Here is a 72089-nt window from a genome sequence, read left to right as displayed (position 1 = left end):
AGATAAAACCACAAAGATGGGGAAAAAACAGAGCAGAAAAACTGGAAACTCTAAAAACCAGAGTACCTCTCCTCCTCCAAAGGAACGCAGTTCCTCACCAGCAATGGAACAAAGCTGGACGGAGAATGACTTTGACGAGCTGAGAGAAGAAGGCTTCAGATGATCAAATTACTCTGAGCTACGGGAGGATATTCAAACCAAAGGCAAAGAAGTTGAAAACTTTGAAAAAAATTTAGAAGAATGTATAACTAGAATAACCAATACAGAGAAGTGCTTAAAGGAGCTGATGGAGCTGAAAACCAAGGCTCGAGAACTACGTGAAGAATGCAGAAGCCTCAGGAGCCGATGTGATCAAATGGAAGAAAGGGTATCAGCCCTGGAAGATGAAATGAATGAAATGAAGCGAGAAGGGAAGTATAGAGAAAAAAGAATAAAAAGAAACGAGCAAAGCCTCCAAGAAATGTGGGACTATGTGAAAAGACCAAATCTACGTCTGATTGGTGTACCTGAAAGTGACGGGGAGAATGGAAACAAGTTGGAAAACACTCTGCAGGATATTATCCAGGAGAACTTCCCCAATCTAGCAAGGCAGGCCAACATTCAGATTCAGGAAATACAGAGAACACCACAAAGATACTCCTCGAGAAGAGCAACTCCAAGACACATAATTGTCAGATTCACCAAAGTTGAAATGAAGGAAAAAATGTTAAGGGCAACCAGAGAGAAAGGTCGGGTTACCATCAAAGGGAAGCCCATCAGACTAACAGCGGATCTCTCGGCAGAAACCCTACAAGCCAGAAGAGAGTGGGGGCCAGTATTCAACATTCTTAAAGAAAAGAATTTTCAACCCAGAATTTCATATCCTGCCAAACTAAGCTTCATAAGTGAAGGAGAAATAAAATACTTTACAGACAAGCAAATGCTGAGAGATTTTGTCACCACCAGGCCTGCCCTAAAAGAGCTCCTGAAGGAAGCGCTAAACATGGAAAGGCACAACCGGTACCAGCCACTGCAAAATCATACCGAAATGTAAAGACCATCGAGACTAGGAAGAGACTGCATCAACTAACGAGCAAAATAACTAGCTAACATCATAATGACAGGATCAGATTCACACATAACAATATTAACTTTAAATGTAAATGGACTAAATGCTCCAATTAAAAGACACAGACTGGCAAATTGGATAAAGACTCAAGACCCATCAGTGTGCTGTATTCAGGAAACCCATCTCATGTGCAGAGACACACATAGGCTCAGAATAAAAGGATGGAGGAAGATCTACCAAGCAAATGGAAAACAAAAAAAGGCAGGGGTTGCAATCCTAGTCTCTGATAAAACAGACTTTAAACCAACAAAGATCAAAAGAGACAAAGAAGGCCATTACATAATGGTAAAGGGATTAATTCAACAAGAAGAGCTAACTATCCTAAATATATATGCACCCAATACAGGAGCACCCAGATTCATAAAGCAAGTCCTGAGTGACCTACAAAGAGACTTAGACTCCCACACATTAATAATGGGAGACTTTAACACCCCACTGTCAACATTAGACAGATCAATGAGACAGAAAGTCAACAAGGATACCCAGGAATTGAACTCAGCTCTGCACCAAGCGGACCTAATAGACATCTACACAACTCTGCACCCCAAATCAACAGAATATACATTTTTTTCAGCACCACACCACACCTATTCCAAAATTGACCATATACTTGGAAGTAAAGCTCTCCTCAATAAATGTAAAAGAACAGAAATTGTAACAAACTGTCTCTCAGATCACAGTGCAATCAAGCTAGAACTCAGGATTAAGAATCTCACTCAAAACCGCTCAACTACATGGAAACTGAACAACCTGCTCCTGAATGACTACTGAGTACATAACGAAATGAAGGCAGAAATAAAGATGTTCTTTGAAACCAACGAGAACCAAGACACAACATACCAGAATCTCTGGGATGCATTCAAAGCAGTGTGTAGAGGGAAATTTATAGCACTAAATGCCCACAAGAGAAAGCAGGAAAGATCCAAAATTGACACCCTAACATCACAATTAAAAGAACTAGAAAAGCAAGAGCAAACACATTCAAAAGCTAGCAGAAGGCAAGAAATAACTAAAATCAGAGCAGAACTGAAGGAAATAGAGACACAAAAAACCCTTCAAAAAATAAATGAATCCAGGAGCTGGTTTTTTGAAAGGATCAACAAAATTGATAGACCGCTAGAAAGATTAATAAAGAAAAAAAGAGAGAAGAATCAAATAGATGCAATAAAAAATGATAAAGGGGCTATCACCACCAATCCCACAGAAATACAAACTACCATCAGAGAATATTACAAACACCTCTATGCAAATAAAGTAGAAAGTCTAGAAGAAATGGATAAATTCCTCAACACATACACCCTCCCAAGACTAAACCAGGAAGAAGTTGAATCTCTGAATAGACCAATAACAGGAGCTGAAATTGTGGCAATAATCAATAGCTTACCAACCAAAAAAAGTCCAGGACCAGATGGGTTCACAGCCAAATTCTACCAGAGGTACAAGGAGGAGCTGGTACCATTCCTTCTGAAACTATTCCAATCAATAGAAAAAGAGGGAATCTTCCCTAACACATTTTATGAGGCCAGCATCATCCTGATACCAAAGCCTGGCAGAGACACAACAAAAAAAGAGAATTTTAGACCAATATCCTTGATGAACATTGATGCAAAAATCCTCAATAAAATACTGGCAAACAGAATCCAGCAGCACATCAAAAAGCTTATCCACCATGATCAAGTGGGCTTCATCCCTGGGATGCAAGGCTGGTTCAATATACGCAAATCAATAAATGTAATCCAGCATATAAACAGAACCAAAGACAAAAACCACATGATTATCTCAATAGATGCAGAAAAGGCCTTTGACAAAATTCAACAACCCTTCATGCTAAAAACTCTCAATAAATTAGGAATTGATGGGACGTATCTCAAAATAATAAGAGCTATTTATGACAAACCCACAGCCAATATCATACTGAATGGGCAAAAACTGGAAGCATTCCCTTTGAAAACTGGCACAAGACAGGGATGCCCTCTCTCACCACTTCTATTCAACATAGTGTTGGAAGTTCTGGCCAGGGCAATTAGGCAGGAGAAGGAAATCAAGGGTATTCACTTAGGAAAAGAGGAAGTCAAATTGTCCCTGTTTGCAGATGACATGATAGTATATCTAGAAAACCCCATTGTCTCAGCCCAAAATCTCCTTAAGCTGATAAGCAACTTCAGCAAAGTCTCAGGATACAAAATCAATGTGCAAAAATCACAAGCATTCTTATACATCAATAACAGACAAACAGAGAGCCAAATCATGAGTGAACTCCCATTCACAATTGCTTCAAAGAGAATAAAATACCTAGGAATCCAACTTACAAGGGATGTGAAAGACCTCTTCAAGGAGAACTACAAACCACTGCTCAAGGAAATAAAAGAGGATACAAACAAATGGAAGAACATTCCATGCTCATGGGTAGGAAGAATCAATATCGTGAAAATGGCCATCCTTCCCAAGGTAATTTACAGATTCAATGCCATCCCCATCAAGCTACCAATGACTTTCTTCACAGAATTGGAAAAAACTACTTTAAAGTTCATATGGAACCAAAAAAGAGCCCGCATCGCCAAGTCAATCCTAAGCCAAAAGAACAAAGCTGGAGGCATCACACTACCTGACTTCAAACTATACTACAAGGCTACAGTAACCAAAACAGCATGGTACTGGTACCAAAACAGAGATATAGATCAATGGAACAGAACAGAGCCGTCAGAAATAATGCCACATATCTACAACTATCTGATCTTTGACAAACCTGAGAAAAACAAGCAATGGGGAAAGGATTCCCTATTTAATAAATGGTGCTGGGAAAACTGGCTAGCCATATGTAGAAAGCTGAAACTGGATCCCTTCCTTACACCTTATACAAAAATCAATTCAAGAGGGATTAAAGACTTAAATGTTAGACCTAAAACCATAAAAACCCTAGAAGAAAACCTAGGCATTACCATTCAGGACATAGGCATGGGCAAGGACTTCATGTCTAAAACACCAAAAGCAATGGCAACAAAAGCCAAAATTGACAAATGGGATCTAATTAAACTAAAGAGCTTCTGCACAGCAAAGGAAACTACCATCAGAGTGAACAGGCAACCTACAAAATGGGAGAAAATTTTCGCAACCTACTCATCTGACAAAGGGCTAATATCCAGAATCTACAATGAACTCCAACAAATTTACAAGAAAAAAACAAACAACCCCATCAAAAAGTGGGCGAAGGACATGAACAGACACTTCTCAAAAGAAGACGTTTATGCAGCCAAAAAACACATGAAAAAATGCTCACCATCACTGGCCATCAGAGAAATGCAAATCAAAACCACAATGAGATACCATCTCACACCAGTTAGAATGGCAATCATTAAAAAGTCAGGAAACAACAGGTGCTGGAGAGGATGTGGAGAAATAGGAACACTTTTACACTGTTGGTGGGACTGTAAACTAGTTCAACCCTTGTGGAAGTCAGTGTGGCGATTCCTCAGGGATCTAGAACTAGAAATTCCATTTGACCCAGCCATCCCATTACTGGGTATATACCCAAAGGACTATAAATCATGCTGCTATAAAGACACATGCACACGTATGTTTATTGCCGCATTATTCACAATAGCAAAGACTTGGAACCAACCCAAATGTCCAACAATGATAGACTGGATTAAGAAAATGTGGCACATATACACCATGGAATACTATGCAGCCATAAAAAATGATGAGTTCATGTCCTTTGTAGGGACATGGATGAAATTGGAAATCATCATTCTCAGTAAACTATCGCAAGAACAAAAAACCAAACACCGCATATTCTCACTCATAGGTGGGAATTGAACAATGAGAACACATGGACACAGGAAGGGGAACATCACACTTCGGGGACTGTTGTGAGGTGGGGGGAGGGGGGAGGGATAGCATTGGGAGATATACCTAATGCTAGATGACGAGTTGGTGGGTGCAGCGCACCAGCATGGCACATGTATACATATGTAACTTACCTGCACATTGAGCACATGTACCATAAAACCTAAAGTATAATAATAATAATAATAATAATAATAATAATAATAATAAAAGAAAAAAAATAAAAAGAAAAAATAAAAAAAGAAAAAAAGAAAAAAGAAAATGTGACATATATACACTAAGGAATACTATGCAGCCATAAAAAAGGATGAGTTCATGTCCTTTGCAGGGACATGGATGGAGCTGGAAACCATCATTCTCACAAACACTGGAACAGAAAACCAGACACCACATGTTCTCACTCATAAGTGGGAGTTGAACAATGAAAACATATGGACACAGGAAGGGGAACATTACACACCAGGGCCTATCAGTGGGTTGGGGGCTAGGGGAGGGATAGAATTAGGAGAAATACCTAATGTAAATGACAGGTTGATGGGTGCAGCAAACCACCATGGGATGTGTATACCTATGTTACAAACCTGCATGTTCTGCACATGTACCCCAGAACTTAAAGTATAATAATAAAAAAAAAGAAATTAGCAAAAGAAAAGCAGATTAAAGCCAAGCAAGTGATAGGAAAAACATAACAAAGAGAAGAGAAAAAATCATTTCAATAAAAATTAAAGAATAGTCAAAATGTTGGTTCTTTGAAAAGAGCAAAATTTATAAACTTCTAGCAAGGCAAGAATTATTTTAATGAGTAAGCTAAAACATAAATTATTACTATCAAGTATAAAAGAGAGGACGTCATTATAGATTCTAGATATAAGAAATGGTCAATAAGGACAATTTATGAACAACTTTTGGCTAATAAATTTAAATACCTGGATGAAATGAATAATTTCATCAAAACATAACTTATTAACACTGATTTGATACAAAATCAAAAATAAAAATAGCCTTATTTTATTTTTAAAAATAAAAATGACAATCAAAACTTTTCTACAAAGAAAACATCAGGTCTGAATGGTTTCATTAGTGACTTCTATTAAATATTTCAGAAAGAAATAATACTATTCTTGCACAAATTTTCAGAAAAAGGACATGGGAATACATTCTATATTAGTCTGTTCTCATACTGCTATAAAGAACTACCTGAGACTGGGTAATTTATGAAGAGGCTTAGTTGACTCACAGTTCTACAGGCTTAACAGGAAGCATGACTGGGAGGCCTCAGGAAACTTACAATCATGGTATAAGGTAAAGGCAAAGCAAGCACGTGTTTTTTTTTTTCCACCTTTTTTTTTTTTTTTTTTTGAGACAGAGTCTTGCTCTGTCGCCCAGGCTGGAGTGCAGTGGCACGAACTCGGCTCACTGCAAGCTCTGCCTCCCGGGTTCCCACCATTCTCCTGCCTCAGCCTCCCAAGTAGCTGGGACTACAGGCGTCCGCCACCATGCCCAGCTAATTTTTTGTATTTTTAGTAAAGACAGGGTTTCACCATGTTAGCCAGGATGGTCTTGATTTCCTGACGTCATGATCCGCCTGCCTAGGCCTCCCAAAGTGCTGGGATTACAGGCGTGAGCCACCGCGCATGACTCCAACTTTTATTTTAAGTTCAGGGGTACATGTATAGAATGTGCAGGTTTGTTACATAGGTAAACATGTGCCATGGTGGTTTGCTGCACAGATCATCCCATCACCTATGGATTAAGCCCAGCATCCATTAGCTATTCTTCCTGGTGCTCTCCTCCTTCCCCATACCCTCTGACAGGCCCCAGCGTGTTGTTTCCTGCCACGTGTCCATGTGTTCTAATCATTCAGCTCCCACTTATAAGTGAGAACATTTGCTATTTGGTTTTCTGTTCCTGTTTGAGTTTGCTGAGGGTAATGGCTTCCAACTCCATCTGCATCCCTGCAAAGAACATGATCTCATTCCTTTTTATGTCTGCATAGTATTCCATGGTATATATGTACCATATTTCCTTTATCCAGTCTATCATCGATGGGCATTTAGGTTGATTCCATGTCTTTCCTATTGTGAATAGTGCTGCAATGAACATACAGATGCATGTGTCTTTTTGTTAGAATAATTTACATTCCTTTGGGGATATACCCAGTAATGGGATTGCTGGGTCAAATGGTATTTCTACCTCTAGGTCTTTGAGGAATCACCACACTCTCTTCCACAATAGGTGAACTAATTTACATTCTCACCAACAGTGCAAAAGTATTCCTTTTTCTCCACAATCTCACTAGCATCTATTGTTTTTTTGACTTTTTAATAACAGCCATTCAGCTGGTGTGAGATGATATCTTATTATAGTTTTGATTTGAATTTCTCCAATGAGCAGTGTTGAGCTTTTTTTCATATGTTCAATGGCCACATACTTCCTCTTTTGAGAAGTGTCTGTTCATATCCTTTGCCCACTTTTTAATTTGGTTGTTTGTGTTTTTCTTGTAAATTTGTTTAAGCACCTTGTGGATGCTAGATGTTAGACCTTTGTCTGATGGATAGATTGCAAAAACTTTCTCCCATTCTGTAGGTTGTCTGTTCACTCTGATTATAGTTTCTTTTGCTGTGCAGAAGCTCTTTAGTTTAATTGGGTCCCATTTGTCAATTTCGGCTTTTGTTGCAATTGTTTTTGGCGTTTTCATCATGAAATCTTTGCCCATGACTGTGTCCTGAATAGTATTACCTAGATTTTCCTCTAGGGTTTTTATAGTTTGGGGATTTACATTTAAGTCTTTAATCCATCTCAAGTTAATTTTTGTATAGTGTGTAAGGAAAGGGTCCAGTTTCAATTTTCTGTATGTGGCTAGCCAGTTCTCCCAGCACCATTTATTAAATAGGGAATCCTTTCCCCATTGTTTGTTTTTGTCAGGTGTTGAAAATAAGATGGTTGTAGGTGTGCAGTCTTACTTCTGAATTCTCTAGTCTGTTCTATTGGTCTATGTGTCTGTTTTTGTACCTGTTCCATGCTGTTTTAATTACTGTAGCCTTGTAGTATAGTTTGAAGTTGGGTAGTGTGATGCCTCCTCCAGCTTTTTTTTCTTTCTTTCTTTTTTTTGGCTTAGGTTTGTCTTGGTTATTCAGGCTCTTTTTTGGTTCCATATGAAATTTGAAATAGTTTCTTCTAATTCTGTGAAGAATGTCAATGGTAGTTTAATGGGAATAGCATTGACTCTACAAATTACTTTGGGCAGCATGGCCATTTTCACAATATTGATTCTTTCTATCCATGAGCATGGAATGTTTTTCCATTTGTTTGTATCCACTCTGATTTCCTTGACTAGTAGTTTTCCTTGAAGAGGTCCTTCACTTCTCTTGTTAGCTGCATTCCTAGGTATTTTATTCTCTTTTTAGCAATTGTGAATGGGAGTTCATTTATAATTTGGCTCTTGGCTTGCCTGTTGTTTGTGTGTAGGAATTCTAGTGATTTTTGCACATTGATTTTGTATCCTGAGACTTTGCTGAAGTGTTTATCAGCTTTAGAGGCCTTTGGGCTGAGACAATGGGGTTTTCTAGATATGAGATCATGTCATCTGCAAACAACGGTAGTTTGACTTTGTCTCTTCCTATCTGAATACCTTTATTTTGTTCTCTTGCCTGATTGCCCTGGCCAGAACTTCCAATACTATGTTGAATAGTAGTGGTGAGAGGGAATCCTTGTCTTGTGCCTATATTCAAGGGGAATGTTTTCAGCTTTTATTGGCTGTGGGTTTGTCATATATGGCTCTTATTATTTTGAGGTATGTTCCTTCAATTCCTAGTTTATTGAGAGCTTTTAACATAAGGGATGTTGATTTTTATTGAAGAACTTTTCTGCATCTATTGAAATAATCATGTGGTTTTTGTCTTTAGTTCTGTTTATGGGATGAATCACATTTATTGATTTTGATATGTTGAACCAACCTGGCATTCTAAGGGGATAAAGCTTACCTGATCATGGTGGATAAGATTTTTGATGTGCTGCTAGATTTGGTTTGCTAGTATTTTATTGAGGATTTTTCTTTTTTTTTTGAGATGGAGTCTCACTCTGTCACCCAGGCTGGAGTGCAGTGGCATGATCTCAGCTCACTAAAACCTCTGCCTCCCAGGTTCAACTGATTCTTCTGCCTCAGCATCCTGAGTAGCTGGGATAATAGGTACTCACCACCATGCCTGGCTAATTTTTTTGTATTTTTAGTAGAAATGGGATTTCACCATGTTGTCCAAGCTGGTCTCAAACTCCTGACCTCAAGAAATCCACATGCTTTGGTGTCCCAAAGTGCTGGGATTACAGACATGAGCCACTACACCCATCCTTTATTGAGGATTTTTGCATCAATGTCCATCAGCAATGCTGGCCTGAAGTTTTATTTTATTGTTGTATCTCTGCCAGGTTTTGGTATCAGGATGATGCTGGCCTCACAGAATGAGTTAGGGAGAAATTCCTCCTTTTCAGTTTTTTGGAATTGTTTCAGTAGAAATGATACCAGATTTTCTTTGTACCTCTGGTAGAATTCAACTGTAAATCCATTTGGTCCTGTGCATTTTTTTCTTGGTAGGCTATTTATTACTGCCTCAATTTCAGAACTCATTGTTCATCTATTCAGGGATTCAATTTATTCCTGGTTCAGTCTTGGGAGGGTGTGTGTGTCTAGGAATTTATCCATTTTTTTCTAGATTTTTTTTAGTTCATGTGCATCCCAGAGATTCTGGTATGTTGTATCTTTGTTCTCATTAGTTTCAAATAACTTCTTGATTTCTGCCTTAATTTTATTATTTACCCAAGTCATTCAGGAGTAGGTTGTTCAATTTTCATGTAGTTGTGTGGTTTTTAGTAAGCTTCTTAATCTTGAGTTCTAATTTGATTGCACTGTGGTCTGAGAGACTGTTATGATTTCAATTCTTTCACATTTGCTGAGGAGTGCTGTACTTCTGATTATGTGGTCGATTTTAGAGTAAGTGCCATGTGGCAATGAGAAGAATCTATGTTTTGTTGTTTGGGGATGGAGAATTCTGTAGATGTCTATCAGGTCCACTTGATCCAGAGCTGAATTCAGGTCCTGAATATCTTTGTTAGTGTTCTGTCTCGATGGTCTGTCTAATATTATCAGTGGGGTGTTAAAGTCTCCCACTATTATTGCATGTGAGTCTAAGTCTTTTTAAAGGTCTCTACAAACTTGCTTTATGAATCTGGGTGCTCCAGTATTGGGTGCATATATATTTAGGATAGTTAGCTCTCTTGTTGAATTGAACCCTTTGTCATATGTAATGCCCTTCTTTGTCTTTTTTGATATTTGTTGATTTCAAGTCTGTTTTGTCAGAAACTAGGCTTGCAACCCCTGCTTTTTGCTGTTTTCCATTTGCTTGGTAAATTTTCCTCCATCCCTTTATTTTGACCCTATGTGTGTCTTTGCATTTGAGATGGATCTCTTGAAGACAACATACCAATGAGTCTTGGTTCTTTATCCAGTTTGCCATTCCATGCCTTTTAATTGGGGCATTTTGCCCATTTACATTTAAGGTTAGTATTGTTATATGTGGATTTATTCCTGTCATAATGATGCTAACTTTTTATTTCAGCAATCATGTCTTACCACAGTGGAGCAGGAAAGAGAGAGCAAGGGGGGAACTGCCACATACTTTTAAACCATCATATCTCATGAGATCTCACTCACTATCACAAAAACAGCATAGGGGAAACTGCCCCATGATCCAATCAGCTCCCACCCGGTCCCTCTCCTAACACATGGGGATTACAATTTGACATGAGAATTGGGTTGGGACACAGAGCAAACCATATCATTCAGCCCCTGGCCCCTTTCAAATCTCATGTCCTTCTCACATTCCAAAATAATTTATGCCTTTGCAACAATCTCTCAAAGTCTTAACTCATTCCAGCATTAACTCAAAAGTCCAATCCAAAGTCTCATATGAAACAAGGGAAGTCCCTTCTACCTATGAGCCTGTAAAATCAAAAACAAGTTAGTTACTTCCAAGATACAATGAGGGTACAGGCATTGGATACATTCTCTAAATCTTCCTGTTCCAAAAGGGAGAAAATGGCCAAAACAAAGGGGCTACAGGCCCCATGCAAGTCCAAATCCAGCAGGGCAGTCATTAAGTCTCAAAGCTCTGAAATAATATGCTTTAACTGCATGTCTCACATCCAGGGCATGTTGATGCAAGGGTTGGGCTTCCAATGCCTTGGGCAGCTCCGCCCCTGTGGCTCTGCAGGGTTTAGCCCTCACAGCTGCTTTCATGGGTTGGCATTGAGTGCCTGCAGCTTTTCTAGGCACATGGTGCAAGCTCCTGGTGGATCTACCATTCTGGGATCTGGAGGATGGTAGCCCTTTTCTCACAGGTACACAAGGCATTGTCCCAGTGGGGACTCTGTGTGGGAGCTCCAACCCCACATTTCTTCTCCTCATTGCCTTAGTAGAGGTTCTCCATGAGGCTCTGTCTCTGCAGCAGACTTCTGCCTGGACATCCAGGCATTTCCAAACATCTTATAAAATCTAGGTGGAGGCTCCCAAACTCTTGCTTTTTCTGCACTTGCAGGCCCAACACCATATGGAAGTCACCAAGGCTTGGAGCTTGCACTTTCTGAAGCAACAGCCTGAGCTGTTCCTTGGCCCCTCGTAGCCACAGCTAAAGCTGGAGCAGCTGGGACACAGAGCACCATGTCCCAAGCCTGCACAGAGCAGTAGAGCCATGGGTCTGGCCCACAAAACCAGTTTTTCCTCCTAAGGCTTCCAGGCCCTGTGGGGGGAGGGGGTACCATGAAGATCTCTGAAGTGTCCTGAAGACATTTTCCCTCCTGTCTTGGTGATTAGCTCTTGGCTCTTCTTTACTTATGCACATTTCTGCAGCCAGCAGCTTTAATTTCTTTCCAGAAAATGGGTTTTTCTATTCTACTACATGGTCAGGCTGCAAATTTTCCAAACTTTTATGCCTTCCTTTAAAAGATAAGTTACAATTTCAGTCCATCATTTTGTGAACCCATGTAACTGTATCCTGTTACAAACAGCCAGGTCGTGCTTGAATGCTTTGCTGTTTAGTGTTTTCTTCCACCAGTATATTAGTCAGGGTTCTCCAGATGGAGAGAACTGATAGGATATATGTATATATGAACTAGAGTTTATTAAGGAGAATTGACTCACATGAGACATGGTGAAGTCCCACAATAGGCCGTCTGCAAGCTGAGGAGCAAGGAAGCCAGTAGTGGCTCAGTCCAGGTCCCAAAGCCTCAAAAGCAGGAAAGGCAACAGTGCAGCCTTCAGCCACAGACTGAGAGCCCCTGGCAAACCACTGGTGTCAGCCCAAGACTCCAAAGGCCAAAGAACCTGGAATCTGATGTTCAAAGGCAGGAGACATCCAGCACAAGAGAAAGATGAAAACCGGAAGACTCAGTAAGCCAGCTTATTCCACCTTCTTCCACCTGCTTTTTCTAGCCAAGCTGGCAGCCAATTGGATAGTGCCCACCCACACTGAGAGTGAGTCTTCCTCTCCCAGTCCACTGACTCAAATTTTAATTTCCTCTGGCAACACCCTCACAGACACACTCAGAAATAATACTTTGCATCCTTCAAACCAATCTAGTTGACACTTAATATTAACCATCACAGCCGGATACCTTAAATCATCCCTCTCAAGTTCAAAGTTCCACAGATCTAGTATAGGGGCAAAATGCCACCAGTCTCTTTGCTAAAGCATAGCAAGAGTGACCTTTACTCCAGTTCCCAGTAAGTTCCTCATCTCCATCTGAAGCCACTTAAGCCTGGACTTCATTGTCCATATCACTATCAGCATTTTGGTCAAAGCCATTCAACAAGTCTCTAGAAATTTCTGAATTTTCCCACACTTTCCTGTCTTCTTTTGAGCCCTCCAAACTATTCCAACCTCTACCACCATCCAGCTCCAAAGCTGCTTCCACATTTTCAGTTGCCTTTATAGCAGTGCCCCACTCCCAGTACCAATTTTATGTATTAGTTCATTATCACACTGCTATAAAGAACTACCTGAGTCTAGGTAATTCATGAAGAAAAGAGGTTTAATTGACTCACAGTTCTGCAGGTTTAACAGGAAGCATGACTGGGAGAAATTTCTAAGCCTCAGGAAACTTACAATTATGGCAAAAGGCAAAGGGGAAGCAAGGCACATCTTACCATGGCATAGAAGGAGAGAGAGAGAAAGGAGGGAACTACCACACACTTTTAAACCATCAGATCTTGTAAGAACTCTCGTTCTTGTAAGATCCAATCACCTCCTACCAAGTATCTCCCATGACACGTGGGGATTACAATTTGACACGAGATTTGGGTGGGGACACAGAACCAAAACATATCACTTTCCAACTCATTTTATGAAGTCAGCATAACCCACCTGTCAAAAACTGACAAAGACATTACAAGAAAAGCAAATTACAGAATATCACTTATAAGCATAGATGCAAAATATCTCAACAAAATGGATTCAACAATATATTGAAAGGATAATACATTATGCAAAGGGGATTACTCCAGGAAAGCAAGAATACCATAATTTTCTAAAATTAATCAATATAATGTATCACATTAATACAATAAAGAAAAATCAGCACCTCAATAAACATAGAAAAGGCGTTTGACATAATTCACCAACCACTCATGTAAAAGCACTCAGCAGACTAGAAAAAGAAGGAAACTTAATTGGGCTCTGCATCAGGCGGTTCTTGCACTGCTATAAAGAAATACCAGAGACAAGGTAATTTATAAAGAAATGAGGTTTAATTGGCTCAAGGTTCTGCAGGCTTTACAGGAAGCATGGTGCTGGCATCTGCTCAGCTTCTAAAGAGGCCTCAGGAAGCTTATAATGATGGTGGAAGACAAAGGGGGAGCAGGAATGTCACATGGCAAAAGCAGCAGCAAGGAGAGAGAGTGGAGCAGGGGGAGGTGCCACACTCTTTTAAATGACCAGATCTTGCCAGAACTCACTATCACAAAGACAGCACCAAGACATGAGAGATCCACCCCAATGATCCAAACATCTCCCACCAGACCCCGCCTCTAGCATTGGGGATTACAATTAAGCATGAGATTTGGGTGGGGACAAATATTTAAACTATATCAGGCTCAAAAAGGAAAACTGTTACAAAATTAATGAATGAAAATAAGCTGAAACAATGCTTTGTCTATTGTCTCACCCCAAAAATTGCACTGGTGAAGTTTATTCTTGCCTTTCATTTTGGGTTTACAAGCAGTCACAAAGATGATGATGTTGATGACAATGACAATAACAACAACAATGATGGTGACTGTATTTTGTTAGAAAATTCTTTTGTTCTCAGGTTTCAATGACTTGATTACAATATCTGGTCCAAATGAATACAGCAAAGAAGAAATTTCACATTTATAGAATTCAGGTGAGCTAAGATTGAACATATTTTTCTCTAAAACTGAAATAAACTTACTTCTCAAGGCCCCATATCTGCTCAAGAGTGATAATGCAACCTTATTAATTCAACGTAAATGCAGTTATTCAAATATTCAACAAATATTACTGAGCACTTAGTATGTGTCAGGCACTTGGGATTCATTGAACAAAACAGGAAAAAATCCGGCCTTTGGGGAGCTGATATTTTAGCCAAGACAATTAGATAACATTATGATGAATAAATTATACAACAGGTTAAAAGGACATGAATATGGAATAAAGTCAAAATTATACAGGATAAGTGGGATCAAGAGTGCTTGGGGGTGCGAATGCCAGGAGGCCAGGATAATAGTGTTAATGAAGGTCATCAGTGTAGGCCTCGTTGAGAAGGTGACATTTGAGCAAGTACTGAAGGGAGGTGAAGGGGTTCACCAAGTGGCTATGTAGAAGCACAGAGTGCTAGAAAATGGAATATATTATTTCAAGTTACCAGTAGGTGGGGATGTTGAATAATATTTTTCTAGATTTTCACAAGCCTTGCTCCTAACAACAAGAAAAATATGTGGGCCTGTGAGCAAACATTTGTCCTATTATATAATCTCTTTTTTAATAGAAAATATTTTCAAATATCATAAATAACTTTTTAAATGTTTCAAAATAACTGTAAAAATGATTGGATTCAGCCTAGAATGTGAAATCTAGAACTTTTGGAGGGAGGTCCTCTCACCACACAGGGTCAACACTTCAGCGTTTTGCTTCTGAGCTGCTTAGGGGGCTTTAAATTAATCTCATCTAAACTTTGGACTCAATGTTTTCAAAGTGAACTACAGATTATAAATGATGGATAAGTGCCTAACCCACACACTTCAAGTATGAGGGAGAGGCTGATTCTACTTATTCTCCTACTATTAATAAAGTTATTAAGCAACTATTGATGGATATCTGGTGCTAAAACAGGTGTTTTTCATACTAGGCCTCATTTAATCTTCATAGCAGCTCTAGGAGGTCAGCATTATCAACTATATTTTACAGATAAGGGAACTGACAAATTAAGTTACTTGACTGTGTTCATTTGACTAGTAAGTGATAAAGACAGAATTTGAGCCCAGCCTTGGCTAACTCATGTTTTGATGCTCATCTGCCTAATATCAAAATTCATTTTCTAAGTTTTAAAGGAGGAACTAACTTAAAAATGTGCATTGCTGGCTTAGCACTTTCTACTAAAGCTAAATATACCTCAATTTAAGGTATCCAATTGATGGCCAGCGTATATTTTGTCCTAGGAGTCAATTCTAACTCAGGAGCCTAGGGATGAAGTGAAACTAGAAAATATCTCCCTCAGTACCAAAACTATAGCATTTGCTCACCCCTCTCGAAATGCAACTTCAGTCTCATTGTGAAGTTTTGCTAGCATTTATGGAAGTTGCCAGTTTAGCAACAAAAGAACTATGTTTTCCTAACTTATCTGTGAAGTTATATTCTTGGACAAGTCATTCTCACCTAAAGGTACACTGCTTTTCCCTGATGCTTTAGGGAATAACAATGGAGAGGAATCTGAGAAAACAAGATACAGAGTGCTAGAAAATATTTTTAATACATGTGTCTAACGAAGAACTTGCATCCAAAATTATAAAAGTCTCCTTTAAGTTGATAAGAAAAAGAGACAAACTCTGTTTTTAAGGTAAAAACACTTAGAAAAGGCACTTCATGAAAAATATTTCCAAATGGCTAATCAGCATTTAGAAAGTTGTTCAATATTTTGTTCACCAGTAAAATGCACATTAAACTTATGAGACATCCACTGAAATGGCTAAAATGAAAAAGATGATGATACCAAGTACTAAAAAGGAAAAGAAACATTGGGACTCTCATACATTACTAGAGAGACTAAAAAGTTATACAACTATGTTCAAAACCAATTAGCACTTTCTACTAAAGCTAAACATACATTTACCTTTTGACCCATCAATTAAATTTTATCCCTTGAAAATATGTTGTAAAAATACACGTATGTTTACCAAAATATATTACAAGAATATTCATAGGAGGATTATTTTTAGTATCCCAATCTAGGAACAATCCAAATATCAGCCAATAGTAGAATGGATAAATTAATGTGATATATTTTTACAATGGAATTCTATATAGCACTGAAAAAAATTAATTACAGTTTATATGACAAAATGGATAAACCTCATAAGCATATTGCTAAGCAAAAGAAACCAAATGCTGTATGAGTCTATTTATATGTAATTTAAATCCAGATAAAACTCTGTGTGATAAAAGTCAGAAGAGTAGCTATCCTTACTGGAAGGTAATGACTGGCAGTAGGCTTAGGGAGTCATCTAGAGTGATGGCAATATTCTGTATGTTGATGTGAGTGTAGGTATACATATCCTTAATTTGTAAAAATTAATCAAGATGTTGTGCTGTTACCTGTACATACATCACACCACAGTAAAAATAGTTAAATACATCTCCAGTTCAGCATAACATAGTAAAAATGGAAAATAAGATGAATGGAAAATATGAAATGTAACCTGAGAGAAACACTGTTTAGCTACAAAGACACCAGAAAGACTAATGGTAGACTTATCTTCAATATGCAATTGATAGCTTTCAAACCAACAGAGTAAACATGAAAAAATAAAGAAAACTTTATCATTTCAGTATGAGGCAGTAAAGGAGGGTGGCAAGCAAAGGAAAAGAAGAGATGGAAGTAATTTCAAAGGTAGTAGGAATCACATTACAGGTAAATGGATTAATTTACCTATTAAAATCAGAGAATTTTGAAACCAGGTAGATTTAAAAAAAAAAAAAAAAAAAAACTCTAACTGTATGTGCTTACAAGACAATCCTAAAACAAAATGGAACACAAAAGTAAAAAATTTTGGAGTAATATATACCAGATAAGTGCTAGCCGGAAGAAAGCTGGCAGTATAATTTTAGTATCAGACAAAATAGGATTTAAGACAAAACATGATACTAGGGATAAAATGAAAAACCCACAAAGAGAATATAACTATCGTAAACATGTATATGTACAACTAGTAATGTAGCTTGAAATATGTACAGCAAAACTGGCCAAATTTCAAAATGACATTAACAAATCCCCATTAGTGGATAGCTTTATTTTAACATGGTTTTTATACATATGATATACCTGCATAAATGTAAAGAAACTGTAAGTGCACAGTTCAATTAATTTTCATTTATCAAATTCTGTATCTGGCACCCAGATTGAGAAACAGATCATCAGCATTCCAGAATCCCCTTGTTCCCTTTCCAGTTACTAGAACTCAAGGGTAAACATTATCTCAAATTCTAACACTATAGGATGATTTTGATTGCTTTTTAACTTTATATAAGTGGAATAATATACTAAGCATTCTTTTGTGTTTAGCTTCTTTCCTTCAGCATTATGTTTGGGAGCTGTATCCAATTGTTGCATGTAGATATAGTTAGTATGGGTGAATATACCAAAATTTGTGTTTACATTCTACTGTTGATGGACATTGCAGTTGTTTCTAGTTTTGCATCTCACAAATCGAGCTACTATAAAGATTATTATAAATGCCTTTTGGTGAAGTTGCATGTATATTTCTGTTGGGAGGCTTTCCTAGGAGTGAAATTTCTGGGTAATAGGTGTATGCATGTGTTTAACGTTAGTACATACTGGCAAACAGCTTTGTAATGTTGTAGTAATTTACATTTCCCCCAGGAGTGAATGAGAAGTCTGGCTGCTTTGAATTCTTACCAACAGTTTTTCTTTGTTTCTTTCTTTTCTTTTTCTTCTTTCTTTTATTTTATTTTATTATTTTTTATTTTTTTGAGACAGAGTCTCCCTCTGTCGCCCAGGCTGGAGCGCAGTGGCACAATCTCGGTTCACTGCAACCTCCGCCTCCCGGGTTCAAGCAATTCTCCCACCTCAGCCTCCCGAGTAACTGGGATTACAGGAGCCCGCCACCACACCTGGCTAATTTTTGTGTTTTTAGTAGAGACAGGGTTTCACCATGTTGGCCAGGCTTGTCTTGAACTACTGACCTCAGGTGATCCACCTGCCTCAACCTCCCAAAGTGCTGGGATTACAGGTGTGAGCCACCATGCCCGGCCCCAGTACGTTTTCATTTTAACCATTCTGAAGCAAGCACTGGTATTTGTTGTTTTAACTTTTATTTCAGTAAATGAAGTTGCACCTGTTTTCATACGTCTATTGGTTCTTTGAATATCCTCTTACGTGAAGTTTCTTAAAAGTCTTTTGTCTATTTTCCTGCTGGGTTGTCTGCTTTTTCCTTCTGGATTTGTAAGAGGTTTTAAAATTTTTATTCTAGATAGGAATACTTTGTAGGATATATCTAACCATGGAAGATTGACAGCTCAAGGAAAAGAGCAAAAACAGTAAGAATAAATAATATTTAGGAGCGTCATGATATGTATTTTTAAGCATGACAAATAGAGAATTTGCATCCTTTTTAAGCATACATAGGCTGTTTATAAAAATTGACCATGTCACAAAGAAAGTCTTAATAATAGCTTAAAAAAATCAGTATTATACAGTACCGAATTACACTCGTTATCAGTATATAATGGGATCAGATCATATTTTCTAGCTATTAAAGTATAAATCAACAATAAAACACCAGTTTTTTTTTAAAATGCTCCCTTAGTGCCCTGTAATAAATGGCTGGACTTGAAGCTACTTTGGAAATTAGGACTATAAAAGGTTTACCCATCATGATTATGGCTCTGTGAGAGGAAGCATGTGGGAAGACCAAAAGTAACTAGTGGAAAATCAGTGGCAGCACATCCATTTTCCAGGTTTGGGAAATGCTGCAGGCTATGTCTCTCTAGGCTAAATAAAGGCTGAGATGTGAGAGCACTAGAGAAAATAAATAAATAAATAAATAAATAAATAATCTGACCACTTTTCTTAATTCAACCCAGTGTTTCACATTTTATTGATACATAAAAATTCTTTTATCAAAGGACAACTATTAACATCTTAAGGAACAGTTTGGAAAAACTAACCTAGAGATTTTAATTCTTTATTTATTCCTCTTGTAGCTCACATAAAACGCTTTATCTGATTTTCCTGGTACCCAAACTAGGAAGTCATCATCAGAAGACTTTTGCTAGCATTCTGTCATTCTTTGACTCTGTAACTCATTAATGTTTTGTTTTTGTTATATCTCCTGGAGGATTTTTAAAGTGGAGTTAGAGTTTTTTTTTTTTTTTTTTTTGCTTACTTTATGATCACGAGAAAATGCTTTCATCATCTTTTGTTTACTAAAGCAAAGTATAATGGTTTTAAACTAACTATGAAAATTAAATGTAAAAATACACTAAAAGATAGTAACAAAGTTCAAAAGTTGGAAAATGTTCATTATTACTCTTTTCCTGTTTTTTTCTTTACTGTCTTTGAAGACAAATGGGAGAAGCCTTTGATCATCTGTGTTTTCCAAAATACATATTTTCTGTTACTATTAGATAAACACAAAAACTGAACTATGAAGTTCAAACCAAATGTTTCAACCACACCTCATTAAAAACAATATTTACATACTTAGTAGGAGAAAAGAAAAACAATTTTCATTTTATCTTTTATCCTATTTTATCTCAGTATTCTAGGATAAATATATTAATAGTATAAAATATTGAGAAATAGTACACAGTTTTCTTGAAATTATGTCTACTTCAAATTTCAGTATATATAGCCAACAAATTTGACTGCCAGAATCTGCTCCGGAATCTTTAGTATATCTGTAGATGGAAATTAAGAAAGGAAAAAATATCTATAAATGTTAGAGCTGACAATATTTCTAGTAATTTTGGCAGGATAGATGATCTGAATAAAAGCAGAACTAAAGACTCATCTTTACCTTTTGTAAAATGTAAATTTTATTTATCGCATAGAAAGGTACATCTTAGTAGAAAAGTGATTTATAAATCATAAGTGCTTATTTCTAGGGAGTTAACAGTTTGAAATTCCTTGGACAGGGTAAGTATTAAACATTGCTTTAAGTATCAGATATTATTTTTTCAAGATAAATTTGTTCTACAAGTCTTTGTGGCACACCTACTAATGGCCAAACAGGGTGTTTGGCACTTGGAGTTGTACTTGAATAAAAACTTCAAGGTATTCAAATTTAGTGGAAAACAGATGGATGGCAAATTGATACAACAATATGCAACAGTTATTAACACATAACTGACTTCCACTTCTGGGAAGGAAGTGGCATAATATTTTTCAAGTGCTGAAAGAAAAGAACTGTAAAGCCAGAATCATCTACCAGTGAAATATTTTTCAAGAATGAAAGGAAACTCAAGACATTCAGAATTGAAGGAAAACAGAATTTATCATAGCAGTCCTATCCTAACAAAATGACCGGAAGGAAATTCTCCAAATAGAAAGGAATGATTTTAAAAAGTGTTTTAAAGGAACCCAGGATTTGTTTTAATCAGATTTGGTAAGACACACAGATACAGAAATGACTGTCATGAAGAAAGAAGTTTTTTATACTAACAGATTCCTAGAAACAGGAGGCTTGGCATGCTATGCAGGGCCACAACAGGAAGTAATGCAGTCCATCAGTATGCAGAGGGAGATTGATTGCGGGTGAGCAGAACATGAGCTAGGAGCCTTTATTCTGGTTTCCAAGAGAAGGAACAGGAGATGATGGGTAAGCAGGTGTAGAATTGGCTAGTTTGCATAATTTCGGTGGGCTCTACTGCTAGCTGTCTGTTACTTGGCATTGGAATGATTTGGGCAGCCAGATGATGGCCCAGAGTGTGAGAGGCTGACAAAGTGCGTTGTTGGGGACATGGGCTCTGGTTTGGTTGGTTTGGATGTAAATGGTGAGTTTTTTACTATCGTTAGGAATTACCTAGCCCTGGGAGGGGCAGTCTCTCCAGGGTCAGCAAAGCCCCAAGATACCAATGTACAAAAATCAGGATAAAAAATATATAATTAACACAAGAAGAAATCCTGAAACACCAGGAAAGAAGAGAGGACAATGGAGAGTAAAAATGTGGGTAAATAAAACACATCATCATTTTTCTCTTGAGTTCCCTAAATTACAATTGACAGAAGAAGCAAAAATTATAACACAGGCTGCTGGAAAGTGTACAAGCCCTGTGCATGTTTTGTTACATTTACACTAAGTACAGTCATGTATCGTTTAACAACAGGGATATATTCTGAGAAATGCATCATTAGGTGATTGTATTGTGGTGTGAACATCATAGAGTGTATTCACACAAACGTAGATGGTATAGCCTACTACACACCTAGGCTATATTGTATAGCCTATTGCTCCTGAGCTACAATGCTGCAAACAATTATAACACAATTGGAAGCATTTGTGTATCTAAAGATATCTAAAGATAGAAAAGGTACAGTGAAAATAATTTATTATAATATTAGGAGACTGCCACTGTCGTATATATAGTCCATTGTTGACAGAAGCTTTATTCTGTGCATGACTATATTTCATTTCTTGAACATGCAAAATAAGTAGCTAAATCAGGGGACAATGTGTAAAAAGGTACAGCGAGTATGAAACACCTTCAATTTGGCTTCAGAATAGGGAGGCAAGGGGAGATCATTAGGGGATAAGCTGGAGGAGGATTGGGGTCTAGGTTGTGAAGAGTCATGCATGAGTCACTGAGGAACTGAAAGTTAGGAGTTTTGTGGCTGAAGATGTACAAGCAATGGGTAATGAATCATGCAGAAGAAATATGTGCTGAAATTTGTATTTTAGGTTTATTTTCATGGGATGATACTAATAGCTTTATATGTGGTAACAATAACAATATAAACATTATTACTATAAATTATGTTTTTAGGATCTAAATTTAATAAATTTCAGAAATATTTCAAATGTTACAATATTAACCTGATAAATCCACAGTGACTCAGGCATCAGTCTGGAGGTGGCCATTTATATGACTAACAAATATTTAATTTATCCCCCACTACTTCACCAAAACTATTCTTGTCAAGGTTATCAATGTCCTGAACATTGCTAAATCCAGTGCTCAGTTTTTAGTCCTCATCTTATTTCACCTAAGCAGTATTTGACAATATAGATCAATCCTTGAAACTGTTCTTTATCTCCTGAGTCTTCTCCTACCTCACTGGGCCCTTCTGCTCATTCTTCTGCCTTTTCTATCCTCTGACAATGGAGTGTCTCAGGAGTCAGACTTTGGACCTCATCTCTTTAACATCTTCACTAATATTTGATGAGAAGATCTCTTCTAGTTCCATGGCCTTAACACCATATACATGATGATGATTTTTCATATTATATTTCTCACCCGAACATCACTTCTGAACATTGCACTCATATATTCTATGGCCTTAACACCTTCATTTAAATATGAATTATAGATATTTCAAACTGAAAGATCCAACGTTGAAATTCCGGTATTTCTCACTCTAAATCTGCTACTCCTGCATTCTTATTCTTCCAAAGTAATTGCAACTTGGTGCTTCCAGTTGCTCAGAATGAAAATTTGTAGTCAACCTTGACTCCTCATTTTTTTCTTATGTCCCATGTGCATTATGTCAGCAAATCCCATTGGCTCCATTTTTTAAAATATATTCAGATTTTGCCTACTTCTCACTTCCTTTACTACTACCAGCCTTATCAGAGCCAACATCATCTTGCCTGAATTATTGCAAGAGTTACCGAGTAGCCTGCAATCTATTCTCAACAGAGACAAAATAATCTTTAAAAATCTAAATCAGAATATATCATTCTACTAGTCAAAATCTTCCAGTGACTTCCAATTTCAGAGTAAAAACCAAAGTCCTGAAAAAGCCCTTACGATATGGCTGTCAGCTTTCTGATATTTGTCACACTATGTTCCCCTTGCTCCCTTTACTCCAAATCACCCATCCCTGTGCTATTCTGCTGGGCTCCCTCTTCAGGCCGTTGCACTCATCTCTGCCTGGATCACTTTTACTTCCCACATCCACATGCTTCCTTCCCTCACCTTCTCTAAGTCTTTGCTTACATGTCTTCTTCTTTTTTAAAAAAAAAAAAATATTTTTATTATACTTTAAGTTCCAGGGTACATGTGCACAATGTGCAGGTTTGTTACATATGTATACATGTGCCATGTTGGTGTGCTGCACCCATTAACTCGTCATTTACATTAGATGTATCTCCTAATGCTATCCCTCCCCACTCCCCACACCCCACAACAGGCCCCAGTGTGTGATGTTCCCCTTCCTGTGTCCAAGTGTTCTCATTGTTCAATTCCCATCTATGAGTGAGAACATGCGGTGTTTGGTTTTTTGTCCATCTGCTGAGAATGATGGTTTCCAGCTTCATCCATGTCCCTACAAAGGACATGAACTCATCCTTTTTTATGGCTGCATAGTATTCCATGGTGTATATGTGCCACATTTTCTTAATCCAGTCTATCATTGTTGGACATTTGGGTTGGTTCCAAGTCTTTGCTCTTGTGAATAGTGCCACAATAAACATACATGGGCAATGTGTCTTTATAGCAGCATGATTTATAATCCTTTGGGTATATACCCAGTAATGGGATGGCTGGGTCAAATGGTATTTCTAGTTCTAGATCCCTGAGGAATCGCCACACTGTCTTCCACAATGGTTGAACTAGTTTACAGTCCCATCAACAGTGTAAAAGTGTTCCTATTTCTCCACATCCTCTCCAGCATCTGTTGTTTCCTGACTTTTTAATGATTGCCATTCTAACTGGTGTGAGATGGTATCTCATTGTGGTTTTGATTTGCATTTCTTTGATGGCCAGTGATGATGAGCATTTTTTCATGTGTCTGTTGGCTGCATAAATGTCTTCTTTTGAGAAGTGTCTGTTCATATCCTTTGCCCACTTGTTGATGGGGTTGTTTTTTTCTTATAAATTTGTTTGAGTTCTTAAGAAGGCCTTTACTGACCAACTTGCCTGACTAAAATTTCAACCCTACTCTAGAACTTCTATGCCCTTCACTGCTTTATTGTTTTTCAAAATCTTCTTAATACCTTCTAAGATATTACAAAACATATATTTTTGTCATTGCCTGCCTTCTCTATTAGAATGTAAACTTTATGAGTTTTTTTCACCCTATTTTGTTCACTTCTGTTTCTTCAGCACTAAGAACAATGCCTAACAGGTAGTAGACATTTAGTAAGTATTTGATGAAAAAATGAATATATCATAGGCATGGTTTAATATGCCTCTTCAACTAGAAAAGAAAGCATCTACAGGCAAATGAAAAGTAACTTTGATCAACTGCCAGGTAATTATCTGAGGCTAATTTAGATAAAGTAAGCAATTCTCACAATAGAATTGCTGATATAAATGATCCAATTTCTCTCTATACTTTCCTAAAGCATTGAATTACTACATAATCAGTTTACCTCTGGCTGTACCACAAGAAATTTGATAATAGCACAAGGATATCCATGATTCAACCTCATTTCTTGTTTCCAACTTACATTTTCTACTATAACAATTTAAAGGATTATACACATTTATTTCTACAGTATTTGAGGACAAATCGATGCATTCAGTTAAACAAAACTACTGTTGATTGAAGAATCTAATCAACCAGAATTCTATACAGCAGTCCTAGGTAAATTTGTTATCTTTTTAAATTGGTTATCTGTACACTGTCTTTTCTAATCATAATAGAGAGGGTTTTCTATCTGTTTTTTTTTTTTAAAGAGTTCTATTATCTCTTCCTACAAGTAAGTTTTCAAAGGAAACTCTCGATGATTGTTGGTCGACTGAAGCAGCTACGTCATCAATAATTCACCAAGCTGGTCAAACCATAGTTGTCTGCGTTTGTTTAAGGGATTAAATCTGTTGATTGCCTAAAATCTCAGGGAAGAAGACCTGATATTGTCTCTCACAATATGTCCTATTGCCCACTCAAAATTGCCAACCTCTTATTTTTCCTTACATTAAGTAGAAATCTATAATGGCATGTACTCCTATTCCTGAACAATATCTTACAATCTTTTCACTGATAGCCTATTCCTTATGAAAGAATTTCTGAATCTGTTGTCTAATTACTTTTCATTTGAGTTGGCCTGTTTCTTGCTACTGAACAGAACCTAAAGTGGCATGTGTAGCGTGTATAAAAGTTTATTTATCCTTAAAACATAAACATGCCACACTCACAACATGAACTGTGAACCTGATGGATGATGGGATATGTCTGTTGAAAACAAATAACAAGTAAATAGTGGGAGGTCTTTCAGGCTTACAATCAGGCAGGTGCTGACTATATTGTCTCATTAGGAGAGGAGAGCAAAGAATGGATAAATAGGAAAGCAGGTGTTACCGATTCTCCCAAACAAATCCTCATTTTGACATCACAAACTGGAGAAAACCAATGTGAACTTGGAGTTTCTGCTTTTAGCTTCTGAGTGTTCCTCACCAACATTCAGCTTTCAGGGCTGTTCCAGGTACTGCAGGTTTCCTAAAGCTACATCCACCCGGCTAAGAAAAGCAATCTAAGCTGTAATCACTCATGTCTGTGCTATTTCAATGTACTTGTTCGTTCATCTAACAACTAGTTATTGAATGTCTACCATTCATAGGTTCTGTTTAAGATGCTGGATATATTTTAGTAAATATGTGCATATAATCTCTGTCCTTATAGAGCTTTAAAATAATGGAGGAGGTAGACAATACACAAAAAACTAACAATGATAGATATTGATAAATGCTGTGAAGAAAATGAGCACGTTTTCTGAGGAAAGTCACATTGAAGCCAAAATCAGACACAAGAAGGCTAAAAATATTCTGGTATTAACATTTGCAGGATTAAAAAATATTTATGTGTACTCAACTTTGAGTCCAACAGGGTAATCTGGGTTTCTTGCCAATTTAAGCATTTGTTGCATGTGGAATGTTCTATCACAGATTGTGGGAATCTAGGGCACAGTTTGTGATTCCTGAAGAAAGTTTATTTTATATATCCTATATTATTTATTTACTACATACAAAAGACAGCTAAGTTAGTTGTTGACTTGGACTATGTGTATATATATCAGAAAACTGATGGAAAAGTGAGAAATTCAATCAGCTAATTTTTGTATCAACGGCACTAAAGTAGTGATTTGGTGGATTTATTTTTCATTGAATTTATACTTTAGCTTGATATCAAAATGGCTTTTAAGCTTATGCAACTTACTATAAAAAAGACTGAAGCCTCTTGGTATTTTTTAATGACTACTGGAAATACAGTTGCAATATGAGAGATTCAGTCAATACCCAAAAGAAGATGAGGCAATGATTAAACACTAAGCTGAGTAATTGGTAGATACTTTGGGATTTGGGGGGTGGGGGGATTGCTTATTTTACAGTTAGTGCTGAGTTGGATGAAAGAAGTAATGTTTATGACTAGTACTGAATATCAGGGCTAAGAGAGAGGATGATGGAGTACCATGTTGCCATTCTATATGAGACAATGAAAGACAGAGCTGGATCGTATCCTAAAAGATTAGAGCTCTTCCCTGAAGTGGGGGGAACATATATGTGTATATATGTATATATTAAATACATACAGTTGACCCTTGGACAATGCAGGGGTTAGAGGTGCTGTGCCTTCCCTGTACAAAGTACCCTAGAACTTAACTACTAATAGCCTGTTGTTGACTGGAAGCCTTACCAATAACCTAAGCAATCGATTAATGCATATTTCTTTTTTTTATATGTATTATGTGCTGTATTCTTACAATAAAATAAATAAACAAAATGTTATTAAGAAAATCATAAGGAAGAAAAAATATATTTCTGTTCCTCAAGTGGAAATGAATCATCATAAAGGCCTTCGTTCTTGTCACCTTCACTTTGAGTAGGCTGAGAAGAAGAAGGAAAAGGAGGGGTTGGTCTTACTGTCTCAGGGGTAGCAGAGGCAGAAGAAAATTCATGTACCCGTGTAGTTCAAACCCATGTTGTCCAAGGGTGAATTGTGTATATATATATTTATATGTATATTTATATTTTTATATTTATATTATATATGTATATATATCTTCAATTTACAACAAAGTATTTTAATAACAATTCATTTCTTGTATGATTGTTAGAAAATAATTTTTTGTTGCAGCACTATTCACAATAGCAAAGACATGGAATCAACCCAAATGCCCGTCAGCGATAGACTGCATAAAGAAAATGTGGTACATATATACCATGGAATACTATGCAGCCATAAAAAGGAACAAGGTAATGTTATTTGCAGAGGCATGGATGGAGCTGGAAGCCATTATCCTCAGCAAACTAACACAGGAACAGGAAACCAAACACTGAATGTTCTCACTTATAAGTGGGAGCTAAACAATGGGAACACATGGGCACAGAGAGGGGAACTACACACACTGGGGCCTATAGGGCATATCGGGGGAGGGGAGAGCATCAGGATAAATAGTTAATGCATGCTGAGCTTAATACCTAGGTGATGGGTTGATAGGTGCAGCAAACCACCATGGCACATGTTTACCTATGTAACAAACCTGCATGTCCTGCACACGTATCCTGGAATTTAAAATTAAATTAAATTTTTAAAAATAGAAAATAGCTTTGAAAAGTGAACACTTGGCCTCTTCTGTACTAATAAAACCTTATAGATTATTACTACTGCTTAACTTCACCAGAAAATTGCCATCTTCACTATTTCGTGGTAAGGTAAGCAGATCTGGCCTTAGGGTAGTGATCTAGCTGAGTTCTACACTTGAATGTAAGAGAAGTGATTTGTGGGCAATAATACATTGTTAACAATCTTTTCGCTGATGGTATTAAATGGTGATGTGTATCAGGCACTTGAAGTTGTTGGTGGGAGATTAATGAGGATTATTTGATTTACAAACAGGTAACAACAAAGGCAGGATCATTATTTCAGAAAACATTCCTGTGTTTCCTGGGAAGCAGAGCTCAAATCTGTTCTAATAGATTTAACAGTGTTCTAATAAAACAGACAGTGGTTCTTCACATTTCTGGGGCTAAATAACCCTTTGATAATCTGATGAATAACTGAATGTTCTCCCCAGAAAAATCTATATACGCATGTTCACTCAAAACTTTTATACAATTTCAAAAGATTCACAGATTCTCATGAAGTCCATCCATAGACCTCCTAGGGTACCCTAAGTAAGATAAAATGCTGTATGTTGCCCATTAAAGAAAATTAATTACCTAATGTTAAAACTACATATTAAATAAGAAATGCTAGGGGATTTTCAATTACAGACCAGGGTACAGCAGGAGAAGAAAATGGAGCAGGATGAAGTAGAGTGTTGCAGAGATCAATGATAGTTCAATATTAAATAGTGCAGTGATGGAATAATAAGCCAGCTGGGCAAGTACGGGGAAACAGGGCACCTGGTGAGGGAAAGGATACAAGAGGACCAAAATCTGACTTGGTTATTTTATGAACTTGTTAAGGACCAATCTTTCTCTTTTTTGCATATTTGAAATTCAGCTAAATGAAATAGCTTTCTTAGCTATGCATCCAGTGGTCCCCGTGGGGATTTAGACTTTTGCTTGTAATTTTACCTCTAGAAGAGGTTTTATTGAACTCTTTATTTAAGATGCAGTGATATCCTTCTAGCATTCAATACTTATTAAGCAATATGAATTGATATTTTTATTTTCTTGGGTAAATGATAATAGCAACAGACTGTAAAAGCTGCTGATCATATCTAGTGAGAACTATAGCTTGGATTCATTTTCTGGGGCTCATCTATCTACTATGAGCTCATTGATGATTTGTTAAGACGATCAAACTAAGCAATATATTTGTAATGTAACTAAATGCATACACGCACAAGTAAATAATAACATTATAATAAGTAACATGTAATTGCAAGACATTTAAAGAGTCTTCAAACTCATATATGTTTGTTAAACTTTCTGGACAACTGAAGTTGTCCTCATAAAAAAGCCTGCCATTTGAACTGTGAGATACACAAAGAAGTGTAAAACTTTTATCTCAATTTTTAAAAAGCTTCAATCTAGTTGAAGAGGTAATAGTAAGCACGTGAAAAATTAGAAAATAATGGAAGGATTAAATAAGCTGGTAAGCTAGCAGAACAAGAGATGCCAGTTGAACGTGCCTAATCATGGGATTCACGGCTCAGTGCTTATGGTTGTTTTTAAGGGTAAAATCTCTCCTGTTGTGACTTCTTGATAAGGAATTATTGAGAAAGAGAGGCACACCACAAGCAGAAAAAAAATGCATTCAAATTTAATGTTGATGAAATAAAACGGAATCGGATAATTGTGTTTTGAATACCTGCTTGTTTTAGCTAAATATATTTTTGTTCATGCTGCCCTGAAAAACAAAACGAAACTGAAGTAGTTTGGCAATATGGAATGATGGGTCAGAAGTCATTCTTAAGTTCTGTTTATTTTCCCCCTAGGCTGTAGATATTGGCATCTACCCTCATAACATTGGTGTTGGCTTCTTTCCTTCCAGAGGCCACACTCTGACCTGTTCCATCAGGCTGACTCCATGTGCAACGGCATAGTCAGATGCCTGCCTAGTGTGGACCAAGGATCCCCCGTGAGCCCCTGCCACACTCTACCTCCCTCGACCCCTCTTGCAGACAACTGAAATTCCATTGTTTTAAATTTATTCCTTTAATCTTGAAGACATTTCTGTTTTAAAAATCTTATTGCAGATGCAAATAGCACTGAAAATTTTGTAGTGTTGTTAAGATGAAACTCAATGAAGTATGAAAGACGGGTGTGCAATTAAGGAGGGTGAGTGGGAAGCTGGAATAACAGGAGGGAAAAATAAAATGTTAAAATAAAATAAGACGTGTCAAACCTCACTCTCTTGAGGGCTTTCTTGAGTGCGAATGTGGTATTCCCTACCCCTGCTCCTGGAGTATCATTTCCAGCCTGATCCCATCTTCACTGCAGCCTTTCATCACTGGGGAAGCCATCCCAACTTCAGTGCTACAAACTCACCATTTTAGAATAAAGTATCTTTAATCATTGATTGTATTTTCCCACTATGCTTGTCCAACCAGGATAATGGTATCTTTATGAGAATTACTTCGGGAGTGATACTTTCTTACTTCCCTCTAAGTTATTTTAACCAGATACCCCTCCATGTAAGGCTAGTTACAAAGAAATAATAGAATCTTGAAATCAAAAGGAGCAATAAACTAGTCCTGTCAGTAATTCATATCTCAAAAATTTTTAAGAGGTTTTACCCTCCAGAAATACTTAAGATAAAAATCATAATCTTTTGGAATAGAAGTAGTTATTGTTGTCATTTATAAGGATTTTTTAAATAGAAAAAAATGTAGTAACTGTACATTCTACATTATGGCTAAAAGTTCTATCCCTAATAATAGAAACTACAAGAGTGACAATAATGTTTCCAGTGGAATTCTAAAGTAATTAACATATTCTGTATCTTCCTTCAAGTTTAACTTAACAACGGATTTGCATTCCAACATGACAACAACCAGCTAGTAGTACTATTATAAAAGTCATTTCTACCATGCATTTAATGCTTGAGAAAAATCTTTGAACAATGATTTAGCCAGCTGTAGAAAGCACTACAAATTTGGCTGGGTGCGATGGCTCGTGCCTGTAATCCCAGCACTCTGGGAGGCCGAGATGGGTGGATCACCTGAGGTCAGGAGTTCGAGACCAGCCTGGTCAACATGGTGAAACCCTGTCTCTACCAAAAATACAAAAAATTAGCCAGGAGTGGTGGCACTCACTTGTAATCCCAGCTACTGGGGAAGGTGAGGCAGGAATATAGCTTGAACCTAGGAGGTGGAGGTTGCAGTGAAACGAGATCATGCCATTGCACTCCAGCCTGGGCAACAAGAGCGAAACTCCATCTCAAAAGAAAGAAAGAAAGAAACCACTACAAATTTAGGAAATTATAACTTTCAGTTTGGTTTTGGGAAGGGAAAGAAGGGAAAGGAACTAATTATTCAGTGCGTACCAGAATACAGAAGCTTTGCAAATCAAACCAGCTTATCTCACAACATATTCGTTAGATAGAGTATCTTAACTCTTTTAAAGATGAGAAAATTATTTTTCAGAGAAGTTAAGTAACTCATTCAGCGTCACATAGCTAAGTAGTGGGCAGAGCAACCCAGGTCTATCCGATTCCAAAGTTTGGGCCCTTTCCGCCACATGATACTTCATTTTACAGCACAAAAGTCTTTTTAGATGTTTTGTTTTCCTACCTTCAGAGGCTCCTTTCAAGACATAGTTCTTCAAACTTAGATTATATTTATTAAAATTTAAAAAGTGCCTTATGTTTACATTTCATCAGATTACAAAGACCCTAAATATTGTTAAAATTGCAACCTAAAAGACATTATTGGCCTACCTTTTGTCATTGATTTTTCAAATAAATGTCATCTGAACAATGTATCTTCAGAATCACTCTGAGTTGCTTAATACTTACTATAATTTTGCTGGGAATTATCTGGATTTCCCATTTTTTAGTTTAGTTTTCCCAAAATCATTTTTGAACTTGTAATTACATAAGACCTTTGAGGTTATCTGAGCAAAATAACTAAATTCATGAAAATATAAATCCATCCAATACCATACACACACATATATACCAATAAATAATAAGATTAAGATGAATAAAATGTAATTGCTAAACATTTCAAGAGTCTTCAGACTCATGTATGTTTGTTAAACTTTCTGGGCAACTGAAGTTAACCGGTTTTCATTCTAATAGAGAATTCTGCCATTAGTAAAAATAGTAAGACTTAATAAAACATTTGAAGCTGCATGATGAGCTGTGACTTCTCCACTCCTCAGTTGGCATAACCCCACAGGACTATGGAATCTAATGCTAATTTGGATAATGAAAAAATGCCACAGTGGCCATTGTACTCTTTTACTTTTTGAAATTTCTTTAAATGTATCTGCCACTGCACTCCAGCCTGGGTGACAGAACGAGACTCTATCTCAAAAAAAAAAAAAAAAAATGTATCTGCTACCCATCAAACAAACTAGATGTATTGGATTTGAAACTGCTTGCCCATGAGATATTCATTTTTAATAAAATATTTTTAAAAGACTGATTTTATTAAATAAATTTTAAAACTTTAAACTTTTTCTTAATGGTGACTACATTATTGAGGTTTCTCTATCCTCTGTTAAATTCCAAAAGACACCCATCAAATTATGTTAGTTCAGAGATTCCTAAGTACTTAAGAATATGTAGCCTGAAATTAGTCCAAATTTATTAAAATATAGCACCCACAATAGTGGAAGTGTCAATGATCTATGAACAGACCTTTCTTGTTCAAAGCAAAATACTGTATCGGACAAGTTTCATCTTGTTTTTAGTTTTACCCATCTTCACAAAAGCTACATATTTCTAACACAGGAAAAGTGACAAATACCTAATGTGGAAGTGACAAATACCTGAATTTAACTGAATTTCATTTTTTAAATAGAGCTTTTCAGGAAAAATAAAAGCAGGATGGTTTTTTCTAAACACCTGATAAACTATATTGAATTATTTGTGCCTTGAATGTGATACCTTTTTGAAATGCAGAACTATTTCTAAAGTGGAAAAACTTTTCCAAACTGCTCCTTCTTGAAAGTTCTACATTCTGCTTCAAAAGAAATGCCAATGTGACTCAGGGCCCTTGACATATCACTAGAGTAAAAAAGTACCATTACAGTGAAACTTGTGTTTATAATTCTATCAGCTTTTACATCACATGACTGCTATCACATTCTCTAACACTGGAGTGTTAAAAAGTCTGTGTTCTTATTGGTGAAATAACTGTTTTGACTATCATCAAGTATCTGAATACTGAGTGTTTCTGGCCCTTGACACTGTCCTATACCTTATAAGGTGTTTACAGGTGAAATAGGAATCTTGTTGGCACTCCGTGCACTTAATGATTCCTAAGAGCTCACATGAACTGAGCAAATGAGATAGAAACATGGCATTCTTAATTATACTAATTACCTGCTTTGTGATTATTCTTGCTACTTCACAGCCTTGCCAGACTCCTGATGACTTTGTGGCTGCCACTTCTCCAGGACATATCATAATTGGAGGTTTGTTTGCTATTCATGAAAAAATGTTGTCCTCAGAAGACTCTCCCAGACGACCACAAATCCAGAAGTGTGTTGGGTGAGTAAGTCTCAAAAAACACATTTAGATTTCAAGATTGTCATGAGACTAGGACGTATAAACTGTTGACTTGTATTAATATCTAAATCATTTTAAAAAATAAACTCACATATATTTTTTAAGTTGCGTATGGTTAATCTTGTAATCCTTCTTTAAAAGAGAGCTATAACAGCCCTATATGTATAATGAAACAACCTCCAATTGCAGAGGATATGCATGCTTTTCATTAATATATTAATTTAGATTTTGCCTTTAAAAAACAATGCCTGAAGTCACTTGAAAAGACATTGTGGCCTATTTTTCACTACAAGCATACATAACCCACATGTATTTCTATCACACACAACATGTATTTTGTTTTAAACACAGATCTATTATTTAATGCTTTGTTTAAAATAGACTATAGTTGAATTTTTTCTTACTAACATTTTTTTTCAACACTGCATTCATTTCATTCCAGAAATAGTCTAACTCTTTCCTGATAAATTAAGAACCTCCTCAACTCAAAGTGCTCCTTCCTCCTGGATGAACACTTTGTGTTGTGAGAGCTTACCTATGAGAAAAACATTTCACTGGCACAGTATAATGTGGAAAAGTAAAGCTGGGTGGAAGGTGTTGCAAATGGATTTTCCTTAAGGAGAACAAGATATTCTAATTCTCATTTCAGTTTTGGGACAAGCTAATTTTGTAAACTTAGGTAGATCACTTAAACTCTGAGTTCCAGTTTCACTGTTGTGTATATTTTCTCATCTGTAAAACAAAGGCTTGGATAGCCTCTAAGGACACAGGCAGCATCAGCTGCTGTTGCTATGGAATGTGCTCTTCATGCTTCCTTCCAACTCTAAAATTCTCATTCTATTTTTATGTTTCTATGTCTAAGTTTAATCTTGTTTTTTCTCTTACTTTCTTTCTTTATCAACGAAGTATTTCCCAAGCCCTCTAAGAATACTTTTAGATAAAATGTGATCCCCTGTCACACTAAGATTTCTTGGCATTCTCCCTAAAAGTTGGGCACTTTTAGCTATTGTCATCATAATCATTGATTAGCAGGAATACCAGAGAATGGTAAAAAAAAAATTAATAATTAATGAAGATTTTCAGAGCACTACGTTGGCACACAAAGAATGACTGCAGAGTTGAGGCCCACAATTGCAGGCCAACAATTAAGGATGGAAAACACTAAATAGTTATTTGACCAAATAAGGAATTTCCTATTTTAAAAAATCACTCCGTTGAAAATCTCTTAACTTTTTGTCACTCATCAAGAGAAATGGTACTCACTCAACATTGCACAACTACTTATTAATTGCCTACATTACCTGTACCCTATTATAGGCACTGGCACACCAACATGAATACACCAAGGAGGTTCCAACTCTAATGGAACTTACATGTGGTGGACTCTGAAAATATTATACAATTTAATGTCAGACAACCTATTAGTTTACCCTTTTTCTCTTCTATGTTTCTTTTTTTTAATTGATATGTATTAGTTTACATATTTATGAGGTACATGTGGTATTTTGTTATATGCTTAGAATGTGTAATGATCAAGTCAGGCTTTTTGAGGTGTCCACCGCTTTGATTATTGTCACTTCTATATGTTGGGAACAATTCAAGTCCTCCCTTCTAGCTACATTGAAATATACCATACATTGTTGCTAACTAGAGTAACTGTGCTGTCAAATGACTGAACTTCTATCTTTTATCTAACTATATGTTTATACCCACTAATCTACCTCTTTTTATTCCCTCTCCTACCCACCCACCTTCCCATGCTCTAGTACTTTTATAATGTCAGCTCTCTACGTTTATGATATCAATGATTTTAGCTCCCACATATGAGTGAGAACATATGATATTCGTCTTTCTGTGCCTGAGTTATTTCACTTAACATAATGGCCTCCAGTTTCATCCATGTTGCTGCAAATGATATGATTTTATTCTTTTTTTATGGCTGAGTACTATTCTGTTGTGCATATATACCACATTTTCTTTATCTACTCTTCTATTGATGGACACAAGTTGATTCTATATCTTTGCTATTGCAAATAGTGTTATGGTAAGCATGTGAGTGCAGGTATCCCTTTAGTATACTGATTTCCTTTTCTTTGAATAGATACCCAATAGTAGGATTACTGGACTACATTTATCATTTTTAGATTTTTGAGAAATATCCATACTCTTTCCCATGGGGGTTGTACTAATTTACATTTTCTCCAATAGTGTAGATGAGTTCCCTCTTCCGCATGTCCTTGCTAGCATCTGTTTTTGTTTTTGTTTTTGTTTTGTTTTTGTCTTTTTAGTAATAGCTATTCTAACTGGGGTAAGATAATATCTCATTGTGGTTTCAATGTGCATTTCTTTGATGATTAGTGATGCTGAGCATTTTTTATACACCAGTTGGCCATTTATATCTTCTTTCGAGAATAATCTGTTCATGTTCTTTGACCACTTGTTAATGAGATTTTGCTTTTTTATTGTTGAGTTGTTCAATTTCATGTATATTCTGGATATTAGTCTTTTGTTGGATGAATAGTCTGCAAATATCTTCTCCCATTCAGTGGTTGTCTCTTCATTCTTGATGGTTTCCTTTCCTATATAGAGATTTTTATGTTAATATACTACCATTTGTCTATTTTTCTTTTAGTTGTCTATGCTTTTGAGGTCTTACTCGTAAAATCTTTGCCTAGACTGATGTCCTTAAGTGTTTTCCCTATGTTTTCTTCTGATAGTTTTGTAATTTGGGATCTTATGTTTAAGTTCTTAATCCACCTAGAGTTGATTTTTGTATACAGTGAGGGAAAGGAGTCCCGTTTTATTCTTCTGCATATGGATATCCAACTTTCCCTGTACGATTTATTGAAGTCCTTTCCCCTGAAAAGGTTCTTGGCTCCTTTGTCAAAAATCAGTTGGCAATAAATATGTGGATTTATTTTTTAGTTGTCTATTCTGTTTCCCATGATCTATGTATCTATTTTTATACCATGCTGTTTTGGTTACTATAACCTTGTGATATAATTTTGTCAGGTAGTTTGATGCCTCCAGTTTGCTCAGGACTGCTGTGGCTATTCTGGCTTTTTTTGTTGTTGTTCCATATGAATTTTAGGATTTTTTTTAATATCTGTGAAAAATGATGTTGACATTTAATAGGGATTGCATTGACTCCATATGTTGCTTTGAGTATTATGGTCATTTTAACACTATTATTTTTTCTCATCCTTGAGCATGAGATGTCTCTCCATTTATTTGTGTTCTCTTCAATTACTTTCATCAGTGTTCCATAGTTTTCCTTGTAGAGACCTTTCACCTCCTTGGTTAAATTTATTCCTATGTATTTTTTGTAGCTATTGTAAATGGGATTGCTTTCTTGATTTCTTTTTCACCTATTTCACTACTGGTGTACAAAAATCCTATTGATACTGTATCCTGCAACTTTACTGAATTTGTTTATAAGCTCTAAGAGGCTTTTTGTGGAGTCTTTTGGTATTTCTAAATATAAGATAATGTCAACTGCAAAGAGGGACAATTTGACTTCCTCTATTTCAATGTGTATACCATTTGTTTCTTTCTCTTGCCTGATTGCTTTGGCCAGGACTTCCAATACTATGTTGAATAAGAGTGGTGAAAGTGGGCATCCTTGTCTTGCTCCACTTCTTAGAGAAAAGGCTTTCCACTTTCCCCAGTTGGTATGATGTTAACTATGGGTTTGTCATATATGGCCTTTATTAATTTGAAGTATGTTCCATCTGTGCCTAGTTTGTTGAGAGTTTTTATCATGAAAGGTGTTGTATTTTATCAAATACTTTTTCTACATCTATTGAGATGATCACAAATTTTTTGTCCTTCATCCTGTTGATGTGTTGTATTACATTTATTGATTTATATATGTTAAACTATCCTTGCATGGTTGATATTACACTTAATCATGGTGTATTATCTTTGTGATGCACTGTTGAATTCTGTTTGCTAGTATTTTTTGAGGATTTTTGCATGTATGTTCATCAGAGATATTGGTCTATGGTTTTCTTTTTTTATTGTGTCCTTATCTGGTTTTGGCATTAGGGTAATGCTGGCCTCATAGAATGAGTTAGAGAGAATTCCATCCTCTTAATTTTTTGGAGTAGTTTGAAGAAGATTACTACTATTTCTTCCTTATATGTTTGGTAGAATTCAGCAGCAATCCATCTGGTCCTGAGCTATTATTTATTGGGGGCTTTTTATTACTGATTTAATCTTGCTATTTGTTATTGGTCTGCTCAGGTTTTCTATTTCTTCCTGATTTAATCTTGGTAGACTGTATGTTTCCAGGAATTTTCACATTTCCTGTAGGTTTTTCCATTTGTTAGCATATAATTGTTCCTAACAGTCTCTGATAATCTTTTGTATTTCTGTGGTATCAGTTGTAATGTCTCCTTTTTCATCTCTGATTTTGTTTATCTGGGTCTTCTCTCTTCTTTTTTCAGTTAAGTCTAGCTAATGATTTATAAATTTTGTTTATCTTTTTGAAGAATCAACTTTTCATTTTATTGATCCTTTGTTTTTTTTTAGTCTCTATTTCATTTAGCTCTGCTAGATCTTTATTATTTCTTTCCTTCTACTAATTTTGGGTTTCATGTTTTTTTGCTTTTCTAGTTCCTTAAGGTACATTCTTAGGTTATTTGAAATCTTTCTACTTTTTTGTTGTAGATATTCATTGCTATCTACTTCCTTCTTAGTACTGCTTTTGCTGTATCCCACTGGCTTTGGTATGTTATTGATATGGTTTGGATCTGTGTCTTTGCCCAAATCTCATATCAAATTATAATCCCTAATGTTGGAGGTGGAGCCTGGTAGGAGGTGATTGGATCATGGGAGCAGTTTCTTATGAATGGCTTAGCACCATCCCCCTAGTGCTGTTCTTATGATACAGTTCTCATAAGATCTGGTTGTTTAAAAGTGTGTAGCATATCCCCTCCCTCTTTCTTCCTCCTAATCTGGCCATGTAAGGTGCCAGCTCCCCCTTTGCCTTCTGCCATGATTATAAGTTTCCTGAGGCCTCCCAAGTTGCTAAGCAGATGTAAGCATCATGCTTCCTGTACAGTCAACAGAACCATGAGCCAATTAAACCTCTTTGCTTTATAAATTACTCAGTCTCAGGCATTTTTTATTCAATGCAAGAATGGGCTAATACAGAAAATTGATACCAGAGAGGTGGGGCATTGCTATAAAGATATCTGAAAATATGGAAGCAGCTCTGGAACTGGGTAACCTCCAGTGGTTGCAACAGTTTGGAGGGCTCCAAAGAAGATAGGAAGATGAAGGAAAGTTTGGAACTTCCTAGAGACTTGTTAAATTGTTGTGACCAAAATGATGATGGTGATATATATGGACAATGGAGTTCAGGCTGAAGAGGTCTCAAATGGAGATGAGGAACTTATCAGGAACTGGAGTAAAGGTTATCTTTGCTATGCGTTAGCAAAGAACTTGGTGGTATTGTGCCCCTGCCCAGGGATCTGTGGAACTTTGAACTTGAGAGTGATGATTTAGGGTATCTGGCAGAAGAAATTTCTAAGCAGCAAAGCAGTCAAGAAGTTACCTGGCTGCTTTTAATAGCCTAGCTCATATGTGTGAGCAAGGAAATGATGTAAAACTGGAACTTATATTTAAAAGGGAAGGAGAGTGTAAAAGTTTGGAAAATTTGCAGTCCAGCCAGGTGTTAGAAAAAACAAAATAAGAAACAAACAAACAAACAAAAATTTCTGGGGGAGGAATTGAAGCTGGCTGCAGAAATTTGCATTAAATAAAGAGAAATTGAATGTTAATAGCCAAGACAATGAGAAGACTTCAAAGGAATTTCAGAGACCTCCATGGAAACCCCTCCCATCACAGGCTCAGAGGTCTAGGAGGGAAGAATGATTTCTTGAGCTGAGACCAGGGCCCTGCTGCTTCTTGTGTCCCAGCTACTCCAGCTTCAGCTTGTACCAGCATCCCCTGGGTGTCAGACATGGAGTTAAAAGAGATTATTTTGGAGTTTTAAGATGTAATGATTGCCCTGCTGGGTTTGGGATTTGCATGGGGCCTGTAGGCCCTTTCCTTTGGCCAATTTCTCCCTTTTCAAATAGGAGTATTTACCAAATGCCTGTACTCCCATTGTGTCTTAGAAGTAATTAACTTATTTTTTTATTTTGCAGGCTCATAGGCAGAAGGGACTGTTCACATGAGACTTTGGACTTCGGACTTTTGAGTTAATGCTAGAATTAGTTAAGACATTGGGAGACTGGTGAGAAGGAATGATTGTATTCTGCAATGTGAGAAGGACATGAGATTTGGGAGGAGCCAGGGATGGAATATAAAAGTGTGTTACATCTTCCCTCTCTCTTTCTTCCTTTTGCTCTGGCCATGTGAGGTGCTAACGCCCTCTTTGCCTTCCACCTTGATTGTGTATGTCCTGAGACCTCCCAAGAAACTGAGCAGATGCCAGCATTATGCTTCCGGTACAGCCTGCAGGACCATGAGCCAATTAAACCTCTTTTCTTTACAAATTACCCAGTCTCAGCTATTTCCTTATAGTAATGTGAGAAGGGACTAATACATTCGTGTTTCCATTTTCACTGGTTTTAATAAGATTTTTTATTTCCATCTTAATTTCTTCATTAATCCAATGGTTATTCAGAAGCCTGTGGTTTAATTTCTGCTGATTTGTATAGTTTCCAAAGTTCCTCTTGTTATTATTTCTAATTTTAGTTCATTGCAGCCTGAGAATATATTTGATATAATTTTTATTTTTGTAAATTTGTTAAGACTCGTTTTATGGCCTAATATATGGCCTGATCTGGAGAATGTTCCATGCACTGATGAGAAGAATGTGTATTCTACAGTTGTTGGACAAAATGTTCTGTATATGTCTGTTAGGTCCACTTGGTCTAAAGTTCAATTTAAGTCCTTTTCTTGAGATGAAGTCACACTCTGTTGCCCAGGCTGGAGTGTAGTGGTACAATCTTGGCTCACTGCAACCTCCACTTCCTGGGTTCAAGTGATCCTTCCACCTCAGCCTCTCAAGTAGCTGGAATCACAGGTGTGTACCACCATGCCTAGCTAATTTTTGTACTTTTAGTAGAGCTGGGGTTTCATCATGTTGGCCAGGCTGCTCTTAAAGTCATGACCTCAAGTGATCCACCTGCCTCAGCCTCCCAAAGTGCTGGGATTACAGGGGTGAGCTACCATGCCTAATCGTAAGTTTGTTTTATTTTTGCCGATTTTCTGTCTAGATGATCTGCCTAATGCCCAGTAGGGTGTTAAAGTTTCCCACTATTATTTTATTGCAGTCTCTGTCTTTTTAGACCTAGTAATTTTTGCTTTATGAATCTGGGTGCTTCAGTGTTGGTTGCATATACATTTTAAATTATTTCCTCTTCCCAGAATGATTCCTTATCATTATATAATGACCTTCTTTTACTTTTTCTACTATGTTTGACTTACAGTGTGTTTTATCTGGTGTAAATATAGCTACTTCTGCTCACTTTTGGTTTTTGTTTGTGTGGGATATCTTTTTCTATCCCTTTACTTTCAGTCTATATGTGCTTTTATATGTAAAGTGCATTTCTTGTAAGTTGCATATAATTGGATCATGCTTTTTTTATTTACACAGCCAGTCTATATCTCTTTTTTTCTTTTTTTTTTCTTTTTTAAATTATACTTTAAGTTCTAGGGTACATGTGCACAACGTGCAGGTTTGATACTTAGGTATACATGAGCCATGTTGGTTTGCTGCACCCATCAACTCATCATTTACATTAGGTATTTCTCCTAATGCTATCCCTCCCCCAGCCCCCCACCACACGACAAGCCCCAGTGTGTGATGTTCCCCGTCCTGTGGCCAAGTGATCTCATTGCTGAATTCCCACCTATGAGTGAGAACATGTGGTGTCTGCTTTTCTGTCCTTGTGACAGTTTGCTGAGAAGGATGGTTTCCAGCTTCATCCATGTCCCTACAAAGGACATGAACTCATCCTTTTTATGGCTGCATAGTATTCCGTGGTATATATGTGCCATATTTTTTTAATCCAGTCTATTATTGATGGACATTTGGGTTGGTTGCAAGTCTTTGCTATTGTGAATAGTGCCACAATAAACATATGTGTGCATGTGTCTTTATAGTAGCATGATTTATAATCCTTTGGGTATATACCCAGTAATGAGATTGCTAGGTCAAATGATAATTCTAGTTCTAGATCCTTGAGAAATCGTCACACTGTCTTCCACAATGGTTGAACCAATTTACACTCCCACCAGCAGTATAAAAGTGTTCCTATTTCTCCACATCCTCTCCAGCATCTGTTGTTTCCTGACTTTTTAATGATCTCCATTCTAGCTGGTGTGAGATGGTATCTCACTGTGGTTTTGATTTGCTTTTCTCTGATGACCAGTAATGATAAGCATTTTTTCATGTGTCTGTTGGCTGCATACATGTCTTCTTTTGAGAAGTGTCTGTTCATATCCTTTGCCCACTTTTTGATGGGGTTGTTTGTTTTTTCTTGTAAATTTGTTTGAGTTCTTTGTAGATTCTAGATATTAGCCCTTTGTCAGGTGGGTAGATTGCAATAGTTTTCTCCCATTCTGTAAGTTGCTTGTTCACTCTAATGGTAGTTTCTTTTGCCGTACAGAAGCTTGTTAGTTTAATTAGATCCCATTTGTCAATTTTGGCTTTTGTTGCCATTGCTTTTGGTGTTTTAGACATGAAGTCCTTGCCCATGCCTATGTCCTGAATGGTATTGCCTAGGTTTTCTTCTAGGGTTTTTATGCTTTTAGGTCTTACATTTAAGTCTTTAATCCATCTTGAATTAACTTTTGTATAAGGTGTAAGGAAGGGATCCAGTTTCAGCTTTCTACATATGGCTAGCCAGTTTTCACAACACCATTTATTAAATAGGGAATCCTTTCCCTGTTTCTTATTTTTATCAGATTTGTCAAAGATCAGATGGTTGTAGATATGTGGCATTATTCCTGAGGCCGCTGTTCTGTTCCATTGGTCTATATCTCCTTTTTGGTACCAGTACCATGCTGTTTTGGTTACTGTAGCCTTGTAGTATAGTTTGAAGTCAGGTGGCGTGATGCCTCCAGCTTTGTTCTTTTTGCTTAGGATTATCTTGGCAATGTGGGCTCTTTTTTTTGTTCCATATGAACTTTAAAGTAGGTTTTTCCAATTCTGTGAAGAAAGTCATTGGTAGCTTGATGGGGATGGCATTGAATCTATAAATTACCTTGGGCAGTATGGCCATTTTCACAATATTGATGCTTCCTATCCATGAACATGGAATATTCTTCCATTTGTTTGTGTCCTCTCTTATTTCCTTGAGCAGTGGTTTGTAGTTTGCTTCAAAGAGGTTCTTCACATCCCTTGTAAGTTGTATTTCTAGGTATTTTATTCTCTTAGTAGCAATTGTGAATGGGAGTTCACTCATGATTAGGCATTCTGTTTGTCTATGATTGGTGTATAGGAATGCTTGTGATTTTTGCACATTGATTTTGTATCCTGAGACTTTGCTAAAGTTGCTTATCAGCTTAAGGAGATTTTTGGCTGAGATGATGGGGTTTTCTAAACATACAATCATGTCATCTGCCAACAGGGACAATTTAACTTCCTCATTTCCTAAGTGAATACTCTTTATTTCTTTCTCTTGCCTGATTGCCCTGGCCAGAACTTCCAACACTATGTTGAATAGGAGTGGTGAGAGAGGGCATCCTTGTCTTGTGCCAGTTTTCAAAGGGAATGCTTCCAGTTTTTGCCCATTTAATATTGACAGCCAGTCTATATCTCTTAAGAGGGGAATTTAATGCTTTTAATTTCAAGGTTAATGTTGACATATGAGGCTTTGTTCCTGTCATGTTGTTGCTTACCGTTCGTTTTATATATTCTATGTTCCTTTCTTTTTCTCATTTTTTGTCATTGTGGTTTGGTAGATGAATATCTATAGTAGTATCATTTGAGTCCTTCCTCTTTTTTACCATTGTTTTACACGTTCTTGTGTTTTCACCATGATAAGCATCATCATTTCACTTCCAGATATAGAATTCCCTTGAGCATTTTAGGGCCAGTCTAGTGGTGCTGAATTCCCTCAACTTTTGCTTCTCTAGGAACAACTTTATTTCTCCTCTATTTATGAAGGATAAGTTTTCTGGATATAGTATCCTTGACTGACAGGGTTTTTTCCTCAACACTTTAAGTATATCGTCTCATTCTCTTCTGGCCTATAAGGTTTCTGCTGAGATATCCTCTGTTAGTATAATGGGACTTCCTTTAGAGGTGACTAAATTCTTTTCTCACTGTTTTTAGAATTCTCTCTTTGTCATTGACTTTAGACATTTTGACTATAATGTGCTGTGGAGAATTTGTGCATTGTATCTGTTTAGGGATTGCTGGGCCTCCTGTATCTGGATGTCTAAACCTCTTGCTGGATATGGAAAGTTTTTGTCTATTATTTTTATCTATTATTTTGTTGTATATATTTAACTATTTCAATATCTGTTTACCTTCTGGGATATCAATAATTTGTATATTTGGTCACTTCATGGTGTTCCATATACCATGAAGGCTTTGTTTAGCTTTTTTTAATTCTTTTTTTTCTTTTGTATTTTCATGGCTGGGTTATTTCAAAAGTTGAACCTGAACTGTCTTCAGGTTCAGAGGTTCTTTTGTCTGCTTGAACTAATCCATTGTTGAAGCTTTCAAATGTGTTATGTTGTTCATTCAATGAATTGTTCAGTTGCAGAATTTCTGTTTGATTCTTTTATGACATCTATGTCTTTGGTAAACTTCTCATTCATATCCTGAATTGTTTTTCAGATTTCTTTGTATTGTTTTTCAGAATTATCTTGTATCTCACTATCCTTCTTTAGAATCTGTAATTTGGATTCATTTTCTGGAATTTCATTAACTGCTTTTTTATTGAGATCTGTTTCTGGAGAATTATTGTGTTCCTTTTTTAAAAAAATAATTTAAATTTTTTTTCTTAAAGACCAGTATGATAGTATATCTTCCTTTAAAAGTGTTATTTTTCTGGCTTTTTCATGTTTCCTGTGTTCTTATGTTAATATATGTACATCTGATGTTTCAGTTGCTTCTTCCAATTTTTAAAAATTTGTTTTTGTAGGGGGAGAATGTTTCCTAAGGATGAATAGATAGTGTTGGTTGGGCAGGGTCCTTTGGCTTTTATTCTGGTTGCAGTAGCAGTGTAGTTTCTTTGATTTCTTTGGCTGTGACTAGCGTAAGTGCCATCTGACACTTCCTCAGTGGCCTAGGGTACAGTTATTAATGGGGGCTATGATGCAGTTTTGCTGACGACTTGGGATGCCAAGTAAGCCAGTCTCTGAGCCCAAGTGGTGTTAGCAATGGGCTAAGTACGCCCATAATTTTGTCCCAGGGCAGTATACACTGGCACCAGTGTTAGGTCAAACCAGGCCAATTCTTGGGCCTCCAGGTGCCTTACTCAAATACTGGTAGTGGAAGCCATGGAACCAGCAGGTTGGTGATTTATTGGGCTCTTGGGACACTTGTGTGGCATGCATAATGGCAATGGCAGTGACAGGATGACCCTCTGAGTCCTGAGTGGTGCTCGCTAATGTTGGTTGTGCCAATGATGAGCTGGGCTTACTTCTCTTTTTTAATTGAAATTGTAATGTTAAAATTAAAATTTTAATTAAATTAAAATTTCTTAATTAAATTTAAAATTTTAATAAAGAGGGATATTATTGTTCAGGGTTTTGATATTATACTTTCTTTTTAGTTCATTACATTTTGATAAATTAAGCTATTTGAATACTACTATTTGTCATTGCAAGCCATGGTTCACAATGACAAATAGTAATCTTCAAATAGTTTAACTTATTAATATATTTTTATTATTAATTACTTTATTCTTTTAGGGAGGGGAGAAGAGTATCTGGCCAAGAAGAAACAAGTGCAAAATTGGAATGTCCAAAGAATAGCAAAATATTTAATCTGGCTATATCAGTGAAGCAGAAGGAAACATAGTAAGAGATGCATTTGTAGAGATAGAACCATCTAAACATGGTTCACAATGACAAATAGTAATATTCAAATAGTTTAATTATCAAAACTTAATGAACTAAAAAGAAACTAGAATATCAAACCCTGAACAATAATATCCCCCTTTATTCATTTTAAAAACATGTATTGAACCCTTATTATATATTAGGCACTATTTGTAATATCTTGTATATAGCGGTGGATGAAATAAACTTAACAGTAAATCTGTAATCAGACAACTCAGTGCTCTGGAATAATCACAAATCAAGATGTATAAAAAATGTCCTCTGAATGTGGAAATAGCTATGTCTCAGAACTAAAAATAAGGCACTTTATCTAGGAGCAGGCTATTAGGCTTTAACCAAAGCTGTTTAAATGTAATTCTTAAGAGTCTTATTTATCTGGTTTCCAATTGCACAGACTAGAACCAGAAAACTAAAAGACAGGCTTATGAGTCTAAAAAGCAAGCATTTTGACAGCAATAAAATGCTGATCTCTAACTACAAAAAGGAACAAAAATCAAACACATCTTCATATTGCAGTGTTCAAAATGATCAAAACATTCATCAAGAAAATGTTAAATCATGTAGCATAGACTCCTTTTAAGAAACTGTGGGTTCTTATATTACCCTTCATACCTTCATAAATATTATCATGAAAAATTGTTTTTAAATAAAATTTAGATCATTTAAGAGATAAGCTTCACTCATCCAGAAATTGTTATGAGGAGATGTAGGCAAAATGAGATACAGCCATGTCCATAGAAGAGTTATGTTCTGATTTCAAAAAATACTTGTTTCCCAACAGCTTTGAAATATCAGTCTTTCTTCAAACTCTTGCCATGATACACAGCATTGAGATGATCAACAACTCAACACTATTATCTGGAGTCAAACTGGGGTATGAAATCTATGACACTTGTACAGAAGTCACAGTGGCAATGGCAGCCACTCTGAGGTTTCTTTCTAAATTCAACTGGTCCAGAGAAACTGTGGAGTTTAAGTGTGACTATTCCAGCTACATGCCAAGAGTTAAGGCTGTCATAGGTTCTGGGTACTCAGAAATAACTATGGCTGTCTCCAGGATGTTGAATTTACAGCTCATGCCACAGGTAGGTTTTGTGCTACCTCCATACATTGCTTTTGATCACATTTGTTATTATGAAAGGATCAGGGAAACCTGAGGAAACTAGTTAGGGAGTCACTTTAACTTTTCTTTCTCTTTAGTTAAAGAAAGGATGCACACCATTACAGAGAGTATAGTGAAAAAGTACTAAGGGAGTAATTACCCCTCAGTCTATCAGGTCTAGTTTCTGACCGTTTTCAGCTTGATTTGTATAAGACACAAACATCTTCAGGCCTAAACTGCCTTGTTTCTAAAATAACATCAGTCACATGCTATGAAGAAACTAAAGAGACTGAGGAGTAAAGAGATAGAGAGGTCAAGGAAGACTTCTTGAGGAAGTGACATTTAGTCTCAAGCTTGAGTGAGGAGTGTCAAGGGAGGATGAGGGAGGGGAGAAAGAGTATCTGAGAAAGCAGCAAGTGCAAAGTTGGAATGCCCAAAGAATAGCAAAAAGGCCAATCTGGCTAGATCAGTTGAAGCAAAGGGAAACATAGTAAGAGATGCTTTTGCAGAGATAGGCAAAGCCTGGGTCATGTAGCATCTTGTAAGCCCTGGGACGGTTTGCATGTTGTTCTGAATATGATGGGAAGGCTTTGAGCAAAGACTGTAGAACTATTTATCTCCCTGGAATGCAAGCCAATAACCAGAGAGTAAGCAAAAACTTCTCTGAAAAAACAAATCAGATATCAGAGCACTGTGTACTAAGTTCTTGAACATCGCTCAGAGCCAATTAAGTCTCTGGCTTTCATTTTGAAATCACACTACTTTGTAACTCTCTATGTCACTGATTTCTAATCTTAAGGAAGAAGAGAAGCCAAAAGTTAGAAAAGAAAAAGGCTTATATTCAGATGATAAAGAAATGACCATCTGATAGAAGTGAGCAGACAGAAAATATATATATATAACATAATGAATGTGTATAAGAATTCAAAATATATAACATTTTGTAGGTAGAGTAAATAAATACATATACAAATAAAGACTATTAGCATTCCATTATATTATAGCCTAGTGACTGGTAATAAAAAATTTAATCCAAAGTGATTAAACAAAAAGAACTATTTATCAAATACATCAAAGATAAGGCTTTGGCTTAAAATTTCTAGACTATGTATGATACTAGTTAGGTGATACGTAAGGAAAGCAGACTATTTAACAACAACTGGCTAATGCAAAAATGCAATTTCTGTAATAGACAGCAGAAAAGGTAAGGGGACATTCCATGGGTAACACTAATTTTAAGAAAGCTCAGCTCTTAACAACGTGGCTGAGCATAGCAACATCAGGTACTTGGAAGGGAACTTAGGTTTACTGAAAGTCCACCATGTGCTCGTATCTATTTAAATTTTCTCCTTTAATCTTAGCAAGAATCTTACAACTTTACAGTAAAGAAACATTAAATAACGTTCCCAAATTTATTGGAGTTGGGATTCTAACAGTTTATCTGGTTCCCAAGCCTATTGTCTTTCCACCATACCACATGGCAGCTGCAAGTAGTTAAAAAAAAAAAAGAAGGAAAGAAAGAAAAGAAAAAGAAAAAAAAAAGAAATACTGAACAAGTGACATGTTACTATTGCATCTATAGAAGGTAATAATTCACCAAAGCTAAGAATCAGGCAAAACTTTGTGTACATTAAGTAGGTCATCCAAAAATGCTGATACTTATTTGACTAGATCAGGAGTCAGAAAATCACAGCCTGCAGACCAAATGTGGTTCTCATGCTATTGAGCTTTCAAGCTAAAAATAGTTTTTACATTTCTAAAAGGTTGTAACAAAAAAAGATATGACAGAGACTATACATGACCAAAAAACTTAAAATATTTTATATCTCATTCTTTACAGGAAAATTTTGCTGACCCCTGGACAAGATGATTATTTGACTGATTAACTTTACCTAGAATAAAATCACCCAAATTATGAATTAGACAAGATTTTGCACACACTGATGTTTCAAACTGCATTTTGCTTATATGATGGACTGCATTTTTCCATATTTACCTCTAAGTATTTAAATAATATCCACTCTTGGCCCTCGGCCAGAGATACAAGATAGATATAGAAGAATATAGAGGTGTAAATGGAAAATGAGATAGAGCCTGAATTCTCAGAGGGCCTATCCTAAACGAAATATGAAATAATTAGAAAGCCATGATTCTAAACCATCATCAGGGGCTAAGTAAGGAGAAGGATGAAAAAGACTAGAGAATTTAAGGAAAGTCATGAAAAGAAAGCAATCAAAGAAAGGAACACCTACTGTGAACAGTCACCTGGAGTTCATCAACACCATAACTGAAATATTCTGTCTATTTCCAGGTGGGTTATGAATCAACTGCAGAAATCCTGAGTGACAAAATTCGCTTTCCTTCATTTTTACGGACTGTGCCCAGTGACTTCCATCAAATTAAAGCAATGGCTCACCTGATTCAGAAATCTGGTTGGAACTGGATTGGCATCATAACCACAGATGATGACTATGGACGATTGGCTCTTAACACTTTTATAATTCAGGCTGAAGCAAATAATGTGTGCATAGCCTTCAAAGAGGTTCTTCCAGCCTTTCTTTCAGATAACACCATTGAAGTCAGAATCAATCAGACACTGGAGAAAATCATTTTAGAAGCCCAGGTTAATGTCATTGTGGTATTTCTGAGGCAATTCCATGTTTTTGATCTCTTCAATAAAGCCATTGAAATGAATATAAATAAGATGTGGATTGCTAGTGATAATTGGTCAACTGCCACCAAGATTACCACCATTCCTAATGTTAAAAAGATTGGCAAAGTTGTGGGGTTTGCCTTTAGAAGAGGGAATATATCCTCTTTCCATTCCTTTCTTCAAAATCTGCACTTGCTTCCCAGTGACAGTAACAAACTCTTACATGAATATGCCATGCATTTATCTGCCTGCGCGTATGTCAAGGACACTGATTTGAGTCAATGCATTTCCAATCATTCTCAAAGGACTTTGGCCTACAAGGCTAACAAGGCTATAGAAAGGAAATTCGTCATGAGAAATGACTTCCTCCGGGACTATGCTGAGCCAGGACTCATTCATAGCATTCAGCTTGCAGTGTTTGCCCTTGGTTATGCCATTCGAGATCTGTGTCAAGCTCGTGACTGTCAGAACCCCAACGCCTTTCAACCATGGGAGGTACTAACTCACACATCCAAGAAAAACCCTCCTACCATCATTTTCCCCATTTCCTCCCTTGTTTTAATTTGCAAAGATTTATATTAATTGCTCTTAATCCTATTCCTTTTATAAATAGACACTTTCAGTGTTTAAATAACCAGCATTTCTATCATAGTGCCTTACTCTTGAAGATAACAGAGTTGTGTTTTATCTTCACTTCCTACTCTGACCTACCAAAGTTGTATTCTTTTATTTCTCACAAAAATTCTTTTGATGATGCTATTTTCCTTGAGTCATATAAATTATCGCTTTTAAATGCTCTTAAAAAACACAAGAGTTAGAGCAGACATATTTAATAATCCTTTTGTTTTTTACTAAATATTGATGGATGAGGAAACTAAAGCTGGGAAGTACCAGAAATACAACTGCAGTCTGGGTCTTCTGACTCCACCTTCCTTGCTTTTCACTGTCTTTGGTGGTTTATAATCCCAACATCTATAGTTAAGACTCTCAGTTAGGATGGAGGTAGAGTAAATAAATATATATACACATATGTATATGTGTATATGTATACACGTAAAGGACTTGGACTCCAGTCTTCTTCAAAGGAATGTTGTTAGGTCAATTATGATATTCCAGGTTTAAAGAAACCAGCAATTGTGTGTAAAAGAACATTTTCCCTTTCTTCTCTTTGATCAGTTTGGGGAAACTTAAAATTTAATATGGCTTTAATTTAGTGAGAATTTTCCATTGTGCTTTCTCAAATGCTCTTGAACAAGGCATTGAAAAGTAAATTGCTTCTTTTAATAATGATGTTTTACTCATTAGAAATAAATTTCTCAATAATATGTATTCAAAGACAAACTTGTATGTCCTGAGGCAGAATCATGTTACAAAATATATATATTTAAAATTTGTAAGAGAAAAGAAGGTAAAAGAAACGAGACAATTCTTCTGATCATACAAGTGGGTATCTAGAATAGGTTTTTTCGACTTTTGTCATTTTTTTTTTTACTTTAAACACCCAAAACTACCATCTCCAAGGTCTGATATGACCAGTTAACATTTGGGAGGATCATGCAATGGTGGGAGGGTGTTTCAAATTGCTCACTTTTAAACTACTTTTCACCTTATGAATACAAAGCCAAAAATCTAATAAGGAGGTAAAACTAGAGATTAGGACCTTTTCTCAAGTGCAAACACTCTTTTAATATATATATAGTTGTCTGATGACTTTAAGACACCTATATGAAAACATTCTCTTTGTAGTATAAAACTTTAATGCTGGTGGTAAAAACCATAAATTATCTTTTTTAGATCATCATTATTCACTATATTCCAAGTTCAGTACAATGTTTTCTAACATATTTCAAGGCTTTTGGCCTGGTGCACTGCAGAAAAACAGTTTTAATTTTTAAAATTAGACTACAATAATAATACCACCACATAGAATTTTAGAAATAAGAGATTGAGAAAGAGAAATAGAGAACAGTTGTGGAGACAGATGACATAAAGTGGAGCGGGGGGCAGTTATATAAAGAACCTCATAAGGACAAAGAAATGCAAATAGCAAGAGTTATTCACCCCCTGAAGATCTGGGGAAAAATAGAGAAAGTATTTTAAATTAGGAATAAGTCTCAAACACTTTGAGGATAAGATTTGAGAAGAAATTATCTAAGCAGAGTCTCCTAAAATGTTTTATTTAAACACTAGGAGCCTAGAGTCATTCTTTTTGCCCTCAGAGCCTGTTAATCTAGAAACAAGCAGAAACAGATTAGAAAGGAAGAACAGGGAGGTGACTGGCTCCTTTGATCATGACGTGAGTGAGCCACATCAAGTCAGTGCTAGAGTCAGTAAGACAAACAATACAAAGAGTTATTCTTTTATAAAGAAATTTCTGTAGACTTAAACTTTAAAGATCAGCAACATTTAGGGTCCCTAGTCAATGATACATTCTTATGGATTACTTTGTACCCTAGCAAAATTCACTAATATTTAAATAGCACTTTCTAAATGATTTTAGATGCAAATAATTTTAAAGGGGTTAATTTTTCCCAGTGTTTGAGGATAGCACTTATTTTGGCCCTATATGTGGTCATATTTGTGAGCCATACTCAGGGACAGCAGTCGTGCTTGTTTTACTTCAGCAGATTTTTAATGTTCCTCAGATGTGTGTGGAGGACACCACCTCCTTGCTCTGACTAGTGATTTCGTTTTTTTTTTGTTTTGTTTTCCTTTACTTCTGATGATATATAAGGTAGTAAGTGATATATGAGAAATGAAAGAATGTCTAATAGTTGAACTTCTATTCATATATTTATTTAGCAAATGTTTGGTGTCTCAATGTTTGAGGCAGTGTGTTGTGTGGTGAAGATATACAGAGAACAGGACAGAATTCCTTCCCTAAAGGAATTATCTGTCCATTGATATATACAATCAAACAATTAAGAGGCTGATTACAATGCAGGATGGTGCATTATAGTGTTTCACATAAACACAAGATGGCAGAGAAGTATATAAGTGAGACAGCTAATCCAGTATTAACAATTCAGAGAACATTCTCCAAAAAACATGACCTCTATGTGAATGCAAGGAAGGGTAGCAGTTAGCCAGAACAGAAATATTCCAGCAAAGTCCCAGAAAAGGGAGAAAAGAAAGTACAGCATCTTTAGGAAGCAGGAAATCATGGCATATGACTGGAGTCTTGCATGAGAGCTGTAATGGACTAACTGAATGAGTTAGTGAAAGACATATTCTTAGAGTCTTGTCCATCAGGGCATCTCAAACTTTGATGTGCAGTTGAATTTCCTGGGAATCTTATCATCATGTTAATTCAGTGGTTCCACAGTGGGATTGAAAAGTCTACATTTTTAACAATGTCCCAGATGCTGCTGATACTGCTAGTATAGGGACTGCCCCTTAAATGGAAATGTTGCAAACTATGTTCAAAGCTTTGAACTTGACAGAGGATAGGGCAGCTAATTAAAGACATTTTCAGGCAGGAGAGTGATATGATATTTTTTCCATCCAAGGTGAATTGATTAGAGGGACACAAGACTGAAGGAAGAAACACCAATATGGTTAATCAGACATAAGATAAGAATGCCTACAGGTATGACAATAAGGATGAAAAGATGTATACATGGATATTTAAGAGAGAGGATGAAGAGCATTTGGAGATCGATTGGATGTAAATGATGACAGAGAGCATCAAAAATGTTGCAGATGATTCCAATATTGGACAACTGGTGTCATTTGTCAAGCTGGAAACAGAGAAAAGTGGAGGTCTGGTGGGAGTAAGAAATATTTAGCATTCCATTTTGGAGATGTTGAATTTGATGAATTTATGAGACATGTATTAGTAAGTGTAGCAAGGTAGTTGCATATTAGTCCAGAAGTCAAGAGAGACATGAGAGTAATTTTTGGCATGGTAAGATAATAATAACTAATAATTTTTAAAACATATGGTTCTAGATATTGATATACACCACCTCTAATCTTTATAAAATATGGTAGGCCGACAGGACTCATCTTCCTTAAATTCCATCTTGAAGAAGTGGTAAGAAGAAGTGTTTCTAGTGACCAAGACTTGTCAGAGTTTAGAGATGGAGGGAACCTTAACAGTAAAGACCTGTCCCGTGGTGATTCACACAGTTAGCAATGAAACTGCTGCCCCAGCCTTAGATCAATGTGTTTTCTGCTACACAATGGAAAACTTCACAAAAGAAGATATAGTCTGGGCATCAGGACACAGATGCAAGGATGTTTCCTCTGCTCTTCTCTAACTTAGCCATGAAGATACCTCTTTCCACAGTAATCTTACTTACGGAGGTAGAGCTAGCATCAGCACAGTTAGGACAATGGAAAACAATATCAAGCATATCACTTTAATTGGTGTGATTCCTGGTCATGTGTGCTTAAAAACTGGGCATTATCATACATAGGTGAATAAGATAATAATTGAAATGAAAATCCCATTCTCTAAATTTTTAGTGTCAATTGATAGTGAATTTCAGAGTCTCCATGAAAATTTTTAAAAATGATGTGAAAAAGCAGTTAACAGCTTAATAACTGGAGTGTTAATGTTTAAGATTTACCTTACTTCAAAACAAATGTTTTATTATATTTAATGAGTAATGAAAACACTGTTGTATTTGCTTCCACTCTGTTTCCTGTAAGAACAAGCATAAAATTGTGGAAGTTTATTTACATTATACAATTTTATGATTATTTACAGAACAAATACGTGTCAGAACTTTAGCCTATAAAGCCTAATTAAGCACAGGAAAAAAGAGGTAGAAATTATACTTCAAACACTTGTGTGGAAGAGGATGTGCTCCCTAAAGAACTGAGTTACTGGGGTTTACAGGTATATATTGCTTAAGGAAAGAACAGAAGAAACAAACCAGTCAACAGATAGAAGTGAGAATATTGGAGGTAGGCCCTTGCATATTCTTTTATTTTTGTTCTCTCCTCTTTTTTTTCTTCCAGGAAATTGCTAGAATAAAATTTTGTTAGTGAATTCCACCATGTTAGATCTGATATCCTGCTTCTTTAAAGTAACACTAATTAATTGATATCCATTAAAAGAGGTAAGAAATCTGTGGTGACATAAATACACACACGTAGAGATTCTGCTAAAGTAACATTTCTCATTGACGTTACCATCATAGCTAATCTATTCACTTGAAAATATAACTTATTTTTTATATTCTATTGACAAAAAATTGAAACACTCATAAAACGTTAACTCAAAAGAAATAGAATAGAATAATTGTCTTCAAATAGAATAATTTCTGCCTTATTCTATAGATTTTATACCCAACAAAAGCCACATAGAACCATAGATTTAGATAATAAATGGGCCATTATGAAAGCATTCGGAGAGGATATTTACTTGGCATACATATATATTAAGTTAATGGTGAAGCCAGAACAGCAGCCTGTTTCCCTACCTTCCAGCCTATTGTTCTTCCACTACAGCACAACCTCAATATGGCTACCCCATTTGTAAACAAAATATTTTTTGTCCTAACTCTATAGTATACAAGTTCTCACTGTACAAATTGGGTAGCAAGACAGGTAATTTATCCTTATATTTCTTTCTTCTCAAGTTAAAAAATAAATCATTTTGTGAATTAGCTTAGAAATATAATTTAGAGATCACTTTACTACATAATCATTGAAACAAACTTAAGAACCATTGGAGATAATAAGATAGAAAGTAATTGTACCTGTCAAGATTGCATTGATGAGAGACAGAACCAGAGTTAGATCCCAGGTATCTATACCAGGGGACCTATTCTAAAATTCTGTAGGATAAACGAAGATACTTAGAAACAACCATCTATAGAAATTAACTTGCTTTCCCAAATGTATATAGCAAAAGTTAGGCAGAAATGAGGCTAGAACCCAAGTGAAATTCATTCTCAAATTGTTGCCAGATAGTTAAGAATTCTGCAACCAGTGATTTATAATCTTTTTTCCCTCATTTTTAAGTGATATGCTTTACAAGGCAGTGTTATCATTAGAATAACGGATACATTTGCAACATTTATTTTAAGTGCTTATTTCTGTTTTTATTTTTTTATAGTTACTTGGTGTGCTAAAAAATGTGACATTCACTGATGGATGGAATTCATTTCATTTTGATGCTCATGGGGATTTAAATACTGGATATGATGTTGTGCTCTGGAAGGAGATCAATGGACACATGACTGTCACTAAGATGGCAGAATATGACCTACAGAATGATGTCTTCATCATCCCAGATCAGGAAACAAAAAATGAGTTCAGGAATCTTAAGGTAATCTTGTTGTAGGCCGTTTTGTAGCACTCAAAGCAATTGGTACCTCAACTGCAAAAGTCCTTGGCCCCCTCTCTTCATCATACTCATCTGGCCAAACACAATCCCTGTTAATCAAGTTTCTGCCTAATTAGTGTAGCTCCTATTTAGCTGAAGTTGGCAAAAGAGGAAAGAAAAAGAAAGAAAGAAAGAGAGAGAGAGAGAGGGAGGGAGGGAGAGAGAGAAAGAAAGAAGGAAAGAAAGAAAGAAAGAAGGAAAGAAAGAAAGAGAAAGAAAGAAAGAGGAGAGAGAGAAAGAGGAAGGAAGGAAGGAAGGGAGGGAGGGAGGAAGGGAGGAAGGGAGGAAGGGAGAGAGAAAGAAGGAAAGAAAGAAAGAGAAAGAAAGAAAAGAAAAGAAAAGAGAGAGAGGGAGGGAGGGAGGGGAGGGGAGGGGAGATTGCTGACTGGTCTCATTTTAAATTTATGATCTCTAGCCTCCAGTGGGCTCTTAATTCTTCAGGGCAATCAGATTATTGCCCTAGTTCATGAACTCACCTTCCTAGATGGCTATTTTATGCCTTCTCTTCTCTCCTCTGAGATCAGTACATCTTTCCTGTTCTCATTTCAGTTAACTCTATTTCCTGTTCTAACAAAACTGAAACATCAGAAGAGAATTCCAGTGGCCCCTGCCACCACATCTGTGCCAGTACCCCTGCCTTCCATCTGGCACTATAGACAGACTGTCTGTGCTCCTAGTCAAGGTCAGCTCCTCCACTTCACCTCTGGGTCCCAACCTCTTTCACATATTCAAAGACATTACTTGGTAATTTTATGCCCTCTCTCCTTTATTCTCAATCATTCTTTCTTCTACGTTATACACTTAATGAGATAAATAGTTTGTTATTTCTCTCATCTTAAAACAAACAAACAAAGAACCTCTGTTGTTCCCCCAAGTCTATCTTTGTATACTCTATTTCTCTTTACAGTAAAACTCCGTGAAACAGTTGAATACATTTAATGGCCCCAATTTCTCTCCTCCCATACTCTTTTGAATCCTCTTCAATCCATCAAAATTGTTTCTGTCTAGCTCACCAAAGTTAATAAAGCCAAATATTATCATATATCACTTACCAGCTAATTATTCTCCCCTCAATGAAATATTTTATTTGTTTGTTTCCATGACACTACATTTCTTTGATTTTCTTCCTGTGTATCTGGCCACTAATTCTCTGTCTCCTTTGCTAGTTCCTCATCATTCACACTACCTCTAATCATTCAGGTGCCCAGGGCTCAGAACTGCTCCTCTTTTTATCTACACCTTTCCTTAGTGATCTTATCCAGGTTTGGGGCTTTAAATGATATCATTATGTGGGAGACTGATGACTACTAGATTTTTATCTTCTGACTTCTAACCCAAATAAATATACAACTGCCTAATTGACATCTCTACCTGGACGTGTAGCAGTCAACTTAAATCTCCAAAACAGAGCTGATATTCTCTCCCAACCTACTCACCTCTCAATAAACAGCAAACCCCTTCTCCTAGTTGCTCATGAGAAAACCTGCTGGGATTCTTGTCACCTCTCTTTCAGTCACGCTCCATAACCAACGAGTTTTACTTTCAAATTGTGTCCAGAACCTGACCACTTTTTACTACCTACTCTACTGCTGTTGCAATCACTTCTCACCCAGATTATTGAAAAAGGTTTTCTGCCTCCCCTCTTATTCCTTCAGTCTGTTTCTTTTTTTTTTTTTTCCAAGATGGATTCTTGCTCTGTCATCCAGGCTAGTATGCAGTGGTGGAATCTCGGCTCACTGCAGCTTCCGCCTCCCAGGTTCAAGCATTTCGCTGGTCTCAGCCTCTCGAGTAGCTGGGATTACAGGCGTGCGCCACCATGCCTGGCTAATTTTTGTATTTTTAGTACAGACGAGGTTTAACCATGTTGACCAGGCTAGTCTTGAACTCCTGACCTCGTGATCTGCCTGCCTCAGCCTCCTAAAGTGCTGGAATTACAGGCATAACCCACTGCGCTGGCCCCCTTCAGTCTGTTTTCAAAACAGAGACACAAGTGGTCCTGTAAAACATAGTGCTCTGCTCAGAATCCTTTGATGACATCCTATTTCTCTGAGAGTAAAAGCTGTGTCTTTAAAAATTCTACGCAACCTACCCCCAGTACCAACCTGACCTTATCTCCCACCCTCCCCTTACTCTACAGCCCTCCTGCGATCCCACAGGCTTTTCAGTCTCCCATGCATGCTTCCCTTCTCATAGCCCAAGGACTTTGCCCCTGCTATTTCCTTTGCCTATAATAATTTTCTCTGATGTTCATGTGGTTAATTTTCTTATTCCTTTCTGTCTTTCTAAAAAAATGTTACCACCTCAGTGTGGCCTTCCCTGGACACCTTATTTAAAAATTGCAACATCAACCAAGTAGTTCTTATTCACTGTCCTATCCTTATTTTTCTCCTTAGCACTTATAACTTTCTGTCATTCTGTACATTTTGCTTATTTTAACTCTGTCAGTCTTGTCAACTAGAACTTAAGTTCTATGAGCTAAATATTTGTGTTTCATTCCCCACTGTGGCTTCAACAATTAGAACAGTGCCTAACATATAGATAGGCACTCAACAAATATTTGGTGAATGAAAGAATGAACACAGTAATGCTGTAAACCATTTTCCTTAATCTGATTTCCCCTGGCTGTAAAAGTTTTAGTAAAGCAAGATATTTCTTTCTCGAAAGACAGAAACGTAGCCATTCTTCTGTGTTCTCAAACTTTCACTGTCATCATCTTCATTTTCCTTCCCATTATCCTCACAACTACATTACGAACCCAGCACTCTGCTAAACACTGTAACTCATACTGAAACTTTTAAAACATGCTCTGATTCATTTTCTTTTTGAATACAGAGATGGTTATTATTTTTGCAAGAAACACTGTTGTTATCAATACTTATCTCCAGACTGTAGGGAATTCTTAATGAAGAGAAGGTGACAGAATGACAGGTAATTATGTGAGGCTCTTAGTGACTAAATGGAAGAGGCTGACCACTACAAACAGAGAGACAAGTCTTCCTTTCTGATGGAGACACCTATAATTATTTCAAGGATACACTAAAAACCAACAATATCTGAAATCATTTAGGTCAGATTTCTGGATTTGTCAATTTGCAGGCTAGTTGGGGTATTGACATTTCTGTTAAGTCACCAGAACTCATAGTACAAAACATCAGATAATCCAAAATCAATTGAAATCTAAAGTAATCAGTACAGGATTTTAGACTATCTTTGCTCTTGATGCGGAGGAAGAGAGGGGACCCTAACAATGTCTAGCTTTATCTCGTAGTTAAATCCTTTTGTGTCCTCTGAGCACCCTCCAGGAGAGTAGATACTTTAAAAGTTTACCCTGGGGAATTCACAAGGCATATATACTGCCTGCTGAAAACCCAGGTCAGCAATAACTGGAGAGAAGAAGAAAACCAGTGCTTGCAGACCCAGGGCCTACTGAATCTTTTCTTTTCTCTCTCAGACAGATCATTTGCATCTTCCAGAGAAAGACTGGTTAGCTTAGTATTTCAATTGTGTTCCAGAGTAGGAAATAATGGATAAGAGAATCTTGAGACTCCTTTAACCATTCTGCTCTGCTCCAAGGGTAAAAGTGACATGACAAAGCAGATTTCTCTCACAAGATATGCCATGAGAAAGGGACTATGAATGGAGAATAATAACATAGCTGAAATGCAAAGAATTACTAGCTAATTCTTTGCTAGTATCACATGCTAGAACACTGCATGTGATTCAAATTGTGACATTCAAATTATAACTTGAATTCTCAAGATTATTTAAATCGTATATATTTAGGGCTGTCTTTTAAATCTAATATTCTAATATTAAATTAGAATATTAAATTTTAAATTTTATTTTAAACTCAAAATGTTTGTTTTTTTTATTTTTTAGAATTAGACAGGACATGCTCCTTGACAGCATGATAAGAACTTTCTTTTAAAGAATACAAAAATCTAGCCATTTGCTATTTTCTTATCTAGTGGAACCCTTCATTCAACATGGGATTGAAACTTTCCAAACCATCATTATTTTCTTTAGTTCTAGTACTATACATTTCTCCCTCTACTAGGGACTTTCTGAAAGGGCTAATTTCCATAATTTGCTTACAGAAGTTATTAATGCGACAAAAACTGTGTTCTTCGTGAAGCAGCTTCTCCATCTTAAAAGCCTGTTTACATTTCCCAAGATGGCAAAAAGATTCTATAATCCTATGAAAAGAACCCAAAATAGTATTTAGTAAATATATCTTTAAATTAAGCCAAGGATAATTCTTTTTACAAATTTACTTGTGATTTTTTTTTCACTTTTAATATAGCAAATTCAATCTAAATGCTCCAAGGAATGCAGTCCTGGGCAAATGAAGAAAACTACAAGAAGTCAACACATCTGTTGCTACGAATGTGAGAACTGTCCTGAAAATCACTACAGTAATCAGACAGGTAATTACAGTCACTCCACATGGACAGTGATACACCTGAATCATTCCTCTTAGGCTTTTTTTTTTCTTTGCATGAATTTTATTTTGGTTTGTTTTTCATTTCAAAAAATTTAAAAAGCTTCCCATGCTCCTGTGAAATTAAATTCCAGTGAAATTTCATTTTATCTTGGAATTTGCTCTATTATGTCAACAGGTGCACAGCCAATAAATAATAGAGATGTAAAAGTTACTTTACTTCCAAGGGAAAATGTTATCGCTTCGCTCATATTTTTTAAAGTATGCAACTCTTAAAGTGAGGCAAGTTCTCTGTCAATTTTGTCCATGTATCCCTATACAGATGTGCTTGGCTTGTAACTGAGGTACAAAAAAAATACAAATAAGTATATGTTGAATTAACATAATAGAAACCCAGAGGCACCCGGAGTTAAGAAACAGGTGTGCACATCCTGGCACTCTTATTATTTCTACCAAGAAGCAAAAGTTAAACCTAAAAGAAACTTCTGTGAGACAAGGGACCAACTATCGACAGGGATGAGATGCTAGTAAATGACTGTTTCCCAACCCTATCTTTAAAAATTTCACAAGATGAAAGCAAAATACACAAATTAAAGTACAAGAGTGAGGTCAGAAGCCGTAGGAGCCTAAAAAGAAACTATGAGCACTTTCCCTGGAGTTAAGGCTAATTTAAAAGCATCAGATTTCGTTGTTTATTAGAGCATTCCCATTCATCTTGTAGAAAAGCTGAGAACTCCGGAACTGGAATAGTCCCCAAATGCCTATTCTTTTTGCTTATTGGCTTCAAGGAAAGAAGTATACCAATGTAAATATTCCAAGATTCATGTTCTGTTATTGTGTCACCAAAAAAATGCCATTTATTCCAACCTGAGAGTATCAGAACTTTATATGTATCTGCATTTTATTATCTCACATTTAAAATTTTCCCATTCCTTGGTATGTTTAATAATGTTTATATTAGTGGAATTGAGCATTTAAATGATCAATAAATAAAAATGCTATACGACTGCCTAAAAATTAGATAATTAGGGAGGGAGTTTTTCAGGCAACATGGTAACTAGCAACTCTCTTCCAAGTGAGAGAAATACAACACCAAGGAGTATGTAACATTTATTTTCCATAAAGATGTACAGGTCTCTTTAAAGGCTGTATCTGGGTTTTCTTTTGGTAACCAGGGTAAGTCGCTTCCAAGAACAAATGGAGAAATGTAGAAGACTGAAGACAACTTGGAGGATAAGCTAGGAGTTAGGAAAGCCTAAAAGGATACCATCTGCTGTTCCTCTCTATGTCTCTAACACACAGCTCTCATACCTAGATGAGGGCAGTAAATGTCCACTGGACAAATGAAATGACAGACACTAGCAACTGTGATTACAGGGAAAACAGAAAAGAACAGACATTTTTAGGGGAATAGAGTTCGGAAAGAGGAGGAGGCTGGAAGGGTCATGAAGTTTATAAACAGAAATACAACCTTACTTTGAGGTTAATAAAGAAGAGAACACAAAATTTTAAAGAGTTGTACAGGCTGTGGGGTGTAATCAGATGAATGCCCTGACAGACGCCCTTTGGTTGCAGCTGGGACTCACCAATTTTGGGTGGCTGGAATGGGGAGCAAATGTAATATCACTTCTAGAGACGCAACTCTAACATCAACTATTTGTGCTGCCCTGCAGCCAGAATCAGCATAAATACTTTTCAAAGTTATCACTTAACAGTGCGAGAGGCTCCAATTTACCCACTACTTGGAAAAAAAAATAAACTTTAATTCTTCATCAATTGCCATCGATTACAATTTTGCATTATCTCACTTTTAGAAAGAGACTTCAAGCTTTTAGAGTGACCTAGCTATATTGCTTCTGCTTTTAAAAGAATTGCACCCTTATTCATGATAGCAACTCCCATACATTGAGGGTCTACTACGTGTAATGGTCTGTGTGAGGCATTTTACATTTATTATCTCATTGAGTACGGCATCCCAATAAGGCAGAGCCTTTTCATTTTATTATTTTTTGAGATATGGGAGATTCTGAAATAGGCTCAGAAAGTTCAGTCAGTTTGTTCAAGTTTACAGGAATTATAAGTGGAAGAGATAAGAAAAGCTACGTCCGATTCCAAAACCTTATTCTTAAGAGTGCTGGAACCATCATCTATAATAGCAAATGCATAAGAAGCTAGCATCTATTCTGAGTATATACATTTCCTAAACATTCACAATCCAGCTGGCTTTTTTTCTTTCTCTTTTTTCTCTTTCTTTTCCTTTATCCTCACTTTTACCCTTTCTCTCTCACTTTCTTTGAGTTTGAGCATGTCTTATTTTAATAAGTAACCAATGTAACAGTCGTCTATATCTATTCTCTAGTCAGAACTATTACAGAAGACGAATCTCATTTGTAGTATTGTGGACTATCACCTAGTTTAAATGTTGACAATGTAACTGCGTCTCCTCTGTCTTTTAGATATGCCTCACTGCCTTTTATGCAACAACAAAACTCACTGGGCCCCTGTTAGGAGCACTATGTGCTTTGAAAAGGAAGTGGAATATCTCAACTGGAATGACTCCTTGGCCATCCTGGTCCTGATCCTCTCCCTACTGGGAATCATATTTGTTCTGGTTGTTGGCATAATATTTACAAGAAACCTGAACACACCTGTTGTGAAATCAGCCGGGGGATTAAGAGTCTGCTATGTGATCCTTCTCTGTCATTTCCTCAATTTTGCCAGCACGAGCTTTTTCATTGGAGAACCACAAGACTTCACATGTAAAACCAGGCAGACACTGTTTGGAGTGAGCTTTACTCTCTGCATCTCCTGCATTTTGACGAAGTCCCTGAAAATTTTGCTAGCCTTCAGCTTTGATCCCAAATTGCAGAAATTTCTGAAGTGCCTCTATAGACCGATCCTTATTATCTTCACTTGCACGGGCATCCAGGTTGTCATTTGCACACTCTGGCTAATCTTTGCAGCACCTACTGTAGAGGTGAATGTCTCCTTGCCCAGAGTCATCATCCTGGAGTGTGGGGAGGGATCCATACTTGCATTTGGCACCATGCTGGGCTACATTGCCATCCTGGCCTTCATTTGCTTCATATTTGCTTTCAAAGGCAGAAAATTACCTGAGAATTACAATGAAGCCAAATTCATTACATTTGGCCTGCTCATTTACTTCATAGCTTGGATCACATTCATCCCTATCTATGCTACCACATTTGGCAAATATGTACCAGCTGTGGAGATTATCGTCATATTAATATCTAACTATGGAATCCTGTGTTGCACATTCTTCCCCAAATGCTATGTTATTATTTGTAAGCAAGAGATTAACACAAAGTCTGCCTTTCTCAAGATTATCTACAGTTATTCTTTCCATAGTGTGAGCAGCATTGCCCTGAGTCCTGCTTCACTGGACTCCATGAGCAGCAATATCACAATGACCAATCCCAGCTCTAGTGGCAAGTCTGCAACCCGGCAGAAAAAGAAAGATCTTCAGGCACAAGCATTTGCACACATATGCAGGGAAAATGCCACAAGTGTATCTAAAACTTTGCCTCGAAAAAGAATTTCAAGTATATGAATAAGCCTTAGGCGATGCCACATTCCAGAATAAAATGTTTCCAGGGTCTTTGCATCTAAGATATGCATTTACTTTCCCAACAAATATGTCATATATATTTCCTTGCCACCATCTTTACCAAGTTTTAGTTGAACAGTCACTCTGCTCAATCACCTATTTAACAAATAAAATTGAGCCTTCAGCCTGAAACTCCCTTCATTTCCTACCTTTTTCATTGGTCTCCATCTTTACCTGCTTCCTCTTAGGCACATCGTTAAAGACTTCTATTCAAAGTTGTCCCATAATGTGTCATCCTTACTCCATTCCCGACCACCTCTTCTCAAATCTCTTTGGATTCTCCTCTCTTGAGCATTTTTACTTTTCTTCCACTGTTCAGTGTAGTTGAACAAGCACTTGAGCAATTACTATGAACCCGGTGATATGCTAAATAATAAGGTACAAAAGCAGCAAGGTGTCATTGATGATCTCAAGGAGCTCAAAATCCAAGGAGAAACAGGAACATATCAACATCTTCAATCAGTGTGAGGAAGTCTATGATTATAATGTATATAGAGCTTTACAGTGGTATAGAGAAATGGCACTCAACCACACTGGGAGAGGATGGGAGGGCTTAAGAGAAGACTTTAAATAAAGAGTATGATGTTTAGGTGAAACCCCAAAAGATGAGTAGGAGTTAGCTAATTAGAGAAAGCACAGAAAGGTATTCTAGATAAAGGAGGAAAGTGGGAGCAACAACAGAAAGTGTGACAAGAAGGTGCATTCAGGGAATTATCATCATTTTGGTATTACTGGAGAGGAGCCCTCTTTGGTATGTAGAGGTTAGGTCATGAGAGAATGCCACCCATTGGAGTTTCTTGCTAAGGAGCACGGGTCTTTGTCCTGTGGGCAGTGGGTAGCCATTAAAGTGTCTGGCACAGAAGGGACAAGTAGCTCAAAGTCCCCAGAATGATCACTCTGATACAAGGTGGAGAATGGAGTCTAGTTAAGAGAGGATTAGGATCTGTACCAGGGAATAGAAAGGGGGATATGTATGTGAATTCAAGCTATATAGAAGGTGGTAATTTATTTGAAGTGGTTGCTGAAGGATGAGTTACAGGCTTCTAGTCTGGTTTATTGAAAGGTGGTATGGAATATAGGAGGAGGAAGTGGCTTAGAGTAGAAGATGGAATGTTGAATTTGAGATGCCTGGAAGAATTTTAAGATGTATCAAATATCCACATAAACATAAGACCGTGAGCTCAGGGGATGGTGGTCAGGGCTGGTGATAAGGATTTGGATGCCATGTTCACATTGCTCCCATCTGTATAAAACATAAATATACAAAATAACACTGTGCCAAATCTTTACTTTTTCCTTAGCTGTCACCCTCTTTCTTCCTCCATCTCACAACAGACTGCTTAGAGGAAGATTGTCATTATTGACTTGTGACCTATTAGTTCTCAGTTCATTTAAAGTCTGGCTTCTAGTTCACCTCTGATGAAATAGTTCATGGAAAGTTTACCTGTGACTCTTTATCTCTCAAATTTGATAATTATTTTTAAGTGTTTATCTCCCTTGAATCTTAATTATATTTCTGATCTAATTCTTCCTCATCGAAATTCCCTTCCTGGTTCCCTCTATAATTTATAAAGCTTTCAATGAGTCAATGCAAAGGCTCTTCTGGTTCTACTCTGATACCCTGGCCATTACATTTTAGTCTCTTTGGCAGATTTGTCTTCCTCCACTTGACTATTAAATGTGAGTATTTCCCAGAGTTTCATCCTCGACCTACATCTGTTTTCCTGTAACACACTCTCTTGCTACAATATTACCCAGCTCTGTGTCTTAACTTTGACCCAAACGACTCCCCAAACCATATCTCTGGCCCATGTCACTCTCCAACCAATCCAGCTCCTTGTCCCCCCTCACACTGCAAAGTCAATATGCATAAAATTTAACCCATATTTTCCTTTTCCTTACTCCTCCTCCTCCTGTTTTTCATTTCTCAGTATGTAATAGTACCACCTTTGGGCTAGTTAGGCCCCTGGGATGCATCCTTGACTCTGCTGCCTGCTTCACTGTCCTACACCTTTAATTCATCACCTGTATTTATTTTCTAACATCTACATTTTCTCAAAACCTTGCCATAATCTGTATCACTGTCATCACTTCCTTAATCCTGGTCTTCATCACCTCTTTTATAGATTGTTGCAATAGCTTTCTCATTTGACTCTGGCCTCAAATGTTTTACTCTAAATATAGAGGGGGTATTGCTAAACCTTCTATTCACTTCCACTAGATCTGTTTCTATAGTAAAAATCTCTTCATGTTACTAAATTATTTAAAAATATATAATAAGTCAAAACTCGTTATCTTGATACCCAGGCTCTTCAAGTCCAGCACCAACTTCTGCTCCTTCCTGCCTAGTGAAGCATGCTTCAGAATTGGCAAACTGCTGTGATTGTTGGTGATTGTTCATCTCCATACCATGCTGTTTCAGGCCTCGGAGCCTGGGCTCTTCCCTCTGCCTTGATGTCCTCTCCACTTCTTGTCTTTCTGAAACACTCTAGCTAAATCCACTAGACACAACTCAAGTATCTCCTCTTCTATGAAGCCTTTTTTTCTGCTCCTGTTATAGCACATATTACATTTTATTGCATTTACTTGCTTTTATCTTAATTTGTTAAACACTTATTGAGTCCCAATACATACCAGGCATAATTCTATGCACAGGGATTATTAAAAAGTTTTTTTTTTTTTAAAAAGGCAAGTTCTCTGCCCTCAAAGAGTTTACATTCCAGTGTTTTCACCATTTTGCAGTGAGGAGTCAATTCTTTAGTAATAATTCTCTAAACTGCTCTTTCCTCTCTAGGACTACTACTGTCACCACAACTAATATCACCCCAATTCAGGCTATTACAACTTCACATCTCTGCTGTTGAAATATCCCAAACTAGTTACCTACCTTATGATTTGCTGTCTAATACATAGAATACATCATTACAGAATCAATCTTTCTCAAATTCATTCCAATACTATCAAGCTCCTCTTCAGAAAAATTTAATAACTTCCCTTTGTCCTTAGAATTAAGTTGAATTTTCCTGCCTTGCTAAGCAAGACTTTCTGCAGCCTTGCTTCAACACAAATTGAATGTTTTTTTTAAAAAAAAGATATTAATTTTAGTTTTCTGTTTATCCTAGATTTATTCATATACAATACAGTGATAATGTCTTGTTAAAAATTGTTAAGGAGAGAAAATATTCTGATGTACATGAAAATGATAAGAAATGATTATTCTGTTTGTGATTTCATTGACTCACTGGTCTGTTGATATGAAAACAATTTCTCCTATTGACATGAGAGCAAAGTTGCAGGATAGTTTTCATATTCTTAAGTGTCATCTCCCAAAACAAAAATCACAGCACTGTTGTGCCAATAGAACAATAAAAGAAATATCGTTTCATAAGAGTTGTGAGTTTTACTACACTTACATAACTTTCAACAATTATTCTGGAGGAAAAAAATCTTATTTAATCTAAGAAATTAAGTTTTAAATTCGTTGAAGCCAAAACTACATCCTTGTCATCATTTGAAAAACACAAGTAAGAGAATGACTATTTTACTTTTTCTCTTTTTTTTTTTTGAGACAAAGTCTTGCTCTTGTGCCCAGGCTGGAGTGCCATGGTGCAGTCTTGGCTCACTGCAACCTCTGCCTCCCAAGTTCAAGCGATTCTCCTGCCTCAGCCTCCCAAGTAGCTGGGATTACAGGCACCTGCCACCAAGGCTGGCTAATTTTTGTGTTTTTAGTAGAAACGGGGTTTCACCATGTTGGCCAGGCTGGTCTCGAACTCCTGACCTCAGATGATCCGCCCACCTTGGCCTCCCAAAATGCTGGGATTACAAGCATGAGCCACCGTGCCCAGCCTTTCTTTTAACTTTTGAGGCCCTTAAATTCAATTGGGTGTAAATTGAATAATTTCTAACTCTTTTTGGAATAAAAGTTTTCCTCCCCTTTTACTATAAAGGCTATACTTAAATATTATTTTTAAAATAAGAAAATAAAAATAAGTGAAAAAACTACCTATCATTCCAACTAATCAGCAATCCTTCATTATATAAGTATTCAACCCTTTAAAATTTGTCTTGATAACTCCAAATTGTTATTTAGATAGAAACTTTTCCATTAGTCAAGACAAACTAATCTGGGGCAGGGTAGGGGGTAAAGTATTTAGAATGCAGTGTCAGACTGACTCATATAGTTATCCCCTTACCCTACCCACAGGGACACACATAGTAAAACACTTTATTGCTAAAATGGAGAATGCACCATAGCCTTTATTGGCAGGATGAAATGAGAAGCAGGTCAACTCGGATTGTGACGATCTCAAGAGCAAGATACACCTATAATTGTTATGATGTATCTGGATTTTGTACAAGGCCACACCAAAACTGGTACTCAATAAATATTGAATGAGTAACTTTTAACATTCTCATGAATATTCTTCAAATCTTGTTTAACACAGTAACTCAATGACTTTTCCCGACCTTCCATCTGATATTAGAATCTCCACATCTCTTAAACTGTCTTTAATCTAAACCCTCAAATAGGCCCCTACTGCCATTGTCAGCAAAATAAGACTTACAGGAAGTTAGAGTGGAAAACAATTAATGCATAATCCTCAAAACTTGGATGAAAGGAAGATGGAGCATAAGCTTGTAGACAATTAAACACAGGAGTGAAAAGCAGAACTTCCTTTATGACATAGAAAGGAAAGGAGTATCTCCACTCCATACTTTTTTTCACCTTCTTGCCAGTCGCTATGCAAAAGTAGAGCAGCCATCTTGGACCATGAGATGAAATCTGCAAGGTGAAAAGGACAGAGCAACAAGATGCAAGAGGACTTGATCCCCAACACTCTGGAGCTGCTTTTTCAGCCCTGCACCCCTTATGCTTAGAGCATATGGAACAAGAACAGCCTGATAAATTCACGTGTGGGCTTCCTGTCTATTTTAATGAGTGACCAAGCACAAAAACAATATGAAGAATGGGATAATCAACATAGTAAGTAGATGCACTCACATTCAAGAGTCTCTTGTAGGAAAATCTCAAGTGATTGAAATTTCTTATATTTATAACTTCTCTTAATTTTTCTAGTAACCTGGAAGTACATTTGCAGACAAAATTAGATTATCAGAAAATGAAATTTTCAGACCTAAAAACAAATGAATCAAATTCACATTTTTACATATAGCCATTGTTTCACATCTGTAAATATGTGGACTTGATCTGTGTTTAACTTGCTAGACATAGAAGGGCATGACTAAAAAGTATAGAAGCTTAAATAAAGTATAATATCCAGTCTGTAAATATTTTCAACTTTATATTTAACTGATAAAACTTATATATATTTATGGGGTACAATGTGATATTTTGATGTATGTTTACAATGTGGAATGATTAAGTCAGGCTAATTAACAAACACACATACTTATTATTGTGGTGAAAACCTTCAAAATCTATGCTTCAAGTAATTTCAAAATATACGATGTAATATTATTCATTATAGTCACCATTCTGTGCAATAAATTATTAAAGCTTATCTTCCTGTCTAACAGAAACTTTCTACCCTTTGATCCATATCTCCTCTTCCCCATCTACTCTTCCCCTCCCCAGCCTCTGAGAACTACCATTCTACTGTCTACTTCTATAAGGTCACCTTTTTTAGATACCACATGTAAATGACATCATGCAGTATTCCTGTGCCTGATTATTTCACTTGGCAGTGAAATAAAATGAAACCAGATTCATCCATGTTGTCACAAACAACATGGTTTCCCCATTTGTAAGGCTGAATAGAATTCCTCTGTTCCCCAATTAACCACTGAGTCTGTGGTAGTATATTTCTCGTCTAAAGGGCTATCTGTTGTAAATACCCCGACAGAAAACATGAGAGCAAAATCCTGGGAGTTGCCAGTGTAAAACCAATGAAATTAGAAGAATTGCTATGTCCTTTCCTAAGACTAAATAGAAATGAGAGCAGCTAGTGAGACCCCTATGATGGTAAACAGAAAAGAAAAAGTGAAGTGTTGATAATGTTAATTTGCTAATTTGTAGCCACCTATTTCCAAAATAGATTGAAATTAACTTTATAATAAGAAAACATATTTAATAAGGTTCTTAAAGATGTTTACAATTAAATATATAATAGAACAAGGCCAATAATAATCATTGAAATCTAGGCTGGGTATAGTGGTTGCTCTCGTACAAAATTTGGCAGTGGACATCACAGAAGACAATAGAAGTGGACACCATAGCCCTCAACAGGTACAGCCTGCAATTATATTGGAAATTTTAGTCTAGGAGGCTTGTTTTCTGGTCTTAGCTCCTTCCATATCTTCTGTGTAATTCTATAAGTTCCCCGCCCTCTTCACAATTCTTTTAGGAATCTCCCCACTCCATGTGTGACTAGAAAGGCTGTCAAACCAGAGTGGTGGAAAAGTGGCTCAGACTGAGCCATAAGAGTCTTTGTGGGTCCTTTCTGGCCTCGGAGGGAAACAGAAAAACTCCTTCTGGTTTAGGTTTGTGAATGATAGTGTTTCTGACAATCGTCTTTCCTGCAAATGAAGGAAACCTGTTTGAGGCAGGAGATAATGAGGTAAAAGGAAAAGTGAAGCCGAGTAAAGTGATAGAGAGAAAAAGAGAGAGAGAGAATTACATGACCACCCTGATTTAGCTGTGCCTAAAGCTGAACTATCCTTAAACTTTTTAGCTGTGAGAGCCAATACATGTTCTCTTTTATATTCAGCTTATTTTACTTGGATTTCTATGATTTGAAACTAAAGCATCATAACTACAAAACCCTTGTGCTTCACATCAATGGTTAACCTTTTCCCACATGTAAAATGAAAAGCATGAACCAAATTATCTCAGATTTCCTTCTGAGTCTAAAATTTTACAGCTCTAGATTAATTGCACATTGCTCTAGGACAGGGCTATTATCTTACCTGTTTTGATAGCCAGAATTTCTGGCAGTTAGTAGGGTCTGAATAACTATCTCTTGTATTAAATTTTTTTAAATGGTCTGTCCACTCTTTAAACCTAGCCTTTTGTAAAGCAGTTACCTCTGTTATTTTTGCTTTCTTATTTCCCCTCTGTATCTCTAATAAAACACAGTGACAAGCACATGTTCACAGGTTTCCCTTCCAGGCAAAGGGAGCTAAATAATGTTGGTGAGGCTGCACGTGGTGGCTCACACCCATAATCACATCACTTTGGGAGGCCAAGGTGGGTGATTGCTTGAGCTCAGAAGTTCAAGACCAGCCTGGGTAACATAAGGAAACCCTGTCTCTTCAAAAAAATATATATATATATATTAGCCTGGCATGGTTGTGCACGCCTGTCATCCCAGCTACTCAGGAGGCTGAGGTGAGAGGATCACCTGAGCCCAGGAGGTCGAGGCTGACATGAGCCGTGATCGTGCCACTGTGCACCAGCCTGCGTGACAGAGTGAGACCCTGTCTCAAAATAGTAATAATAATAATAGCAATAATAATAATGTTGGTAAAATGAGAAGTACACATTGTACTATTGATCTGATACCATGGTAAATAAAATAATTCAAAAGAGTTATTTCTTATTGACATAATCCAAGCTAGAAAGAAAAATTATTAATCATTCCATTTATAATTAACTTTAAGATTTGATATTTCTCGCTCTGTGGTAAACAGGGAAAAAGTAAAATATTTGTTGAATCAGTAGCTAAAAGAAGCCTAAGCCAAGTTTTAGAAATTTAGTTCATACTTCTGCTAATGTTTATGTTCGGACCTCCTTTACTTTCAGGTACCCTTTATATATACATACACACACAAACAGAATATACATATATACACAAACACAATTATATATACACATAATATATATAAATGAGTGTGCATGTGCTTGCACACGTGTGCACATGCACACACACACGCCATTTGCCCCTACAGGATGGAGGAGAAAATAAGAAGTCCCTCTGCTAAGACACATGAGAAAGGATTATTTTCCTTTCTCTAAGACACAACGTGTACTATGCTTTGGTTGTTACCCTAATAACCTAGTGTATGACTCACCCAGAGTAGATTTTTCAAGATCCCAAGTCAGTGCTTGGAATGAAGTTCTAGCATAAGCTGAAAAGACAGAAGCTGGAAGTTAGATACATAATGAAGGTTCCAGTGGTGACATAGGGAAGAAAACTTGAGTATCCCATTGTCAGTGGGCATGGGTGAGATGAATTACTATATAAAAGTAATGATTGTCCAAGAAGTCTCAGTATTTATATAGTATATATACTTATAAATCATACACACACACACACACAAACTTCTAGTATTTTCCGTTAACTTCCCTATAACCATATACAAGGAGTTGGGAAAAGTGAGGG

General features: G+C 36.6%; 1 protein-coding gene across 1 annotated transcript; it reads left to right on the top strand.

The window, feature by feature from the left end:
- Window positions 1-33265: 33265 nt before the first annotated feature.
- On the top strand, window positions 33266-63690 carry GPRC6A (G protein-coupled receptor class C group 6 member A). Its single transcript, XM_002817278.5, has 6 exons — window positions 33266-33529; window positions 46365-46668; window positions 48997-49833; window positions 55409-55621; window positions 59982-60105; window positions 62576-63690. The coding sequence occupies exons 1-6, from the start codon at window positions 33336-33338 to the stop codon at window positions 63688-63690; spliced, it is 2787 nt and encodes a 928-aa protein (XP_002817324.4). The 5' UTR covers window positions 33266-33335.
- Window positions 63691-72089: the final 8399 nt, after the last annotated feature.

This window comes from Pongo abelii, chromosome 5, assembly GCF_028885655.2.
Source record: "Pongo abelii isolate AG06213 chromosome 5, NHGRI_mPonAbe1-v2.0_pri, whole genome shotgun sequence".
Lineage (NCBI taxonomy): Eukaryota > Metazoa > Chordata > Mammalia > Primates > Hominidae > Pongo > Pongo abelii.
Note: the sequence above shows the minus strand (reverse complement) of the source record. Positions and strands in the feature narration are given on the sequence as shown.

What these genes read in the sequence shown, in the direction of transcription:
- GPRC6A (XM_002817278.5), top strand. Translation starts at nt 33,336, where the DNA reads ATGGCATTCTTAATTATACTAATTACCTGCTTTGTGATTATTCTTGCT. An exon ending in CAAATCCAGAAGTGTGTTGG is followed by an intron (nt 33,530 to 46,364) that starts GTGAGTAAGTCT and finishes GTTTCCCAACAG; the next exon opens with CTTTGAAATATCAGTCTTTC. An exon ending in ATGAGTTCAGGAATCTTAAG is followed by an intron (nt 55,622 to 59,981) that starts GTAATCTTGTTG and finishes CTTTTAATATAG; the next exon opens with CAAATTCAATCTAAATGCTC.